This window comes from Diadema antillarum, unplaced genomic scaffold (assembly GCF_040938485.1).
Source record: "Diadema antillarum isolate AM-2024a unplaced genomic scaffold, OU_Dant_1.0 seq00001234_RagTag, whole genome shotgun sequence".
Classification (NCBI taxonomy): Eukaryota; Metazoa; Echinodermata; class Echinoidea; order Diadematoida; family Diadematidae; genus Diadema; species Diadema antillarum.
This window is the reverse complement of record NW_027272022.1, coordinates 884,258-941,188: the sequence shown is the minus strand read 5'-3', so window position 1 is coordinate 941,188 and position 56,931 is coordinate 884,258. Positions and strand designations below refer to the sequence as shown.

The window sequence follows — 56,931 nt, the reverse complement described above, 5'->3', positions numbered from 1 at the left end:
GGTCAATTTATAATAAGCCAATCACGTCTGACGTCCTTTACTCAGAAACGAAACTTGTACACAGGTAATATTAATATTTATGTAACTATCTCACATGACGTGGGGTTAATTTTGGCATGCGCCATAATCCTTCCAATAATGCGATATCGATACCGATAACGATAGCAAAGGATCCTATCCTCTTGTACTCAGCTATCACCCCTTTCCCAACTCGCTGTTTTGTCTCTCAATTCGATACCGTACATTCTGGAAAATCAGTAGCTTGTTTCTTTTAAAAAAATCCAAATCACCATCAATATTTGCTTCTAGCATGAGGTTCAATGTCATCTGTGCTTATCAATTTCTCTGTCTGGTTCTACTGGCGAGTAGAATTTCGACAGCAGCCAAGATTTTAATGACAACGGGCTCCAACTCCGGTAGCCATTTTTCCGTTTTGGCGAAGGTTGCGACGGCCCTTGTCGAAAGGGGGCACACGGTTACGGCGTTGATCAGCGATGCCTACGCCGATAAGGCAAAAGAACCCAAGTACGCCGAATTCGAATTCGACATCTTTCATGAAAGCGACATCGATTTGTCACGACAATGGCCGGCCATGTACGCTAATTACCTCATATCGAAGAAAGTTTCTTTCTCTGCCAATTTGTTCAAGTGGAAGCCACCGGCAGTGACCTCGCTTCTCAGAAACTGCAAGGATATGATCGACCACTTCGTCGGGAAAACGGTCCAGTACGATCTCTTCATGCTCGATGGCCACAGTCCTTGCTCTGTGTTCCTTGCTGGTCGGCTCAACATCCCGTACGTCATCCTTATCCCCAGCGGTATCAAACCCTCCCTAGCAAGACGACATGGCATCCCCGATACGTCCACTTACTACCCCGAGATGTCCACAGGTCTTTCTCACCGTATGAGCTTCTTCCAGCGGGTTTCAAATACTATAACCGCGTTGTGTGAAGACGCGGTTGTCTTTTTCGAGTACGATATGTTAAGCTTCATTCTCAGTTTCCAGTTCAATGTCGAAACACCGATTCGGACTCTGCTGGCGGATGCACAACTTGTGCTGGTCAACTCGGATTTTGCGGTGGATTTTCCCTTCCCGCTGCAGCCCAACGTGGTGACGGTCGGTGGGCTGACTACCCGGCCCAGTCAACCACTTACTCTGGTGAGTCTTGCACAGATCGTCCTTTCTAAAACTGCAGAAATGATAACAAAAATACGACTGATCAAAATAATGATAATAAAAACTACAATTATGACATCAATGTGGTCTTATCTATCCAGGGTAACGTTTTCAGTCTACGTATACTGCTCTCCAAGATGGCCCTATAATATTATAATCTTGAATAAAAAATGCGATACAAAATGTTGGTCAGCTGTTAGTACTTAGCAATACACACTTTGTATCTACACATCTCTGAACACTGTGGAGAAATCATGAATTCAACGCCTTTCCCTGAGGAATAGTTGTACATTTGACATTAAATTTGGTTTTGAACTTTAACTTGAATATTTTTTAATGCCCATATGACATGACATCATCGAACTCTAAAATTGCAAACAATAAGAAAAAATATAAGCAAGAGAGTATAGTAGCCGTACAGTAAGCGCATAATTTTGTGAGACCACACGGTTGAAAACTGACAAGGCGCTAAAGTAGAGAAAATGTGGGAGAAAGAAAAGCAAAAACGATGACCATCAACTTCTTGCCGGACCACGCTGTGTATTATGTTTTAAATTGTGGACTGACTAATGATTGAAGTTATATAACTCATTCGACATGATACGGACATGAAATAAATATACCTTCTACACTTAAGAATGTAGGCCCTAATTTAATGGTTATATCAATTTAAAATCACTATTTGGTTTACCCATTATCAAAATAGAAAAAAGAAAACACGACAAAACGCCCCCTTTAAAGTCAAAGTAAAACTGTAACAAAAGCCAACGCAAATCCGCGGTTGCCCTTGGCGCACTATGTGCATAGTGAAGAAGCTAGCTTTTACCTCACTGGCCAAGCTTCACCACCAGATGGCAGCAAAATGAAGCTGAAATCTAGGCCAAAGTGTGTGATGTAGGATGCTCATATGAGAGAATCAAAGTGACCATTCAACCTTTCAGTAACTGTGAAATTTAACACATGATGTTGGATTTACCATTGCTGAAATGGTAGTTTGAGTGCTAAATTCAACGTTTGAGTGTTAAATCTAACATTTAACTAAAGGTTGAAGGAATGACAACATTTTGGAATATGGTTGCTTTACCATTTTGCTTTTGTGCGTGTGTGTGTGTGTGTGTGCCATGGTAATATAATGAAATAAAAAAATAGTTTGAGAAGTATTCCAATTCTTTCTAAATCAACAACAGAAAAAAAGATAATGTGCGGTTTCATAAGCATGATAGGTATGTGACCACATAAGGATGAATTCTTAGCTTTGTCTGGCACTGCCCTGAAGACATACTTCAACAATGTCACGGTCATGCACCGACCGATTTCGCGGGAGGACACTGCCCTCCAGCAAACCAAGACTCTCACTTCACGAGTCAAAATGATTCATCCTCTCCCTGCGCCATTGCTGTAACCAAAAATCTGGTGTCCTGGATAAATGCATTTTATTTCGTTTCTTGGGTTTCTGTTTTCCCTCACACTCACTATGCAATTCATCTACATAGTATTCGTAAAGCCATTCATTTTATTGTCGTATTCTTCGAGAACAAAATAATGGCTAATACGGCTTTACAGTTCCTTTTCCGAAGTTACAGAAATACCAGAGTCAGACCCAGAGATTCGAACTCACAGAGGTATATAGTCCGGGGGTATACTCCGGGGTAGTTGAATCCTGTGGGAATTTTTGCTGCAAGACTTATCACTTTGGTTCTGGCAAGTGTTGATTTGTGTTTGTGTCTGATACGAGAGAGTTTACGTAGAAGTGGCACTAAAGTCATGAAATCTGCATAAATCACCGAAAAAAATTGAGAAAAACTCTTCTTCTTCTTTTTGTCATTATCATTATTATCATTGTTATTATTGTTATTATTATTATCATCATCATTATCATCATCATTATTTGTCTGGTAATTCAACAAGAAATACAAGCAGACATAAAATACAAATAGAAAATCATAATTGTTATTACATGATATAAAGATTGTGGTGATTCTAATTTAGGATAGGTGCATACCGCTGTTTGCCAGGGGAGGGAAATGCAAACTTTTAAAATCACCGAGGCTCGAGGCCTTCCTCCCCGGCCAGTGCATGCGCCCAGAATCAGCTATATCAATGTAAAACAGTTACAACAGTTATCTTAGAGAGAAACAAGGACCGAAAGTCTTCCAAAATATTTTCTGTCGCCAATCTGAGAGTTACATTGTAGTTTTGAATATAGGAATCTCTATGCTTTTGAATGGCTTGATAATCATCATACGCACAGCAAAGAACTCCCATATGGGCTTTTTTTTTTCTATACTGTATTTCAAAAATGAGCGACAACGAATCATTAAGATTGTATTATAAAAGATAGCAGTACTAAACCAAAAAACAAAACAAAAAATGAGGGTGAAATGCGTCACAGATTTCCATGAACAGGCCAACAAACTCGAACTATTGTTCTATGGCACAGGCACGTGCATTCATTAGTGAATGTTTGTTGGCGTGCGAGATGTGTCATGCGCATTTTGTGCAATTGAAATTATTTGTCTAATCCATTAACTGGATCTAGCGTCCATGTCGAGTCGAGTCCTGACAAAGTGTATACTCTCTTATCATTATTCTCTTTTATCTTTTATATAACGCCTAAAGAGATCCTTGTCATTTGATTGGTTGTTTGGCATTGATCATTCGGCCCATATCATTATGATGTCATCATCTGTGCAATCGTGGCTCCATTTACCGCGCAATTTTGGATCCATACGATTTGCTCCATTGCACGCTCGCTGAGAGCCTGGCACACTGCGCGTGTTTAACGCGTTTGCCTTTGTGTGTATGCGACAGCGCGCTAGCGTAACGCGCATTTCATCTGTCATGAATGTTTATGAGTGCAATGGACAGAATATTTCATGAAATATTCTGTCCATTGCACTCATAAACATTCATTATCTATATTGGATGCACTTGAGTGGTATATCAGATATATTGCATTCATCAACATGAATATTGCACGAGTCGAAGACGAGTGCAATATTCATGTTGATGAATGCAATATATCTGATATACCACGAAAGAAATCCATTATTATTATTATCATTATTATTATACATACAAACCACTTTCCACGACAACACCACATTCAATTTCCAAAAAAAAAAACAATGAAAAAAGGTTTCACTCGTCATTACACTATTGTTTACAAAATCTAACTTTTCAACTTGTATACGGACGTGTATCTGAGCACAGTACAGTACAGTACAGTACATGCATATCAGCGAGCGACTGCCGCAGACAGCACAGACGATTTACGTGTACTCCTATGGCATTTCTCAACCTCTTCGCGCATTTCTCAACCTCATCGCGCATTTCTCAACCTAATCGCGCAATGCCACTGCACTTTGCTTTCTTTGCAAGCGATACTGCGCGCGCGTAGAAACATTTGAGTGCGATATTGACAGCAGAGTACAATATTGTACTCTTTTTCTCCATTGATACGGGTAATGTAAAATGCATAGGACAGGTATTATGCTAACAATATTGTATGTCATTAAGCAAACCCCTTGCAGGAATATTGATACATGGTTTTATTGTATCGAAAAAGTGGCTTGTATGTATAATAATTGTGTGTATCATTATCACATCTATGCACCGCTGTACCTTCTCCCCCTCATTCATCCCTCCCTCTCTCTTTATCGCCACTTAGTGAATGGTGACCAAGGGCGTAGCGAGGGGGGGTGTTTTGGGTGTTCAAACACCCCCCTTTGCCAAAATGGGGGTGTTTGAGGTGTTCAAACACCTCCCTTGGGCAAAAGGGAGGTGTTTGAGCTGTTCAACACCCCTCTTCAACAATGTTTAGATGTTCAAAAATGAAACAAAAGCTATCTTTACCGCTTTTATTTCCGTTTTGAATTCCGCCTTTCCTTTCTTTTGTGTTCATTTTCTTTCTCTCTCTCTCTCTCTTCCCTGCTTTGCTTTCTGGCCGAATCGCGAAGATACATTGCGCATAATGTTCACCGTTTACCGGTATTATACCGTACGCGGTACCGTAAATTGCGTATGATGCATAATATTATGTGTGTGCAATGCATGCTATACCGATTCTGTGACGCGCTTTGTGTATTATCGAAGCATCGACGTTTCTACTTCTTCTCTTCTTTCTTTTCCTCACCTTTTTGTCTTTTTTTACTCCTTTTTACTTCATGTTTTTTCTTTTTCTCTTTCTTTTTTGCGTTTTGGGGGCGACCACACCCATCGTCCCCCTGGCTACACGGGTGTGGTCTGGGTCAGGTTCTCCCATTTGTTTATACACAAAATGCGTCGGTTACTTATCCAATGCTTTTTGCGCCCGTGTCCATACGCATGGCAGGCGTTACACCAAAAACGGCGATCTATCCGGTCTTCCCCTCTCCATTATCTTTTGTAAAAGTAATTCATGAAATTGGGGTCTTAAGTCTTAACTATACTGATGCTTCATACATTAACTAGTAGTAATATTGGTTATACGAGCACAATTTCGCCGGCGGAGGGGAGGGGAGCTGAACCTTTCGACTTTTTGCCAGATTATCAACTTCCTTATTTTCCCAAAATAAAGTGAGAAAAAACGCTACACAATGCAGTGCCTCAAATTTTGATTTTTTGTTCTTAATGATTGAAGTTAATTTAAGCTAATTTGTGTGTGTGTGTGTGGGGGGGGGGATCCAGACTATTAACACTAATATTAAAAAAAAGCCTTTAGCTGCCACTTCCATTTCCGGAAAGTGAATAATTTTTATTCCTCCAAAGTTAAGCTACTAGTACTCTGTCTCATGATTTGACCACAAATTTTGAAGATAAAATGATATGCAACAATTTGAATGGGTTTTGATAATATAATTATTAGACCCATTCATATCCGGGTTTTTTTCTTTTCTTCCTTTTTTTTTTTTTTTTTTTTTGGCGAAGGGGCACAAAACTAAACGTTCCTAATTTTTCCACGATCGACACTCCTAATAGCCCTGTCATGACGTGCCAGTATCAGCAGACCTAAGTTAGTTCTGTTCTGTAGTGTCTGGTGTGGGAATATTTTATTCGCAAACGCAGTGCATCTGTGCAAGACGAAAATGGGAAGTTGTTGCAATGAAAGATTTTTTGTAATGATTCAACTAGGTATCGACTAAGATTTTACACTTGATGTCTAAAATCATTTAATATCAAATTATTTGCATTTAATGCCCCTTTTTGAACACCTTCAATATTACTGGGGGATGCATGTATATGTTCTTGAGGGACGCACATTGCACCGTGCATTGCCCCCCCCCCCACAAACACACACCATGGGCGTAAATCCCGGGGGGATGGGGGGGATATATCCCCCCCCCCCCTGAAATGGAGGAGGTGGGATAGCCTGTACAATCATTCCCCCCCCCCCCCCTGAAATTTGAGGGAAAAAATGGAGGAAGCAGAAATGTGATTGCATCAATTTTGGCATATTGCATGACGTTCGTACGCCCGCCTCCAGACAGGTAACAGAGCTGAATAGTCTTGTAGGATAATGTATACATAATTTTCTCAAGCGCTCGCTCGCTTCGCTCGCTCGCAAAGACAGTAATATCGACATAAGGTATGACCCATGCAGACGTTGACAACGTCAAATTATAGTATAGGCCTATACATTGTAAACATGTAAATCCAAAATTTCACCAAAAGTGTGCACCAGATCGCTTAATTTCAGGTCTGAAAATGCAAAATCTTCCTCGTCTGAGAGGGGGGTATCCCCCTCCCACACCCTCCCCCCATTCGGTCGCTCCGCTCCCTCGCACAGATATTCCAACTCCAAGTCCCTCCCCCACCCACCATCATTACATAGCAGAACGATGCCTCTGGGATGATTGCTTTATTGACTTAAATCGAGGAAATAGAAAAATACAATACATACAGGAAGATAATACCGGTACGTTATTACATACAAAGAAATGGAGATCCATATTACCATTTCATTGAATATATTTGGGCATTATTCAGGGCTATGCTACGTTTTTAAAGGGAGGGGGGGGGGGGGTCAAAATCACCTGTCAGTCAAGAAGAAAGAAAATCAAAAGATAAGAGAAACAACATCAAAAACTCCTCGTTCTTTCAAGGTCTGATTTTCCGCCAAAAGTCGGCTGACAAGCAAAAGAAAAAACAAACAAACAAAAACAAAAAGTCGTCATATTTTTGCTGCCACTTCCCTCATACTTTATAATTTCATGCAAAACAGTGGTACATTCTATCCCTGTTAAGTGTGTGTGTGTGTGGGGGGGGGGGGGTGGGGCGCCAAGCTTCCCCCCCCCCCATCCGCTCGTAAAAAAAGAATAGAAAACTTACCAAAATGGTAATTCAAGGGTTACTAAACTGCTTTTGAAATCGACATGAAAGGGGGATCAAGAAATAAGATATTTTTCTAAGATTTCTTTTAACCACAATTAAAGAGGTATATAACGTGAAACATTGTGCAGAAAGTCCGGAGCCGACAAAATATTGCGATTCAGCATGATTCCTGGTTGGCATTCTGAATATAAGCAGGATGTGCGCAGTGTACTCAGAACATTCGAACGGCAAAAAGAGTCGCTGTAACGTTGCGCAATGTGATGTAGAATGTACACCTTTGTACCTTAATACGCTTCGTATATATCAAAGCTAGATCATTAATGATTTTGCAGTGTTGCTTTACATACTAGTCTATATCAAAATGCCTTGCATTGCCAATAATAAGACTTGACCTGGGCTATTTCCTAACTTTTTCATGTATATAAAACACACACACACACAAACACAAACAATAATATTAGAGGATGTTCTAAAGTGCAGATTTTGGATATCCTTCCCCCATTTGGTCACTTCGACGTCCCCTCGCTGGTCATACCTCCCCAAATATTATGAACATAAACCGACACCATTGACTACCCGTGGCGGATCCGCCCCCCCCTCAATTTCCAAAGCGTAAAAATATAGCTACAAAAGGCAGTTTTTGGACTGCAAAATGTCAAAATTTTCAAGCTCACTCGGTCCGCTCGATCGCATTTAATCGCTATGCCATTCTCCTGATGTTGCTGCCAGTAATTGCCAGCAGTTGCGCCCGGTGCGCCCCCCTTATTATAAAGTATAGCTACAAACGGCAGTTTTGAGACTGAAAAATGTCAAAATTTTCAAGCTCACTCGCTCCGCTCGCTCACATTTAGTTGTTATGCTATTCTCCTGATGTCACTGCCAGTTATTGACAGCAGTTGCGCCCGTTGCACCCCCCTTAATTTCCAAAGCCAAAAAAGTATAGCTACAAACGGCAGATTTGGGACTGTAAAATATCAAAATTTTCAAGCTCACTCGCATTTAATCGCTATGCCATTCTCCTGATGTTGGTACCAGTAATTGCCAGCAGTTGCGCCCGGTGCGCCCCCCCCCCCCCCCTTAATTTCCAAAGTGAAAAAATACAGCTACACAAACGGCAGTTTTGGGACTGTAAAATGTCAAAATTTGCAGGCTCACTCGCTGCGCCCGCTCGCATATTATAACCTTTATGTTATTCTCCTAATGTTGCTGCCAGTAATTGCCAGCAGTTGCACCCGGTGCCCCCCCCCCCTTAATTTCCAAAGCGAAAAAATATAGCTACAACCGGCAGTTTTGGGACTTGGGGTGTAAAATGTCAAAATTTTCAAGCTCGCTCGCTTCGCTCGCTCACATAATAATCGCTATGTCATTCTCCTGATGTCGCTGCCAGTAATTGCCAGCAGTTGCGTCCGGTGCGCCCCCTAATTTCCAGAGCGAAAAAATATAGCTACACAAACGGCAGTTTTGGGACAGTAAAATGTCAAAATTTTCATGCTCGCTCGCTCCGCTCGCTCGCATTAATCGTGATGCCATTCTCCCGATGTTGCTGCCAGTAATTGCCAGCAGTTGCGCCAGGTGCGCCCCATTAATTTCCAAAGCGAAAAAATATCGCTCTAACCGGCAGTTTGGGGACTGTAAAATGTCAAAATTTTCAAGCTCGTTCGCTTCGCTCGCTCGCATATAATCGTTTTGTCATTCTCCTGATGTCGTTGCCAGTAAATGCCAGCAGTTGCGTCCGGTGCGCCCACTTAATTTCCAAAGCGAAAAAATATAGCTACAAACGGCAGTTTGGGGACTGTAAAATGTCAACATTTTCAAGCTCGCTCTCTCCGCTCTCTCGCATTCATTTTAATTGTTATGCAATTCTCCTGATGTTGCTGCCAGTAATTTGGATAATGGCCTGCGACCAATAGCCTTTTCCCATCATACCCACTATGAGAACGGAAGATGCCGATAAAATATACACCACCATGAGAATGGGGAAACAATACACTAGAACCTGGGGGCGTTTCATGAAGGAACTTGTCGGATAGAATGTCCGACAAGTCAATTATATTCGACAAGTTCAGAGAAATCAGCCAATCAGACTTAAGAATTTCTCAAAACTTGTCGGATACAATTGACTTGTCAGATATTTTATCGGACAAGTTCCTTCATGAAATGCCCCTCTGTTCTCAGTATACAAAATTCCAATTTTTTATCGCTCGTAAAATCTAGGAACAAGATGGTTTCCAGTAGCGTGATCTGCCATGCCTGAATATCATAATACTTGGGTAACTATATTCGAATGCGGCATGAAGACGTACTTAATAAAAATCAATTATTGTATTTTCATGACGAATCTACGTTTTAAAGAAAATAAAGTTTCTTGTCGGTCGCTCGCTCGCAGAATGGTTACGGACGGCAAGCGAAGTGCCCAAACAGTCATATTCGGCTGATAGCTTGCGGCTGATAGCTTAGGTGATGGAATTATCTTATAGGCTTATAGTGAATTTTGGTGACGAAATCACACTTCTATACCGTGAAAAAAGAGAAGTAAAGTTAATGAAATTTCAGATGAGATCATTACGAACACAATACAATACAATACAATACAATACAATACAATACAATAATAATAACGATAATGATTGATGATAATAATAATTATAATTAAAATGATTATGATGATAATAATAATGATAATAATAATGATAATAATAATAATAAACAGAATGACAGAAATAGTTAAGATAGATATGAAATAATTAAATCTGACATTTCCTTTTCCTTGTTTCCTGTTAATGTCACTTTCATATATTTGCATGTTTTATTTTTAGGTCTACATATCTCTGTATCTTCTGAATATGTAATTTCCATTGAGTTACATGTAAAGAGAACAAATTCCCATATGGACAATAAACGATTAAGTGATTGAATTCACATTATTATCATAATTGTTATTGTCATTATTATTATCGTTATTATTACCATTTTTCATGTTTATCGGCAAAACTCCTTTGAGCTTCTTCCCGCTTCCCACCCCCTCTCTCCACCATACTTCCAAAGCGTTCCCACTTCTCCTGTCAATCAATTATTTTCAGTTAAAATAAAGAATAGATCTAATCTTAAACACCCCCCTCTAAAAAATCCTGGCTACGCCTATGATGGTGACTTGTAGGACTATATTATGTTCTTACAATGTCGTATTTTTAGACAATAATTTCTGAGGCCATTGTAACGATTGTCCTCCTCAAGCGTTTGCTTATGATGATAGTCTCCTGAATTTCTGTACATCAAGAATTGCTTAATATGTCTTTGAACAACAGATATACGGGAACCTATGTTGGCATAATAGCATGCATAAAGTAATTTGTTTGTTTTCATTTTGCAATGTGTCAGAAAAAAAATGTTAGATACTTGAATTAATCATTTATTTGTTTTAGCTGGCAGATTCAAATTATACTGTGCTCAATCAGTTCATTAAATTGACTTTGTATTTCATTTATGTATGAAAAAGAAATTCAGAAATCAAATCAAAATCAAATCAAATCAAATCTACGTCCAGTATTATACAAAAAGTACACAAGAGAGCCTATAACCATGAGCTGCTAGCAGAAACAAACAAACAAACAAACAAACGAACAAACTTACATTAATATTTTTGTGGAGGAGGAGGTAACGTATAACCATATCGAAACCATACCTGACGTGACCGATTATAGGTTTTGCAGTCATTTTCATACCATCATGAAGTTCATCTCAAATTCACTTTGGATTATTAATTTTCGCACTTCGGCAATAGAATTTAGCATCTACATCATTCAAATTAAACTTCAAGTCGAGAGCTTTCAAATTAGGAGATGCGGAGATGCGTCTTTTTGAGCAGTCAGTGCGATTGACTGGGCAATTTATTATGTGAAACACAAGAATTAATCATTGAAATTCATGAATTTCTTGCGTCGAGATGTTTTCATTGCAACTGATTGACAAATTGCCCTACATCGACGTAAATAAATAAGCACTGAATTGATCAGTGTTTGGTAGTAGCCATGATAAAAAATCATGGGCGTACATACTCGAGCAGGATTCGAACCTACGACCTCCTGATCACCGGACAGGCGTCATCTCCACTAGACCACCGAGCTTTCGCCCGAAAGCAAGTGGTGGTTCTAATCCTTATAGCATGCAGCGGGTACTGCTTTGTTATTCAAATTCATGAATTTCTTGCGTCGAGATGTTTTCATTGCAACTGATTGACAAATTGCCCTACATCGACGTAAATAAATAAGCACTGAATTGATCAGTGTTTGGTAGTAGCCATGATAAAAAATCATGGGCGTACATACTCGAGCAGGATTCGAACCTACGACCTCCTGATCACCGGACAGGCGTCATCTCCACTAGACCACCGAGCTTTCGCCCGAAAGCGAGTGTTGGTTCTAATCCTTATAGCATGCAGCGGGTACTGCTTTGTTATTCAAATTCATGAATTTCTTGCGTCGAGATGTTTTCATTGCAACTGATTGACAAATTGCCCTACATCGACGTAAATAAATAAGCACTGAATTGATCAGTGTTTGGTAGTAGCCATGATAAAAAATCATGGGCGTACATACTCGAGCAGGATTCGAACCTACAAGGTTCGCAAGAAATTCATGAATTTGAATAACAAAGCAGTACCCGCTGCATGCTATAAGGATTAGAACCAACACTCGCTTTCGGGCGAAAGCTCGGTGGTCTAGTGGAGATGACGCCTGTCCGGTGATCAGGAGGTCGTAGGTTCGAATCCTGCTCGAGTATGTACGCCCATGATTTTTTATCATGGCTACTACCAAACACTGATCAATTCAGTGCTTATTTATTTACGTCGATGTAGGGCAATTTGTCAATCAGTTGCAATGAAAACATCTCGACGCAAGAAATTCATGAATTTGAATAACAAAGCAGTACCCGCTGCATGCTATAAGGATTAGAACCAACACTCGCTTTCGGGCGAAAGCTCGGTGGTCTAGTGGAGATGACGCCTGTCCGGTGATCAGGAGGTCGTAGGTTCGAATCCTGCTCGAGTATGTACGCCCATGATTTTTTATCATGGCTACTACCAAACACTGATCAATTCAGTGCTTATTTATTTACGTCGATGTAGGGCAATTTGTCAATCAGTTGCAAAGAATTAATCAGTTTGAATAAAATGCAGTACCCGCTGCACGTTATTAAGGACTAGAACCAGCACTGTCTGTCAGGCGGAGGCTCGGTGCAGGTCCAATAAATACAACGCCTGTCCCGTGATCAGGAGATCATAGTTTCGAATCTTATCTGAGTATGTAGGCCCTATGAAGATATGCCCATGACTGAGTATGAATTTTTATCATGGCTATAAAAAGTGCTGCTCAATTCGGTACACATTAACGTCGATGTAAGGCAATTTGTCAATCAGTTGCAATAAAGACAACTCGACGCAAGAATTAATTCATTTCAATATGCAGAATTTCATTTAATTTATTTTGCATGTGTGACACATGATCATGGACTAATGTTTAGCGCTAGTGCAGCTTAATAGCTCAAGAGATGGCCTTCTCTTTCTATGGTGTGATCGCTATGTAAACGTCTACGCATGTCTGTGCCTGATGCTTGAGCTAGCCAGCGCGATAAATAAGTCTGCACAAATCATGAAGGTATGAGTGCCGCACTTTGATTCTTTCTGTCTAGATTGGGACACAATAGTATATGGTTTATGTTTTTGTATTTGGTTCCTTTTTTTTTTGCAACCATGTGCGTGCTTTGTGTAATTGAAAGACATTTTCCTTTTGGCCATGTTATGCGGACGTAGAAAATGCTGCCAATTTTCGGGATGAGATGACAGAAAGTCTATATTGGGGAACTGGAGACCTTGACCAGCGCTGGCCAGGAAGGGACATGCCATCTGATAAAAAATATTGTGAATAAGAAAATGATGAAACTGTTTGAACATGAACAAATTGATATTCGAATGAAGGTGATATTCTCGTCAGTCGCTCAGCGGCGGAGTAATTGTCCAACCGTCAAGGGCTGGTATACGGGATGATTGCCGAATGACAAATTAGAATGACATGCGGCTATAAATTGGAATTGCGCTCTCGACACTTTTCGTGATTATATTAAAAAGATGATTTATAAAATGAAATGCAATTCGCAAATGATTCGAAATGACGTGAAAAATACGTGATGATACAAGTTCATAATCATTGTTAGCATTGCTGATGAGAACTTAGTTTGTCGTAGCAGATATTATTATTGTTTTGTTGTACAATAGTTGCACCATTGCATAGTCCCTGACTACTCATCGCTATATGCGCATTATTCTGGTACCACCAAGGTGTCATGCCCTACTGTCTATATACGAAACTGAGTTTCATAATGAATCGAAAGTATGATAACCAGGAAGGTTGCCCGTGGCAACCATGCAGAAGCATATATCCATGCTTGGCCTTCCAAGAAAATAGAAATAAAATCAGAGTGGTTTAGGGCTTTTTACACTTGTAAAATTTTGCTTAGCCCCGGACCAACGGTGGGGCTAAGGGGGGGCCTTAGCCCCACCGTTGGTACGGGATTATCCTTAGCCCACTTTCTGTTTACACTCGTTTTTGCCAAAGTGGGCTAGCCCCACCGATAGTACGGTACTATCTGGCCCTGCAAAATAGCAGGGGTTAGCACCGCAATTGCGGTGCCAAGCAAGTGAGTGTAAACAGAACGAAAAAATAATCCTGGGCTAAGCGACGGAGACAAAGTCCGACCTCACTGACCAATCAGAAACGAGGTAATCAAGTGCTGCCGGTGCGTGCGTGTACGTGTACAGTACACAGCGTAATTATGAATATCCATGTGGTTTGGAAAGTCCGGGGCTAAGAAATACGAGTGTAAAAAGGTCAGTTTTCTCCTTAGCCCCGGACAAGAGATAGTACGGGACTAATTGGCGAGTGTAAAAAGCTGAAAAAATTGGTACGGGACTAACAATAGTCCTGGGTCAGAGAAAGTCCGGGGTTAAGAAACACAAGTGTAAAAAGCCCTTTAGATTTCGTTTTTTTTTAATCAAAATAAATTACTGCAGCTGCAGAGCAGGTGAAGACACCATAAATTCATCTGAAAGAGATATCCATGTATGTAAGAAAAAACAGACTTCTCTCATTATTCAACCCATCTACGAACCTCCATTTCCGTGCCTTGGTGCTATCCTGTTGTGGTAATCACTCTTTGTTGCTTGTATGTTTCATGAAAAAAAATATGACTTCTCCACGGTTGTAGTCCCATCGTGGTCATATGTCATTGTTTGATTGCTTGTTTGTTTTTGCTGCAGAATTACCAGAAGGCTCAGTACTGATAAATTCTTCGCTCAATTAGCAACACATTTTTTGAAGAAGATTTTTTTTTCACAAAATTTGCCAAGAAATTTTGATCGTGTGTAGATTTTAGGAATCTATCCAGTTTTATCTAAATTTTCGCCAATATTGTTTACAAAGTAAATTTCAAAGTTGCGTATTTGATGGGGACAAGATGAGACTTTATGCAGCAATATTATCCCACAAGGGCCTGATGGGTATATGGCTGTTGACAACTATGACGTCGAATCCAGTTTGTAATTATCAAAATGTGTATTAGCACAATCAGCTGCATCACAATGGTTGTGTAGGAACGTATACTTCCCCGTAATTTCAGTTCGGTCGATTTTAGATGAAAAAAAAGAAAAAAGGAGAAAATCTTAAGTTTCTGCGTATTTTCCTTTCTCAATTCAATTCTCAATTCAATCATAGTTTATTTCCAATCAACGAAAATCAAAAACATAGTACGAAGTATACATGTCATTAAATAATGTTGTTAAAGCGTTTGCAGAAGATTCATGTAATATACGAGACAAAATATAGAACAACATAATGTACAATAATTAGGAGGAACACTGTATAAATACTTCGTGGGCGAGCGGAAAATAAATTCGATTATGGAAAATAGTGATCCACTAAAAAGCAAAGCTTGTCGGACGTGGATCGCTAGATAAATAATGAGTAAATGATATACTATTCTATAACAATATACATGTAGTTATTTTGAATATGAAGGTGAAAACGTTTTTTTTTTTTCATATGAAGGTGAAAACCTAGGTCCTTCAATGAACACCATGACAACTTGATTGCGTGATTGCATTGCATAAATGCAATCAGACCTAACACCTCTGTTAAGGTTAATTGATCTACTCAATAGTTCAATGACCTTTAAGCATCCTGCGGGTAAGGAAAAATAAACTACCGCGGATCAACTTTTTAGTGGGCTTTTAAAAGCGATTTGACGCAATTTAACATATTTATTTCATGAAGGTGTTAATTTGTCTGATGAATAATTTCTTTTTTAAAGACAAAATAATAATATTTGACCTGCGTGAATGTAGTATGTTTAAATTTTTTGTTTCTGTCTCGGGTTGTGTTGTCGTAAAGGCATATGGAAGAGTGCATGAAACCCTATAATAGAGAAACTATTGAGATGTCATGAAGGTGTTAATTTTCTGATAAAATTTCTCTTTCAACTCTTTCAAAGAAAAAAATAATATTTGACCAACGTGGATGTAGTATGTTTAAATATCAAATGTTTCAGTCTGAGGTTGTGTTGTCGTAAAGGCATATGGAAGTGTCCATGACACCTTGAAAAAGAGAGACTATTGGAATGTCATGGAGGAATTAATTTCTGATGAAGTTTCTCTTTCAAAGAAAAAAAATATTTGACCTACGTGAATGAAGTATGTTTGAATATTTTGTTTCTGTCTCAGGTTGTGTTGTCGTAAAGACATATAGAAGTGTGTATGAAACCCTGTAATAGAGAGACCATTTGAATGTCATGAAGGTATTAATTTTCTGATAAAGTTTCAAGTTTAAAGAAAAAACAATATTTTACCAACGTGAATGTAGTATGTTTGAATATTTCATATACAATACAATTACAATGACATTATGAAATCACTGATATCCAGAGAGCTGCATTGTCTTTACAGCTTTCTAACTCGGTTTATTACTTCTGTCAGGAGTGGGAGGAGCTCGTCCAGTCAGCGGGAAAAGACGGCGTCGTCCTTTTCACGCTCGGCACCTACTCGGCCTCAATCTTAACGCCCGAGACGATGGAGAAATTTGTCCGCGCATTTGCCGCCCTCCCGCAACTCGTCGTCTGGCAGATGCAGGACGAACCGCCCGCCTCGCTTCAGCTTTCCGATAACATCCGAATCGTCTCCTGGATGCCACAAAATGATCTCCTAGGTGAGGAATAATTTCAAGGGAATTCACGCCTAGCATTTTCGAAAAAAGGCAGATCATTGTTTGTTTTTTTTCATTTGTATTTTCTACTGCTTTTTATCGGGGGTGGATTGTAAAACATTTCAAGTGGTTTTATAACTATCTCCAGTAATAAATGCTTACCTGTATGAGGGCCTAAGCCCCGACGTTGGAGAATAAGGGACCTATTCAAAGTAAAGGCATGTTGACTTGCGTTGAGTTATGATACTTTCATCGCTTCTGTGGAAAAAGAATTATATATGTGCCAAGTATCCAAACAAAAATTCTCCTATTTTTCTTCAGATTACCACCATAAAAGAAACAAGATAAAAATTGGGGAAAAAAGTTCGACAAAAATGGCCTACATAGTACACTGTTAAAAAAGATGTTTAGCTTCTAAACACCTAACTAAACACCTTTCTGTAACAGATTTAAAACACTGCGGCGCGCTTTTATGGGACGGGTTTAAGAGCTAAACATTATGCCGTGCTTATTTTCATCACGCCTTGGGTGTTCATAATACGTACATGTTCGCGTTTTACACGGTTCTGATGTTTAAGAATTAAATGCCTGCTCTATGTATAGGCTAAACACCAAACGTTTACATCATAATCACAAACACCACAAAGTCATAAAATCACCCACAATGTTTAAGATCTAAACACTAAAAAAAAAACATGTTTAAAACGTAAACACTGAGATTCGTTTATATTCGCTGTGACAGAATAAGTACGCTGCGACAGGTTTATATGCCATTTTTGTGTTGTTAGAACATGGTTCTGATTTTCAGAATGATCTCAAAACTGCACACATAATCACATGTGACATGTTTACACATCATTCATGCTAATTTCCAAGTGTTTATATGAGACATGTTTACAAATCATACATATTAATTTCCAAGTGTTTATTAAAGCAAATTGGATTTATTCCACTTCTGCACGGACTGAGATAAACACATGACAGTTTATAAAAATTTACCCGGTATGTACCAAATCAGCACACTTACAATGCATGATACCAGTGAAAACCTGCACTATAACTTTCACAAACATGTGGCTACAAGAGTCAGAGGCAATTCCCTGAATGCAAGTTATCAAGAAATCAGTCAAAGTTTGTGCAACATCTGACAAAATAAGTTAAAAACCATTGAATATTAACCATGCTTTGCAATATGGCATTCTACGGAGTTAAAATACAAGAGACCCTGGAGACATACTAGGTGTTACAAAAAAACATTTCCCACTTTTGATCCGTAATAGTTCAAAAAACTATACATTAGAGGCAATTTTAAAATGAAAGCATGATTCAGTTTCATTAAATTAAACATTGGTTTTTTCAGTTAGGTTTCAGATTTTGCTCTATTTTCAACACTCTGTACAAAACTTTAACTGTGCACAGAAGTCAATTGGCGTGTATGGGAGTGTGTAGTTGACACCCAGACAATGGTCCTGGACAATGACCAGGATTTGAATGCCCATTATTTATTATCATTTATCTATACAGCTTAGTCTTTATTCATTCTAAAATGGAGTGTATATGCAAGCACGTGGAAACATGTGCTTACTTTTTTCATGTGCATGCATTTCACCCTTTGCCATGAATTCAGACTAGCAGTGATGAATTCAAACTAGCAGTGCCCATGGCAATCCATCATGAATAATTAATAAAGCATTCATGTGCCTTGGAGCAGAGCTCTGAACAGGTGGTATCCATGTCAATAGTTCAGGGTCATTGTAAGTACACACTCACATACACACCATTGGTTCCTGTGTAAAGTTCAGGTTTTGTATAAACAGAGGGTTAAAATTTGACCAAAATCTGGAACCTAACTTTGAAATTAATCATGGATTTCATGAAGCTGATATAGGTTTTCATATTCAAATCACCTTCAACTAAATTGTACACTATTCAGCTATTACTCATTTCAATAACAGTTTTATCTGATACATAATTTTAGAACTATTAAGCATCAAAAGTGGGAAATGTTTTTTGGAACACCTAGTAGGTCTGTACACGAAGGCATAAACGAAATCCACTGATAAACACACAGTTTTGAATATGCAGGAAATCAATTACAACTCACTTCTTAAAAAAAAAAAATAGGCCCTACAAGAAGTGTACAAGACTGTGTACTAGCACATCAGCCTTCTTTGGTCCTAACATATGAGACTTCTTGTCGCTGCGCATTATGTAGGTCTACGTTCTTCTTTTTCCGAGACAGTCTTACGTGGTTTTAAGAACATAGCAGTTCTGTTATTCCACAGCAAACCTAATTCCTTACTGCAAATGACCGTGCTTAGAGACAACTAAAATAAGACAAGATGTATACATGAACTGCAAAAACCATTGCATTTAAAAGTTACATGTCAGTTGACTAAAAATGTAATTCTTGGCCTTTATATTTACAAGATTCACCTTTTTTTCCTGCTGTATTCAGAATTCATTCTATGTATTGTAAAAATCAAAAAAAGCAAACAAACAAACATGTTAATGAATGTGAAATACAGCACAATGCTTCGGAAGCTTGACACAATGTTCGTAACACCTCCAGAAACTTCAGTGCAATCAATGGACACATCTATCAATGTCTATGCCAACCTCGAAGATTGCATGTATCATTGGCAAAGTACTTCACTTTGGGATATCCAAACCAGATTAGGGTCACTGCAAATAATACAATGTACAATATCTGGGCATATTGTATGCAACCCCCCCCCCCCTTCATCACACACACACACACACACACACACACACACACACACACACACACACACTAAGTTTTCCATAGTATTTTACTTGTGGTGAACATCTACACTCCATGATTAGAACCACTTGGGGACCATAAGTATATACAGGTGATATCTATAACTGTCCTTTTCATTGCGACGATCACTGGGAGCACGTGTGCAGCACTGGATGAACTTTTTCACTTTTGCTATTTTGAGAGAAATAAGAATGTTATTGTACTTCAAAGGAGTGTGTGAGAGAAAATTCATACCGTGCTACAGAACCTGGAAGATGGAAGTAAAATTCAATGCGTATATACATGAACATTCTATCTGTGAAACCCCGTTATAAAGAGGTCCGTGGGATCGCCAATATTACCTCGTTATGATAACTGGTTCCTCGTTGTAACTGTACACACTAAAAACAAAGAAAAACATGAGCATGTAGTCACTTACAGTCAATGAAAGCTATATGGGCAGTCTTTGCGTTCATTGTTATTACACAAGTATACAAGTCATGTTATTGAGAAAGAATACAAAGGAATCGGTTGTGATTTGATAAAAAAAAAGAAAGGGTTGAAAAAGCGTTCGTCATTTTTCTTCCGAAAAGCTCTTTCCTTGTGTTGTACAAGCGTTCTTGAAAAGTGCACTGCAGTGTCGAATTCGTGATTCATTATTTCAACATATCTCTTCCTCGTGTATTGAACCATTTTGAAAGAATGGACATTTTGATTTCTATTTGTGAAATACAGTATTAAATTTTTATGAACAAAATTAGATTGTATTGAATGCGTTTGTTATTTTGTATGAACATGAAAATGTCAAGAAGAGTAGCATGCATTATTCAATCTATGGTTTACATTGTTGGCAGCCGGCGGGATCGCGATGATTTATAAATCATTTTGGCCGCTGTCTTTTACCATGATTTGATGGGTATTTTACGTTGCTGGTGCCCAGCAGGATTGCGGTGATTTCATGAATTATTTCGGATGTGATCATTCATGTTGTTTGCATCAGAGGCGGTGATCGAGTTGGCTCAGTCGGTAGCGAGTCTGCCTCATGATCACGCGGCCCGAGTTCGAACCCAAGTCTGGATTGAGCAGTGTTGTGTGTAAGCATACCGTCCCCTCTTGCAAGAGGCGAAACACTCTGTCCCTCGGATAGAACATACAATGGAGGTCCCGTGTATGAGCGAGTAACAAGTCATGCACGTAAAAGATCCCGCTTCATTCATTCATCGCAAAGAGCAGGGTGTTTAACCCGGTGAAGTGGTCCCACCTCACATCCAACTGGACCCCATGGAAGACCAGCTTAACGTAGCTGAATATGGGCTACCCAGCCATCTTCTCAGATGGATAAATGAACCAAGAAAAAAAAATCAGAAGGGGGTGAAAATGAGACACTGATAACGGAGGATAGAGAAGGATAACGGTGGGACGATTGGGCCTAGCAGTGTTTCCCCTTCCCGTTTCAGATGTCGGTTGCAGAGAGGCATGCGCTCGCCGCCAGACAATAACAAGGCCTTGTCAAAAGGGTTATGCTCTACGGGGCATTTCATGAAACAATTTGTCAGATTTTTTACCCTGACAAACTGTCATAAGCTACTGAAATCCTTGCATCTGATTGGCTGATAGCAAATTTATCCGACAAATTTGTTGGACAAAATGCTTGAGATGCCACCTAGAATTGTGACTCCTTTCATACCGTTTTTACCGTTTACGAAAAAAAAAAACCTTACAAAAACCTATGAATATTCATGAAGTATGGCACATTCGCAATGCCAAAGTTGATTCAAAAAATGAACGGGGGAGAGGAGAGAAACATGAAGACCATTCAGGACCATTGGAACAGTCTAGAAATGAGCAAGTTCTACGCCAGGTATAACTATACTTAAGAATCACTTGTGCAGTATACAGCCAGCCTGTTGCTGTATAGAAATAGGGCACTTTAAGAGGTGCCTGAATTTATATTTTGGTTTGTTTTCTTTCTTTCTTTCATCGCACAATATGAAGACGGCGCACCGTTGATAGGTGAACCTATTATCAGTGACTATAGATTATTGTTATTTCATAGACGCGTCTCTTTTTTCGGGCACATGACATACTTATATGTAATTACACGAACACACCATAATATTAGACACACATACAGCGTGTCCCACACACAAAAAAATGCTAATGGCAGTGTAAATGAGCATAATTTGAAAATTACCAAATCATATTGTATATAATTTTATAATCGTAAACTAGCATTCATTTTACTACTGGCTTAAATCTTATGCGATATGGTCCATTGAACACAGAGATATGAGCCTTCTTTCAGCACTCGTCAGGAAACCTCTCATTTCAAGTTTCCTTATTACGTTGAATAAACGTTCGTAGTCCAATTACGGGTGGAACGTTGTTTCTCCTGCAACTTTGTCGGGGTTCTTGAATGAGTTTTTGCCTAACGTTGTGCATTTCGGTGTTTTCTTGTGTTCGAACTGTTACTCTTCTCCCCGCTCTGCCCCTGTTTAGGTTTTTGTTTGTACCCGTTTCCTTGTATTTGAGCACATTTCTGAGTATTGTCGCCTTGCATGGTGCTCGTTGATTGAATTCTGCCTCGAATTCATCTTGTACCCTGTTCAGATTTTAATCAGATTTCGTCGTGGTTCGCTGAACGCGTCAGTGAGGGATGAATGAATAGGTCATCCCCATGACAAATGTTAGCTGAACCTGACTGCATATACTACGTGATACAAAACAAGGATGGAGCGGTTCCCTGATATGTGATGAAAAAAAAAATGCTCATATCTTCGTGATTATTAGACCATATCTCATAAACTGTCATCCATTTCTAGAAAATGAATAATTATTGTAGTTATACGGTTGTTGTTGTTGTTGTTGTTCATTTTCCATCCGTGAAGATGGCTGGATAGCCCATATTCAGCTACACTAAGCTGGTCTTCCATGGGGTCCAGTTGGATGTGGGGTGGGACCACTTCACCGGGTTAGACACCCTGCTCTTTACGATGAATGAATGAAGCGGGATCTTTTACGTGCATGAGCTGTGACTCTCTCATACACGGGACCTCCATTTTATGTCCTATCCGAGTAAAGATATTCATTCATTCATTCATTTCATTCATTCATTTTATTTAACCACGGTACTAACATCAGCCACGGCTGTTTTTTTTTCAGTCAGTCCGTGCAATAACAACAAGTATACATAACGTGATTCATCATCTAAATACAAAGCAAATAAAAACTACATAAAACTACACAAATCAATTAACATATCGTAGGTGACACAAAACAGGCAAGACTATCAAATTACAAAATAAAATAACATTTCCATTAAAACTTAAAATCATAGATATCTTAAAATAGTTAATTAAGAAATAACTTGATTAATATAAACAATATCATGTTGTAATTTCAATATGTGACCGTGCACCTCAAAACGAACATAAAGTCGCACACACTGATTTTGCGTGAGGACTGAAAATAAGTGAAATGGGTCAACCTAGCCGAACTTGACTTTTTCATATTTTCTGAAAGAGCGGGTCTTGTTTTACATTTTGCTAAAATTTGGTATCATGAAACGGGCAGGAAAGTGTGTTTTTTAGCAGTTTATCTCGAACATTTTTGGTAGAATAGTGTGATTAGGTGTGTCTTTAGAACCCCTTTTTCATTTCTGAAAAACCTTGTCCACATTCTCCACTTTCAACTCTAATAACTTTTGAAAGGATAGTGCTACTGCTTTGAAAGTTGGCATTAATTATGGACAAAATGTGTTAATGAGGCATGCTTAATTTCAGTTAGATCTGATAATCTATTCATTGTAATTACTCTGGTGGTTAACTTCCTGTTTTTTGTCCCATTCATCGCACATCCAGCACGGTTTGGTAAAGATTAAGCGCTTGAATAGACATTGTACTTCAGAGCCTCTTTTCTCAGTTCACACTTTTTCTGAGTTTGTGCTTTCTTTCCAATATTTAGTTAGGTTAGGAGAGTCCATTTGAATTGAGTTATACACCATTTTAAAGCTTAAATTCTGCTCTTTGAGAATATGGTCTTAACTTAAAATTCCTGTCTGGCGACTTTTTGTTTGTTTTGAGGTGCAGAGTCACATATTATACTCATCTAGAGTGCTATTAGCATTTTTTGTGGGACACGTTGTACACACGCACACCTACACACACACACACACACACACACACACACACACACACACACACACACCCTCACACATCCTCACACACACATGTAATGTGCCTGTCACGGCGATAACGTGTCGAAGCTGCCGAGACTGGGATTACTGGAATGGGGGAAAAAAGACATTGTATATTTTGCTCAGATATCGAAAGATCCAAATGTCAATTACATCGTCAAGACATAACTCTTACTTTTTATCAATCATAAGACATGTCACAGAAATGCTAGGTAACGAACTGCTGCGTTTAAACGGTTACAGTTCGTTAATCCGAAGATGAAAATGAGATTCGTTATTCCGAAGGTGCATTTATCCGACAATGAAATAAGGTTCGTTTACCGAAGGTTCGTCAGTCCGAGAACGAAATAAGGTTCGTACTTTCGATTTCATTTTCTGATCAACAAACCTTCTGAAAAGCAACATCACCCGTTATAATACCTATCTACTATACACACTTGGATTTATCTGTGTAAAACCCTCAACCGTTCTGACAACAGCCTTATAGCGGCTATCTTATTATAGATTATCTAAACCAGGTCTTTTTTTTCTTTTTAATGTTAGAAGAATGAAAAAATGCTACATATACAATATGATGATTTGCATCATAAGAAAACACTGGATGTTAAATTCTATAACTCCATAGCTGGCGTGTAAAAAAAAAAAGGTGGGGCCCTTAGTGGTTAGACCCTATGTATTCCTTTGTACTGTATTATGAAGAAAATGTTGGGATCTCCCCTCTCCCCCCCCCCTCCTCCCCCCCTCCTCCCCCCCCCCCCCCCCCCCACTGCATCGAACTGAACTCAGTAGTTACGTTCAGACGACAAAGGAGCAGGTACGTGTTATGTGATTCCCCTCTACCACCACATTGTTAAAGTCCGGAGGAGGAAAATAGTGCTTATATGAAGGTGAAAACAGTAATGATGATGGTGATTTTGATGTGTATGATAAAGTGCATTATGTGCTTTTATATGCAAGTGCTGGGATTTCTATAAAGCCAACACTAAGTTAATTACGATGTAAGAGTTAGGAATGTTATCAGAAATATTTTATTCGATATATTTGAAGTAAATATATTTGATGAAACAGATAAAATTCTACTTACATTCCACCTTTATAAAAACAAGTGGGTTTTAGAACATTTCTAGATAATGCAAATGAGGGTATTTTCCTTATTTCTGTAGACGGGGAGATCCATAGAACAGGGGCAGATTCTGAGAAGGCTCTATCACCATAATGTTTGGGTTTTAAAGGATTGCACCGACAAGATACGAGGTTTTTTAGGAGGAGCGCAAGCTACAAGCTGCGGTATTGAGGGGGGGGGGGAAGATTACAAGGTAAAAGTCTTTTCTCTTTTTTATTGGTTCCTTTGATGAGCCGGAAGTATTCCCAAATTCTAACATCATATCCGAAACTGAATCTTAATCATCCTGAAACTGCTCTATTGCGCTTGAATCCTGGTCGAAAATGATTAATGGAAGTAATACAAGTAATTACCCAACTACCTACGACGAAATCATGGAAATCATACCATGTATACACGGACAAGCAATAAAACTCAGTAAGTACTACACTATAGAAGCGTCGAGTACTTACAGTGTGGTATACTCAACTCAATACTCAAAATCTTCTCGATAGGTCCAGAAAAAAAAGGAAAGGACACTCTGGGAATAAGATTTGCCTAACCACGTTTTTACTTTAATATGATACGATTTTGATCCTTCGGGTTTATGCCAGGTTTAAGCGTGTGCGTGTGTGTCACACACAAACACACTGCTCTAGCTTCTGACCATTCGAGCATTGAAAATTAAGGGTTTCTGGGAGGAACACTGAACTAGGGTTCTCTATAGCTCAGTCGGTGGAGCACCGGGCTAGCAATCCGGAGGTCTCGGGTTCGAGTCCCGCTGGAATCCCGTTTTCTTTGCTCATTTTTCCATTAATAAATTATATTAATTTCTGATCAGTTTCCTTCTGTTTGCATTTGTTTATATGATACGATTACTTTGCCCGAATGATAAGACATCAGTTGTGTGATTGTCAACAAGATCATGCCTACTTCTACTTTTCTTGTGTTGATAACATGCGGATGTGAGTCTCAGTCGATGCCAATGAATTCGTATGAAAGATTAGTTTTGATAGTGTATTGGCTCTTTTAACTCTTTGCTACCTATATGTGTTAATTCCCAGGAGGAAGGTGATTGGGTGGGGATGATACTTGATACACATGGAATGATTTAATGGGTTAATTTTCTTTTATCGCCACTGTTTTGAGCTATACATGAGGGGGAATCATGTATCATGTATCATTATCATGTTTATGTTTGAATTTATTATGATATCTTATTCAGGCCCGGCGGCTATTTTTTTTCCGTAATCCTAGCGCGTCGAAATTGCCAATTGTGTCACTTGAGCAAAGACTATCAGTGTACTGGCTGGTTTTTGTACGCATGCGCGTGGACCTCAAAACGTTAGGCATAGTGTTATGCAGTACCAGTGGCATGGTCGTCTGCTAGCACAGAATCAGATTCGAATGTGAATGGCACGCCTTTCAAACATAACAACGGGTTTGTGTGTGTGTGTGTGTGTGTGTGTGTGTGTGTGTGAGAGAGAGAGAGAGAGAGAGAGAGTCTAGAGTAGTAATCGCTAGTCCCATACTACTATAGGCCTATAGATTTATAACAAAGTCTAAAGACAAGTCTGAATAGCTCTTATAGTGTCGAAAGATGTGTGTGTTGGTGTAATGATGCAGATATGGATTAACTTGATTAATTAAGTTACTAAGTAATCAAGAAATTTTTTTCTGAGATTCACGCAGAATTCTATGTCAATATTTTATGCATGGTATGATTTGTATCTATAGGCCTCTATTGTACTGTATGTTTAAAAAAAAAGAAGAAGATATGATTTAGGAGCACAAGAGAGAAGAATTCAGCTGCTTATTTTTGTTCAAATTAATTTCATTGTAAACATGGGCCTGATATTGATGAAATTCTAATAAAGAATATCATTAATTCTATATCATTAAAAAAGTGTTTGGTGTATGGTTCTGCTCGCACTGCAAGTATACACTCAACAGTAACACGTTCCCACTGATCGAAGTTACAGAGGAAAGTGAGACGTTAGAACACAAGTCGTACATGGTAAATTGGAGCTTTATTCGAAGATATTTCACATGAGCAAGTCGTTTAGCAATTCATCATTAAATTTACAAAACTCAGCAGTCAGTATACGTGTACAACATCAGAAGGAAGGTGACTCATCTCGCTGGTAAATAGCAATGAGGTGAGACTGAAATTCTTTCACCTCCCTTGGTATTAGGCAGTTTGGAAACGAAAGGGTGCCTTTTCAATCAAAGTTACAAATCACTGGTCACTATCATTGCTGACAGCGATTACTTTGTTTTCAGATTATTCATGGGCTGCCTTATTTGTACACATTACCGCGGCAGCCTCAAAATTGGAGTGAGCGTCAGGTGGTGTCCGTTGACAAGCCACAAATTATTATTATTATTATTATTTTTTTATTTATTTTTTTTTTTGGGGGGGGGGGGGTTACATAGGCCGTGAGGGGAAAAGAAATTGCGTTTACATCCATATGCTTGTTCTTTTTTGTTTTACAACAGTTAAGATACTGTATGATAGTTATTTGCTATTCAAGTGTTGGGATGGCGTTGACAGGTGTCTGTGAAGGGTTGGTGTAACATTAGGCTCACATCTGTATGACATCAAATTGATTGTTTAAACGTTTGATCTACGGTATCAAGATGTTTAAAGGAATGATAAGTGACATATTGTGCCACCATGTGACGTTTATGTCACGTTTATTGTCACGTTTATTATGTGTGACGTTTGCATGAATGGTTGGTTCGCCGTGGCACAACATAACTATAATACGTGTATATGTATAAGGTTGAGCCAACATTGGTTCGAAATCAAGAAGATGTTGACTCCACTAGAAGTTGATCACCTACACGTACACAGTGTTCAAAAACTCATTCTGCCCCCTACAGAAAAGTGGTGTTTTGATGTGCTCGTCACTTAATTCAAACCATACATTTAAGAGTATTTTGATAATTTTCTCCTTCGCAGGCATTTGTAGAGATATCATTAGGAAATTTATTTGAAATGTATTTTCCGTGAAGTTTTGATGAGGTAATAGAACTGTTGTCACAGAGGTTGTTTGTAAAATATTTGGAGTGATTGCTATAGAGGGTGCATTTAAACTGGAATACATGCATTTTAAGTTAGAATGTGATATTTATTTTTGCATACATGTACTTTCTTTTCTATTCTATTGTATAGGAGGTCGCTGGAAACGTCATAGATTTCCTGATTTTCTTGATCGATTATAATTTGTTGAAAATTAGAATGATACCTTTCTTAAGTAAGTTTTCCTCTGACTTTAACTAATCATATTTTCTTATTTGTCAGGGGTTTTTTTCTTTATTAAGAACGAGTTATCTTTAAGGGTGGACTTCCCCTTTAGGTTTTACACACAGACCTGTAAATTCATCTATTTCAACGTTTGACGTTATGTCTCAGTTCAGCAAAAGCAAAAGAAAATGCACATTTGGTTGGGAAAAACATAGCACTAATACTAAAGTAGTCATATGAGCGCTTGGCAGAAAGGGATGGAACAAACTTTATGAACATCCCAGCTAGCAGACGGACGTCAAAAAGACGTCTTAATTTGGTCGCAACTGGTCAAAGTGGTCGCACATCTGATAATAATCAGGAAATGACGTGATTTCAACGTCTTTTTGAAACGAATTCATCACGTCATGTTATGGACCTCCTAATGACGTAAACTTCACGTCAGTTTTCCGACATATCTATTGGCCTGATATTAGTGACATATTAATGACGTAAAATTTAAGTCAATTTTGCGACGTATCTTTTACGTCATATTAACGACGTATTAATGACGTAAAATCTATGTTGCTTTACGACGTGTTCATAACGTTATTTAAATGATGTCTTAATATCGTAATATTTACTTTGTTTTGCAACGCATTTGTGACGTCATATGAGCGACGTATTAATAACAATATTTCTTACTCTCACATAGCAAATTATAAATTTTTTCGATGTTGTTTCAGATAATCTGATATAATCATTGTCCTTTATGTCAATATCACAATCTTTTATAAGTGTTTTCACGTTTATCCACTTCTGATATACGTTTCACCCATATCTTTGGAATTGCCTTTTTAAGTTTGGAATACTTAAAATCCATTAATGAATTATCAGAATTGAGAACACAACAAATTGACTCCACGGGATTTAAAACAACCATTTTCAACTACATCATTAAGTGTCGAGATACCTTTCTTGTGCCATTCTTCAAAAAACAAAGTTTTTCCATTAAAACAAATATTACTGTTATACCACAATACTTCATCTAGTGTTCGTTATGATGACCACTCAAAGAACTAGGGAATTCTCTTGATTCAAAGCTTGTACAGTAGTGCCTATAATGTAGTGAAGCAGGGCTAAAAGGCCTAAACAATGGTTTGTGTAGAGCTTCGCACAACTAACTTCCTACAAATTTTCTCTATCATGTTTTAACGCCAAGCATATTTTGCCTATAAAGTGGAGAACTGCAGTACCGCGCAGGACAGGCAGCTTTTGAAGGGGTTCGGTTTTGGTTCGGTGTAAAAATGGCAGAGGTAAAAATGGCAGAGGTAAAAATGGCAGGGGTAAAAATGGCAGGGGTAAAAATGGCAGAGGTAAAAATGGCAGAGGTAAAAATGGCAGAGGTAAAAATGGCAGGGGTAAAAATGGCAGAAGTAAAAATGGCAGGGGTAAAAATGGCAGAGGTAAAAATGGCAGAGGTAAAAATGGCAGGGGTAAAAATGGCAGGGGTAAAAATGGCAGAGGTAAAAATGGCAGAGGTAAAAATGGCAGAGGTAAAAATGGCAGGGGTAAAAATGGCAGAGGTAAAAATGGCAGGGGTAAAAATGGCAGAGGTAAAAATGGCAGAGGTAAAAATGGCAGAGGTAAAAATGGCAGAGGTAAAAATGGCAGGGGTAAAAATGGCAGGGGTAAAAATGGCAGAGGTAAAAATGGCAGAGGTAAAAATGGCAGAGGTAAAAATGGCAGGGGTAAAAATGGCAGGGGTAAAAATGGCAGAGGTAAAAATGGCAGAGGTAAAAATGGCAGGGGTAAAAATGGCAGAAGTAAAAATGGCAGGGGTAAAAATGGCAGGGGTTAAAATGGCAGAGGTAAAAATGGCAGAGGTAAAAACGGCAGAAGAAAAAATGGCAGAGGTAAAAATGGCAGAGGTAAAAATGGCAGAAGTAAAAATGGCAGGGGTAAAAATGGCAGGGGTAAAAATGGCAGAGGTAAAAATGGCAGAGGTAAAAATGGCAGGGGTAAAAATGGCAGGGGTAAAAATGGCAGAGGTAAAAATGGCAGAGGTAAAAATGGCAGGGGTAAAAATGGCAGAGGTAAAAATGGCAGGGGTAAAAATGGCAGAGGTAAAAATGGCAGAGGTAAAAATGGCAGAGGTGAAAATGGCAGGGGTAAAAATGGCAGGGGTAAAAATGGCAGGGGTAAAAATGGCAGAGGTAAAAATGGCAGAGGTAAAAATGGCAGAGGTAAAAATGGCAGGGGTAAAAATGGCAGAGGTAAAAATGGCAGAGGTAAAAATGGCAGAGGTAAAAATGGCAGGGGTAAAAATGGCAGAGGTAAAAATGGCAGGGGTAAAAATGGCAGGGGTGAAAATGGCAGGGGTAGAAATGGCAGAGGTAAAAATGGCAGAGGTAAAAATGGCAGAGGTAATAATGGCAGAGGTAAAAATGGCAGAAGTAAAAATGGCAGAAGTAAAATGTCAGAAGTAATGAGAGCGATTTCGTCATATATAAACGTATGAAGAGGTTTTCAATGAAAACCTAGCCAGAGCAAACTATATTTATCGAATTATCAAATCCAAATTGCAGATTTGAAGAATATTGATTGAATTATGTTTTAAAATGATTAGAGCACTCTCATTATTCTGAGTTTGATTCAAGTGCAGTGGAGTAATCTGTCTGTGTGCAGAGAAATAATAAACCCGCTAAGAGCCTAGTAGGCCTATGGGAAATTATTTTCATTATTCAGTATTGTTATTATTATTATTATTATTATTATTATTATTAATATCATTATTATCATACCTCTGCCATTTTTACCCCTGCCATTTTTACCTCTGCCATTTTTACCTCTGCCATTTTTACCTGGCACCTCGGTTTTTGCCTAGAACAGCTAGGTGCACTTCTTGCCGAACTTTGAAAGATATTTGGTAAAAGTATCAAAACAAAACCACAGGAATACCAATAGTGTCAGCAGACGGTGAGCAAAAACCACAGGAATACCAGTAGTGTCAGCAGACTGCAAAGCCGAACGCGATGGCGATGGCACCGATTCATGTGAAGTGGAAACACACACACACACACACACACACACACACACACACACACACACACACAACCCCGTTGTTATGTTTGAAAGGCGGCGTGCCATTCTCATATTCGAATCTGATTCTGTTCTGTGATTAGCAGACGACCATGACAGTATGCCTAACGTGTAGTCCACGCGCATGCGTACAAAAACCAACTTGTACATTGATAGTCTTTGCTCAAGTGACACAATTGGCAATTTCGACGCGTTAGGATTACGGGAAAAAATCGCATGCCTGTGGTTTTGTTTTGAAATCTTTACCAAATATCTTTCAAAGTTCGACAAGTAGTGCACCTAGCTGTTCTAGGCAAAACCCGAACCCCTTCAAAAGTTGCCTGTCCTGCGCTCTATTTTTTTCCCCGTAACCCTATCGCGTTCGGCTTTCCAGTCCTGACACTACTACTGGTATTCCTGTGGTTTTTGTTCACCGTCTGCTGACACTACTGGTATTCCTGTGGTTTTGTTTTGAAACCTTTACCAAATATCTTTCAAAGTTCGACAAGAAGTGCACCTAGCTGTTTTATGATTTAGGAGCACAAGAGAGAAGAATCCAGCTGCTTATTTTTGTTCAAATTAATTTCATTGTAAACATGGGCCAGTGGTGTCAGCAGACGGTGAACAAAACCACAGGAATAACAGTAGTGTCAGCAGATTGCAAAGCCGAACGCGATGGCGATGGCACCGAATAAGTATTATGTGAAGTGGAAACACACACACACACACACACACACACACACACACACACAACCCCGTTGTTATGTTTGAAAGGCGGCGTGCCATTCTCATATTCGAATCTGATTCTGTGATTAGCAGACGACCATGACAGTATGCCTAAGTCCACGCGCATGCGTACAAAAACCAACTTGTACATTGATAGTCTTTGCTCAAGTGACACAATTGGCAATTTCGACGCGTTAGGGTTACGGGGAAAAAAAATCGCGGCCCAGCGATACGGTGCAATTAACTCACTGATAAGAGACCAAAGCTTTTGAATTCGTAACGGTCATCGAAGCACTGTGCGGAGCGAAGGACAAAAAAATCTCGAAAGTTCTACCCTCGTATCTCCCTTATTTTACCACCAAATCCCTTGAAACTTCACACATATATCTAATATGGATACATCATCCGTCATATGATTTGTGGACGAAAATGGTGATGTATCTTTTGAGATATGTGTATTTTTTCTGTTTGAGTCGCCCGTACGTGAGAAAGGGTTACGATTTTTTTCCCCGACGTCTGCGCCGGTATGAATATGCATTTGATTGACATAATTATTGCTAGTCTGTATACACCAGACTCACTACCTGCGAAGTTTCGTGTTTGCGCAATTAATAGTTAGGTGAAAATAAGAGCAAAAAGACAACAGAATTTAAGAGAAAACACTGGACATGCACAACTAGATCATCCTCCTGCGCATGCGTTCTCCAACTGGTCAGTGCGCGCTTAGCCAATCAGCGGTGTCAGGTTCGGCGCACGGCGACAAGATTTTCGGTCCACAGGGTAGTGAGTGGGCGAGAGACGAACCCTTCAATGTGCTTCCGATACATTGGACTGCGTACTGCTTACGCTATGGATTTTACGCGGGTCACAAGTGACAGTGATCTCGATTTTTTCCCGACATAACAGTGCACCAAATGATAACAGAAAAGATTTTTTGAACACAGCATGGATATACTACCATAGTCATAAACCGAAGTTTCATTTCTGGGCAATGAAGGAAAATGTGAGAAAATAACACTTGTTCAAATTCATGAAATTCTTCCGTCGAGATGTTTTCATTGCAACTGATTGACAAATTGCCCTACATCGACGTAAATAAGCACTGAATTGATCAGTGTTTTAGTAGTAGCCATGATAAAAATCATGGGCGTACATATTCGAGCAGGATTCGAACCTACGACCTCCTGATCACCGGACAGGCGTCACCTCCACTAGACCACCGAACTTTTGCCCGACAGCAAGTGGTGGTTCTAATCCTTATAGCATGCAGCGGGTACTGCGTAATTATTCAAATTCATGAAATTCTTCCGTCGAGATGTTTTCATTGCAACTGATTGACAAATTGCCCTACATGCTATAAGGATTGGAACCAACACTTGCTGTCGGGCGAAAGCTCGATGGTCTAGTGGAGATGACGCCTGTCCGTTGATCAGGAGGTCATAGGTTCGAATCCTGCTCGAGTAGGTACGCCCATGATTTTTTATCATGGCTACTACTAAAAACACTGATCAATTCAGTGCTTATTTACGTCGATGTAGGTCAATTTGTCAATCAGTTGCAAAATAACACTTGTTTAGACACCAAATTTTCTGTTTTGGAAGCTAAATTTCGACGTTATTTTCACAGGTTTATTCTCAATAAGACCCAAAATAACTAACATTGCGAGTTACAGAATAGTTTCTCCTTCAATTTGCTGTAGATTTTATCATTCGATGGCTTCTGAGGTGAGATATTGCAATTGTCCTGCAACACTTCCCCAGCGGTTTTGCGTACACAAGCTGTTTACCTTATGCAAACGAGGCTTCGAGTTCATAATGCCTTTGGCGAGTTAATTGCACCGTATCGCCGCGCCTGTACTATTTATCCTTTTTTATATCTTTTAGCATGTATGATTAAATTATTGGACCCCATGCACGGAAGAGTAGAATAATTATAATAATGAATCTGAAATGGACAATCCATCCATTTTGTAATCTTTCTTTGAGTCACGTATATGAGTTTTGTATTGCTTTGTGTATTGTATAATGTGAAATGGATATCATAAACGCAGAAAAAATGAGGAAAAAGAAACAAATAGCATTGTGCTGATGTTGTGTGATGTGAATTATATCAAAGGACACCCAAGTCTCAAGGCGCTTGTCTTTCACGGCGGCAACAACGGCATGTACGAAGCCCTCTACCACGGTGTCCCGATGGTGGTCATGCCGCTGATCTACGATCACCCCGACGTGGCCGCGCGCGTGGTCGATCGCGGGATGGGCGTCGTCGTCGACTTCTTCTCCTTCACCATCGTAGATCTCACTGTCGCCATACACCAAGTGATAACAGATCCACGGTGAGCAAAAGAATACACTTTAATACAAAATATACACATCATGGTCAAGTTGTCGTCATATTCATAATCTGTCGGGGTTTTTTTTTTTTCGTTATTGCGAATCTTTTTTTCAGAATGGCCTGATCAGCAGGAAACAAAATACACGTAATATAGAATATACAAACATCATGGTATGCATCCAAAATGAAATAAAAGGGTACGATCATACAAATCAAAACAAACTACGTTATTTGTAATGGTAATGATTGCAAAACGAACCAAACAGAACCGTAAACATTTGTTGTTCATGTGACCCCAACTCAGACACATGGTTGACCTGAAGCTGTTAATCAATCTGTTTTCGCGAAAAATTCTTATCATCAGTCAATAATCACTTATGCAATTGAGATAAAGGTGATGTCATATAATGACTACTGACGTAAATATATCATTAAAGGACAAGTTCACCTTCATAGACATGTGGGTTGAGTGAATGCAGCATTGTATAGTAGAACACATCAGTGAGAGTTTGAGCAAAATCGGACAATCCGTTAAAAAGTTATGCATTTTTGAAGGTTCTGCTCAGTCACGGCTGGATGAGAAGACTACTAAAGTTTGTGATGTCATATGAGTACAACGTTATAAAGAAAGAATAAAGAAAATTCAACATATTTCCATTTTTCTCGCATAACAAAAGAACACTCGACTTCTCTCTTTCAGAAGGTAGGGGAATGATATTACCCTTAACATACGTCAGCAGCAGGTCGAAGAACTGTGCACTTTATTCAAAAAGTAAAATTTTGTGAAATTCTCTTTTTATTTTCCTTATATAGTTGTACGCATGTGACATCATACACTGTAGTAGTCTTCTCTTCGAGCAGTGACTGCGCAGATACTTAAAATATTCGTAACTTTTGAACGGATTGTCCAATTTTCCTCAAACTTTCACTGATGTTTTCTACTAATATTGCTGCATTCTCTCAATCCTTATGTATATGAAGGTGGACTTGTCCTTTAGATAAAATGACTACTTTGCATGTCCTTTTTGAGTGACCGAAATATGTGCCTACAATGTACCCTCAAATATAGATCAATTACCCCATACATAGTTTTTAAATCCTGGTCCGAAGGCAGCTAGTGTACCATTGACGTCGCAGAGTGTTTATGGATTCCAAATTTACTTGTATAATTATGTGTTCATCATGATGCACCGTTCGCGTGTAAATAACCATGGCAATAGACTTTAACTAATTTTCTGCCGAAATAATCAAAAGCTCGTGTACGTTACATGTGACAGAAAACCAAATGGCATGCCAAACACTCGGAGCAGATACCATGAAATGTTATCTAATATCGTCTAATTTCCACCAACGAATCAACAATTGTGCATCCTCAAGCACCTGCACACACATTCACCACCACCACCATCACACACCAGAATTTATTTTCCCCTGCTACCTTCCCAGCAGAATTTATATTGTTACGAATCTAGTACGTCCTTATCTTTTCCTCGGGCCGGCCATCTTTTCAAGTAATGCTTATAATGGCGGCCCTCTGCATAATCGTTTCTTAACTATAAATGTTATTCTTATCACTGCTGCATAGACATGCATACTGTATATTAAATCTCTTTCATATCGTTGTTTATGCAAGTCAAAAGACTGTGTTAAATTTATTTCATATATTTCCTACATGTTCATTATTATGTACTTATATGTATCGTGATTTATGCAAGTCAAACGACTCTGCGTTGAATTTACTTTGTATATTTCCTGCATCGTCATGACTATGTAACTTATGTATATTGATTTGCAGAAAATAAAGTATCTGTCAAACAAACAAACAAAACAAAACGAATCAACAACAAATTCCACCAGAATAGGGATTGAAGTCCTTACTAAAGTCTTGATGTTTCATTGCTGTATTTGATGTACTTGATGGATTTTGGAAATAGAAGAGTTTTCATGCAATAGATCGGTTATGCCTTTAAAGTAGGAACCTAATAACGTATGAATACAGTGACAGACAGTTGGAAAGTTGGATTAGGAGAGAAGTGTGTAATGTGATATGGCCATTCGCTTCTAAGTAGCTATAAATCGTTCATTTAATGTGTGAGGGCATCGCTACCAAGCTATCACAATCTTTAAGTACACATACTGAACCTTGCACATTGCACGTGCACAAAACAAAGCAACCGACTTCAATGGTATAATTGATAGTACGATGAAGGAGATCGTAATGATTATAAACGCTCCACTTCCTTTTAGCTCCACATCAAAAACATCACAACATCGCAGTTTCAAGTAACGGTAAGACAGTGTAAGGAGGTTCATAATGGGGACGTCTAAAAGCTCATAATACTCGGTGCAGAAAGGTTCAAGAGTAAAAACCACAAGACTACGGATTGTCACAACTTACACTATATAACATATCGAAAATGAAAACGATATACACACACAATGAAGAGGAAAAGAAGGAAATAGAGTGAAGCGTTTATAGAGTAGACGCAACTTTAGAAGTTGTATTTTGCCACATGAAGCAAATACAATGACGCGGCAAAAAAAAAGGCAAAGCAAAGCATAAACCTCCATAGTCAATTGCTTAGTCACGCGACAACTATTGTTTTGTATCTATTTACGACATGATTGATGGGCGATGATTTAAACATAGCTGGTTTCACTGTCTCGTGATAAAATTTCACTTCACTTTAGTTTCTCTTGGCAGATTTCCACCTTGTCTCCTTATGAATGCACGTTGTACATATATGGGTAAATTTACAATACTGGGCTTTGAAAAAGCAATGGTTTTTATTGCGTGTAATTTTCTTTGATTTTGTGTAGGCCTGCATATTTTCTAAAATGTAAATACAGATATCAAACAGTCAATGTAAACGAATATCCCCCGCCTTGAATGGACTAGGGTTATGAGAAACCAATCAAAATGGATTGAATAAAATTATGGTTATAAACATCCAAAGATATTGCTCTAACATTTATCTATGTCTTATTCAATGCATCAATTTATGAATTTTTCCCTACCATCTTCACTTGTCGATTTCTCTTTATCTACCGATCCCCACATCAACCATTTCATCCATTGTGTATAGCTATCGGGAGAATACTCAGCGAGTGTCTGCCATTTTCAAGGCTCACCCTCAACCGCCGCTCGAGCGGGCGGCGTTCTGGATCGAGCACGTGCTGAAGTACGGCGGCGACTACCTCCGCTCGTCGCGCACCGACCTCTACATCTGGCAGGTGTACTCGCTCGACGTCTACGCCTTCCTTCTCCTCCTCGTCTACCTCTCCTATCGCGTTCTAAAATTCTGCGTGATGCGACGATATCATAGGCGCCTACTAGCTGTCATCTTTGCCTGCTTGAAGATACCGTTGAGATACATTTGTCCACTGCGTCTTCGCAAGGTAGTCAGCAACCACATCAGCTGGCCCGTTGCGCGTGGTTTGTGGAAAAGAGGCTCATCTAGTACTGATAACATCAAAGTTTAGATATTGAACAAAACTGCCGAACTCTCAAGTAGCACACGTTATCACTTCATGTTTCTTGTCATGCCTTAGGTTCAGATTTCCACGCAGTAAAGCACATTCAAATAGGGTTTGAGAGGATTACTAATAACATAATGCAAAGAAATATTAATATGCAAAAAAAAAAAGAAAGCATAATACAGCCTCTTATCATTTCTAGATTATTAAACACGTGTCTGTGAAGTGTCAAATATGACATTACTGTCTACGGTAATATAGCTAATCAGAAAAAATACTCATTTTGAAATTCAGTAGTTGTCACAAAGGGAACGACATCTAATGTATTTCAGTTCACTGTATTTTCCTTGATTATCATTTATTGATTTTGTGTAATTTATGTGTTAGTCGAATGTCTAGGATTACAAAATAAGTAGACATCTAGGTAGATATATGAACAGAGAGAGATAGAGATAGGTATATGAATAGACATAGATAGATAGGCAGAGATTATAGAGTATGCGTATCATAGGTCGGTGTGTATGTGTATGTTTGTGTATATGCTTTTCTCCACCTTTTGTATGAATGAATCTTGACATACTGTGTTCTTGTCAAAAAATCAGGCCCACGAATTTCCATACTAACATCAGAGACATGTTGTATAGCGTGAACACCTTGCCATTGTGGTACGTAATGAAACGACTTCTCATCAATGAAAGATGGAAAATAAATGAATATATTCGAATTCACTTCATAACTTGTGGTTATTGTTTTCTTGTGAGGAACCTATGAGAAATAGATAATATCTTTGTAGATGCAAGCCCTCATGAGTCTAAGAGAAAGAGAAAATAAGAGAGAGAGAGAGAGAGAGAGAGATCTGAACAGAGAGATAAACCGGAACATTTATTAATACAGACACAAACGCGCGCACACACACTCACACACACACACACACACACACACACACACACACACACACACGCAAAACAAATACAAGCATGCACACACATAAACATACGCACATACAGGCAATCACACAGAGAAACGTTGGGTGATAATCTGAGAGAGAGAGAAAAACGATTAAGTTGTAGACAAAATAATTAGGAATATCTTTGAAGGCAAAAGTATAAACAAGTATCACGCTCATAGAGAGACAAGAATGAAAGTAAATTGTTTGACTTTCAGATCATTGACATCTCTGCTGACAATCAATCATGTTAATGATGTAATCATCAAATTAACACGACATTTTTACGCCTCCTTTACTTCTGGAATAGTTGATACATTGGAGTGGAAAAAACATTCCCGTATTGTCGCAGAAAGGAAGCGGATGGTCATGAAGAAAATTGCTCGCCTGAAAGGTAGAAAGAAAAAGAAAAACACTGACTGACGGCTGTTTCCTCGGTATTAAAAAAGGCTAAGTTTCCGCTGCTTAAAACATAATGGATCTGGTCACCGGATTCATTGAAGTTTAAAACATATAACGGATCATTATCATGAAATATATCAGCCTATTCTGGGGCCGTATTCTGAGAGCTAATTAAGTGTCTGATTAGCACTTAATTACCGAATTGGTATTCTGAGAGCATGATTAAGTAGGGGGTATATTAACTACCATAGCAACAAGCGTTTTGGCGGGAAGGACCTACGCGTTTGCGCGTATCAATGCGCGTGCACCTCTGAGAGGACTTAATCCCAGAGTTAATTACGAATCGGTATTCTGAGGGTGTAATTAAGTATGAAAGTTAATGGAAAACTTAATGATACCAAAGAGTGTCATTAACAGTGTCATTTTGTGAATCATTACTGGCTGCACATATGGAAAGTGCCGATGGAAAAGATGTTGAAGTTGAGTGGCACAGATGGAAGGCTAAATTTGTTGGTATTTGTAATGAACAGTGTCCGAGGATTACTTTGAGAGTAAGGGGTCTGAAGACAAAGTGGGTGACGCCTGAGTACACTAGATTATGTCATGAAAGAGATGCCCTTAGAAAAAAGGCTGAACATACAAAGGACCCACGGGATTGGAGGCTTTTCAGATGTTGTCGTAACCATGCGAATAATTTAAGAGTAACATTGAAGAGGTCGTTTTGTCATGAACAAATAGTGCAGAATAAAAGAAACCCATCAGAACTGTGGAAGTTACTAAAGGATATTGCCCCGACCTCATCCAAGAAAGTTACCAATCCATTGAACCTAGATGTCAATTGTGTGAATGAGTATTTTACTTCTATTGGTAGTCAGCTTGCTGCCAATCTTCCTACTGTTGATCCAATGAACCTGTCATTTCAGAGGTTTACTAGTCGCTCTGTATTTCAATTTGACAACATATCTGAGGATTTTGTACGAAGAGAGCTGCAATCAATACAAGTTAACAAGGCAACTGGCCTAGAGGGTGTTAGCGCACGCCTCATGAAGTTGGCGGCACCCGTTATCAGTACACATATTACTTACCTGTGTAATCTTTCCCTACAAACCAGCCGTATACCAGCTGAATGGAAACAAGGTCGAGTAACTCCCATTCATAAGGGGGGAGATCAGGGCAATGTTAACAACTACCGTCCCATAACAGTTATACCGACCATTATGAAAATCTTGGAAAAGGCAGTTAACATGCAGCTTCATGATTATTTGTCAGATAATCATGTCTTAACCCCTCACCAATCTGGATTTAGAAAAGGTTATTCCACCAGCACTGTTCTTGCGTATTTGAGTAATAACTTGTTGAGCAATATGGATAGAGGTATGCTGACTGGAATGGTATTTCTTGACATAAGAAAAGCGTTTGACTCTGTCGATCATACACTGTTATTGGATAAGTTACAAATGTATGGCATAAAGGATCAAGCCTTATCCTGGTTCATCTCTTACCTTTGTAACAGGACACAATGTACATCCTTTGCTGGTAAAACGTCTGATGTGCTGATGTTAAAATCAGGAGTCCCCCAAGGATCGATATTAGGGCCTCTTCTTTTTTCTCTGTTTATGAACGATCTCCCGTCTGTCATTGACCACGGTAAAATAATCATGTATGCAGATGACACTGCTCTTATGTACTGTGCTTCCAATCCAAGGGACATTGAAACATGTCTTAATCATGATCTGAATCGCGTGAGAATGTGGTTAGAAAGAAACCACCTCACCCTGAATACCGAAAAAACATGGTTCATGATGTTTGGAACACCACAAAAATTATCAAAATTGCAACACCCACCAATCAAAATCAATGTGTCTGATGTATCAATAAACCAGGTAAACAGTGTTAAATATTTGGGAGTCTGGCTGGACCAGCACATGACTTGGCAGGATCATGTAAAGTACATCTCAAGCAAAATTGGTTCTAGGCTAGCCCTATTGCGCAGAGTCAGAAAGTACCTTACCACAGATAGTGCCAAACTGCTCGCCAATTCTCTCATTCTCCCTTATTACGATTATTGCAGTATCTCATGGAGCAACTGCAGTAAAGGAACAAAAGACATTCTGATTAAGCAACATAAGCAGATGGCAAGAATTGTCCTTAAAACAAACATGCTCACTTCTACTTCCGAAATGTTCCGTACTTTGAAATGGATTGATATGGAAAAAAGATGGGAGTTCCAGAAAAGCAAACTATTGTTTGATATCATGAATGACAGCGCACCCTCTTACTTGTGTGACATAATCACATTGTCCACCCGCACTCATGGATATCGAACACGAAGTTCGGAGAATTATGGTGTTATTATTCCAAGAGTAAGAACTGAATGTGGTAAAAGATCCTTTTCAGTTGACGGTGCTCTACTATGGAATAGCCTGCCACCCCAAGTGCGAAATGCCCAAAGTAAGAACGTTTTTTGTTCACAGTATTTGAAATGGTGTTCTGGGTAATAAGTTTATCAATTTTTTTTTCTCTCTCGCGGGATGTTGATTCACGTTGTAGCGGAGGGTAGAAGAAGAAGCAGATTGTATGTTGTTGTTTGATATTGTATGATGATATTGCAATGTTGAGTATAGTTGATTTTGTTGTTAGAAATGAATGTTCACTTTTGACGTACAAAATAGTATAATGTATAAGTGAATGAAGAGTTTAGTGTAGATAATAGTTTTTGATTTGGTAAATTGATAGAAAAAAATTTAATGGTTGTATAATTTTTTCTTCTCAGACATGTATATTTTGATATATATGATATATTTATATTCATTTAGGGGGTGCATTTTTCTTTATAAACTCAGACAGTAAGTTGCATTTTTTCCCATCCCGGTTGCAAACTGCTACATTTAGTCTCATTCTTCATTTTCCCAATGTTATGATCAGTTCTATTCTGTTTGAGGTACTATTCGGAGTTATGTAAATGTTATTTGTTGTGATTGTCACCTTGTATGTATGTGTTTACAGGGCCCCCTGGAAAACAGTACTTGATTACTGACGGGGCCACCCTGTATAAATAAAACGAAATAATAATAATACTAATAATAATAACTACTCCGATATCACGCATTACATCGTGTTTTCTCTGCCACAACGATGCTTACCGTCTTCGGTAACCGAGGAGCGGTTGAATCTTGTTATCATGGTATCCGTCGAATTCAGAGAAAAAAAGAAATATAGCCGATCTTCGAGGAATTTTGTCATTTTATGTGAGCAAAGAGGTTGAGATCTTCGCGCGCGTAGGTGAGGGGTTGTAATCAAATACCGGAGTGTGCGCACGGAGCTCTTGGGTTGTAATTCTCGCTATCGCCAATGACGTAAAAAGTACCCGGATGTTGATTTAAGCGTCATTTACGGTGCATTATGGGATAGTCCGGTAGCAAAGTCACTTCCGTTCGTACGCGCGTGATACGTGACTAATGCTATTTACACACACAACCGACTGTATTCTACGTGTACTTCCGGTTTTCTCGACTTGAATTACAGCTTTAATATGATTTGAAATTTCTCCATTCTTAAGAAATTGCTGTTAATACGCCTATTGGTTGTTGCTGCGAAGCTGCCATGTGTTGTTCGCACGACAATAAATGAAAAAAATCTGCAGAAATAGGACCCTTACTGGTATGCGAGACGTGACGTGGCCGCGTGGGTGAAGTTTGCGGGTGACTCCACAGCGCAGTACGTGCACGCGCGACTTACTAGTACAGTGTAGTGGTAGTATTATAGTAGCACTAGGTAGTAGGCCTTGTGCCTACGTACATTGTACGTACTTACTTGGAAGAAATTGCTTCGGAGACAGGATAAGTTCGAGATCACTGTTCGTTCCCGATTGTGTTCGCGACATTTCGACAGAGAACAAATGAAAAAAAAAAAAGATGGGCATTCCATGACGATATACTGCATATCCAGGTGGGTGAATATTTTCCAGCATATTTTCAGCGTATGCAGAGATGACTGATCTGTGATGTGCACATCGATCGCATGATCAAGCAGTACGGTATGTGTTATGTAATTAGCTTATGCGCTGCGTGCAGTGGTGCATGTTGACCGAAATATCGGTCTGTATCTGTCCGTCGGGGAATGTTCCGCGGAGACTGCGTCTGGTTTCACCGATCCCCTCCGTCTACGGAGGACAGCGTTAATGGCAAAATATAAAAGAGTCCTCCGGACAGACGGATCTTTCTGTCTATGGTGCATGCTAATTCAAGGCCGGCCGCCGGCGCGGGACTACAGTGTACGAGTATGACAGGCCTGGCCACTCGCTGGCTCGGGCTGGCGGTACACAGCGGCCTACATACTGTAGGTACCGTGGTCGGCGCTGCGCTATAGGTAAGGTACACGTACGCGCACGCTAGCGTTGTGCAAATTATGCCCCGCGCCGGAAGTGCCCTTGCTACCAAGTGCACTAAATCTTGACGAAAAGACCACATCCGGGTACTTTTTACGTCATTGGCGATAGCGAGAATTACAGGGGGCGTGCAGGAGCGCGCATTGAGGGCATATTTGCGCGTGTAATCATCATTTTGGCTTCTAACAACGCATCTGATTGGATGGAATAACAATTAGATGGGAGGGACCTAAGATAATTACAGGGGACTTAATCATACCTTAATTACGTCCTCAGAATACCGATTTTGCCCATGATTAAGGGCCTATTAACTTCACGACTTAATCACGAAGTTAATTACAGACTTAATTACGACCTCAGAATACCACCCCTGGCCCTTCCCACGGTCACAATTCATGGCCAAACTCACTTAAAGTGGTGTCATTTATGACACAGAAGCGTGGGATTCATGGGCTTGATAGGTGACCAGATTCATTCGCTGCTCACCGGGGTACCTTCGAAAACCACAGATAGCACCCATCAACGAAATTATGCATTCAAGCACATAGGTAAAGGTCGACTCAAATCGAGATCCTTCGTCTGTGTGTGTATTCTATGCAATAGTGTAATCAGTGAAAAAGCTGTTCACAATTCGTTACGGGCATTCTCATATAATTATGTCTGAACGGGGCCAACCTTCCCAGCCTTTATCAATATTATACAAATTGAGATGGTCAATTTCAATATGACGTTCACAATGCTATAATCGTTTGCTATTTTCTTTATCGACAGATGTCTGTCAGTATTAGGCGAGTAAACAATTTTCCTATGTGTTCAGGGTTTTTGTCAAACCACTCGAACTTCATTTAGCTTGGAACTGGACAGAATTCTAACGACAAGAGTTTCGCTTTTCTGCTTCGACTTTTCTTAATCACTGTGTTCAGTTTGCACCATTCACGGACCTCATTCCTCACAGATTTTTGTCGAGATCAGTTTTTTTTTTCTATTTCATTTTCAATCAGAGGGTGAAGCAGGATTACAGCAACTCACATGGTCAACATCACCACCATCATAATCAGTTTCAGTTTCAGTCTAGTTTATTTCTTCACTTGTATAGATGAATCATATGACGAATCAACAATAAAGTTTTCATCATATATATATAGTAAAAAAGAACTTACAGCAATAGAATATGAATTCATGTGCTATATATACAGTGCGAGAAGATGAAGCATTCACCTGACGCAGCTAGTTATATATATATATATATATATATATATTAATATATATATATATATATATGTATATATAATATATATATATATATATATATATATATATATATATATATATATATATATATATATATAAGTGCGAGAAGATGAAACGTTCAGAGTCTATCATATTATGTGTTATCAATTCGAAAATCCGATTGTAATTTTTGGGGGACATACTGCGGCATGTCCCCAAAAAATTACAATCAATTTTCGCATTGATAGCAGCCAATATGATTATTTTTTTAAAAAGCTACTTCAGTGTCTTAAACTACAGTGCATAACATTTTGGCTCTATTTTGCAGAAATCCCCATTCGATTGGTTAAGTGGTCACAGAGAAATGTGGATTGTTGTAAAGCATGTCATGAGTCTGATTCTTCGAAGTGTAGCAATTCGATGATCTTGTGTGTGAATAATAGACAGAACGTGGAGGGAAGAGATTCCCGACATCCTCTACAAAATTCCTTATTTCTCTTTGACCACTGAAGCAAATCGAATGGGGTTTTCTGTAAGATGTGGGCAATGAGTTATATATAGTTTCATACCCTGAGTTTGTATTAAGATTGATGAAACATTCTAAAGATACCACAGCGGAGGGCCACGTTGTAATTTTTTTGAGGGGGACATACGGTATATATCATGTTTGTGTATGTTTGTGTGTGTGTGTGTGTGTGTGTGTGTGTGTGTGTGTGCGTGATACTTGACTGAGATATCGGGTGCTCGTCAAGCCAATTCGGCACCCACGCCTTGTCATCATACAGTCCACGAGTTCGACACAAGGCAAGCAAGGCCCATGAGTTGACATCAAGCAAAAAATGCCAACGAGTTCGACACATTAAGCCCCAATGACAAATTCCCGTGAACCATTGAGGCGCGACGGTATTTCCTTTTTTTCTACTGTCAAATTTAGATAAATGCTGCGAAGATATCAACCTATTCTGTTTTAAATAACACCTAAACAGATCCTTGTCATTTGATTGGTTGTATGATCTTCATTATAACACCGGGGGGGGGGGGGGGGGGGGCATTTCACGAAGCAGTTTGTCCGACAAACTTGTCGGACAAATTTGCTCTCAGTCAATCAGATGCAACGATTTCAGTAGCTTTTGACAGATTGTCATAAAAAGATATATGACGAAATGCTTCATGAAAATCCCCCCCCCCCCTCTCCAGATAGATCCTTGTCATTTATTGGTTGTTTGCTGTTGATCATTCATCCCATCTTAATATCACGTCATCATTCGTGCAATTGTGGCTCAATTTACAGCATAATCACAAATTGAAGATGAGCGTGATGTTATTTAACGGTAGTGATTTGAAGACGGAAAGGACATAGGAAATAATGGGAGACCAAGAAATAATAGGATTTTTATAGTGAATAATATGGAACGCCACATTTTAGGCACAACGTCAAGTGTCACAATGGAATTTTGTTGGAATAGGCAACTTTTTTGATATACAGTTGGTGTTGCACGTTAAAAGTTAAAAGCCGGAAAGGGAGTTAAACTTGAATGTTGTGTACTCTGGGTGCGATTGATGGTGCAATGCGATTATACACATAATTGTCTGCATATAGACAATTCGAAAATAGCTGTCCAGCTGAAAATGGGCTTTCAATCATTAAGTAAACTAAACAATCTTAATATCAAACTATTAGAAATATGACCATAGTTGTTGAACTTCATACAGCGTATGATTAGCAGGAAATCAGAAACAGGAAGAGGAAATAAATGTGCAGTATAATATTTCGATTATGGTTATGAACATCAAAACTTGTTACTCTTAACATTTATCTACGTTCTATGCAATGCATCACTGTATGGATTGTCTTCCTTCCATCTTGACTTGTCGATTTCTCTGTATCTACCAATCTACACATCAACCATTTCACCCTTTGTGTATAGCTATCGGGAGAATACTCAGCGAGTGTCTGCCATTTTCAAGGCTCACCCTCAGCCGCCGCTAGAGCGGGCGGCGTTCTTGATCGAGCACGTGCTGAATCATTATTGTCATAGTGTGTCATCATTAATCATTATATAAACTAAACAATCTTAATCATAAACTTAGTGGAAATATGATCATGTTGAACTTCATACAGCGTATTATTAGCAGGAAATCACAAACAAGAAACGGAAATACTTGTACAGTGTATTTCGATTGAGCATCATGAGGAAACATCACGTTCTGTGTATAACTTTTATTTGCTTACACTTGAAATTTTGTGTTCAATAGCTGTACAGCTGCAAGCCGGCTTTTAATCCTTGTGGAAATTAAAGGGATGGTATAGTATTAGCGAAGATGAGGATTATTGGGCTTCAACGTTTTGCGAGATACCAAGAAACCACTTAAGAAATGATACAGAGCATACCATTTTAACATGAAGTCAAAGTTTATTACAGTAGATAAAAATCGGTTTTAGAATGGCTGAGACATCCAAAAACAAAGGAAAAAAGAAGCGATCCTAATAAAGGGTGGGTCTGTTTTAATATGGACCACGTCGCGGTCCCTGTCAGGTGTTTTCCACTTGCGAATCCTTCAACCATGCTATCAACGCCATTTACGCTATCAACAATTATCCCACATCATTATCATAACTCAACTTGACCTTAGAACTGTTGATGATGCCCAAGGCCGCAAGCATGGGCCCTTGTCAGGGCCGGCCTTGAGTATAATATCATCAACATCGAAGGTCTAACTGGCGCCAAACAAGATCTTTTGGCAGATCTATGCACCAGGCATAGTTGTGATATCCTCTGTCTCCGAGAGACGCATCGCGGACCTTCACGGGTACGTCCTCGCATCTTGGGTATGCAACTCCCATTGCCGAGAGGCCACATGACCAGTATGGAAGTGCAGTATTCTTACGCAATGGGCTGTCTGCTGACAAGATATCTATTTCTGATAAGGATGACACTGAAATCATTACCATCAACACCAAGGGAATATATTAATTTGTCAGTTCGGTGTATAAACCTCCTTCCATCATATTTGTCATTCCCCCTGATGTCACCAGCGGTCGCATCAATGTTGTCATCGGAAACATTGACAGCCACCATGTCAATTGGGGATATGCTGAAACTAATGAAGATGGTGAGCAAGTCGAGAGCTGGGCAGACTCCTACCAACTGTCTCTCATTCATGATGCCAAGCTCCCTCCTTCTTTCAACAGCTCACGATGGAGCCGGGGGTACAACCCAGATCTGATTTTCACATCCAGTATTGTTGCCAATCAGTGTGAGAAGATTGTTCTGGATCCCATTCCCCACACACAACATCGACCAATATAATAATAGTAATAATATAATAATAATATGTCTAAAGATCTCTGCAATCATCTCTCCCCGTGCTGTTCCCTTCAGGCGACGTTTCAATCTCAAGAAAGCCGACTGGAAGGGCTTCTCTTAAAAATATGGCTGATTGGCGAGACAGATATTGAAGCCACCGGATTAAGAATCTTGGCTGGTAAACTGTCAGGCCAGTGTGTGTGTATATATATACATTATATATATATATATATATATATATATATATATATATATATATATATATATATATCATTAACTACCCCAGAAACTACCCCACTCCTGCCTGACATGCACCACCGCACACAAACCTTCCCCCAATATCACATGATCACTCACATCCCGCCACAAGACAGCCACAAGACATCCAGGCAACGCAAACGTCTGCTTAGCAGGTAATTACATTATTTAGTTTATTTATGATATATGTTTGATAATTTTTATTGCATGATATGTTTCTATGCTATATCTACTCACTATACACTCATTTACAGTTATATATTGTTGAATGTGTTGCAAAGTGCAAAAAAAAATATTGCCAAGTATGTCATGTAACTATTAACCCATGCTCAATTTATATTTAATATATTGTGTTAATGACTTCAGATTTGTTATGCTCAAAAATATATATTTCGTTTCACAAACAGACATTAAAGCTGAGGAAGACCACGGTCGAAAGCTTCACAACTCTGCCGGTTTCATGCGACATCTTCTGTTATCTACATTGTCTCAACTATATATATATATATATATATATATATATATATATATATATATATATATGTATATATATATATATACATATACATTGTAGTTGTTCCGCGTATTGGCAGTACTAGAAATAGCAATAATAAAGTCACAACAGAGGAATGCAGGGAATGCATTGATAGCCAATCTTGATTTAATGAATAATCCGAATTTTCGAGAAACCTTCCTCTTCTTCAGGGATGACAGTGTTAATACTGTCATCCCTGAAGAAGAGGAAGGTTTCTCGAAAATTCGGATTATTCATTAAATCAAGATTGGCTATCAATGCATTCCCTGCATTCCTCTGTTGTGACTTTATATATATATGTATATATATATATATATATATGTATATTCAGTGAAAACTTTGAGCAAAGACAATGGGTTTTCATCGGGATTCGAACCCGAGACCTCCGGATTACTAGACCGGTGCTCTACCGACTAAGCTGTTGAAAGACCTTGTTCGGTGTTCGTCCCAAACCCTTAATTCTCTTTGCTCGTGTGGTCAGAAGCTATAGTGTGTGTATGTGTGCCACACACACACACACATTAACCTGACATAAACGCAAAGGATGTAAATCAACTTTGGAATAAATGCGAGGGATCACCGAAGCGATGCAGCTTTTTATTATTTTGTAATATTTTGTAATATTTTGTAATATTTTGTAATATTTTGTAATTTTGTAATATATATATATATATATATATATATATATATATATATATGTACATGTACATGTACATATATACATTTGGAGCGGAGGGTTCTCCGCTATTGTTTCTGTATCATTTACCGTTATAAGTATTGTATGACACGAACTCTATCATGATAGGACGCAGCTACTTTCTCACCGTTAGTCGTTGTGCTCAGAGCAGCGTTTATTCGGGTTGCCAATGTAGTGAAAAAGGTGAATGTAAGTCGATATAAGAAACTCTTTTTGCAGAGGGTTTCCATGTTCACAGTGAATCAACGCCTTTACTGGACCGTAACGTTGCCTTAAATTGAAGAAGAACTTGTCAATTTTAGTTTGAATGCGCTAAACCATTTTTGACAATTATGACTTTTCAATGACAATTCATGATTCGAATTAACGTGAAGGGTTTCAATGTTCACGGTAGATCTTTGGTTTTTTTCTGGACCGTAACGAGGCCTTTATGAGTCAAAAAAAAAAAAATCGTCAACATGTTAGGGATTTTTTATAATGACTTTCCAAGGATGACTATTTATGACTCTTGTTCGAATCAATGCTATCATTACATTCATCCCTTTTTGACGTTTTTGGAACTAAAAGCCGCAAGTAATCGGGACAAGGAAATTGAAATGCGAATGAGACCTTGTGATTACAATACAGGCTTTTTATATTGTTTCGCGACAGTAGCGGTAGACATGCAGAAACCGTGTAATGTAAATCAATGAACACTCGATAAAGCCGGTTTTCTTTCATGTCTAAAACATGTTTTTATCGTCATTTGATTTCCGCCATGGAGAAGGATATATCAGCATATCACACAAAGAGGAATAGATGCTTTTTAAATGAATGAATCAATCTTGTATTGTTAAAATGACTGAGGGATTTCCCAACAGAGTCAATCTCATTCATGTTCAAATCAAATAAATTAAATATTATCCTAGGGTAAAACTTAAACTTGGCATGTTGTTTAATAGGTATAATTTCAGCGATTGTTATTGAAATTTGGACTTTCTTTTGCATTTTGCATTGTATCCGCTTGCCTGTGTATTGCATTGAACTTGTTTTTTTTTATTTTTATACTCTTCTGAGTGAAAAAAATGAAATGTTAATGTTTATTCAAGCTATTCTCGCTGTTCAATTCTTTCCCCTCCTTGTTCACTCTATTTTGTTCACCCTTGATTTGATCTCTTAGTCTACATGCGTTTACTCTTACCGTGCCAATTATTATTTTTTTTTTATAACACGCAGTATTACTTTCGATGTGCATAATGCTTGGGATTTTTTTTAATGAATATACCCTAATCTGCTGCGAGGCTGCCATATAAATATAAACACGAGATGTGCATTCTTTTAACAACGCCAAAATATAATTTACCCACTGAGTGCACGTCACAATAAGGTTACTCACGGTCACATGATCTGCACTTATTTCAAGATATGGTTGCTTTCAGTTTCAGTTTAGTTTCATACTAAAAAAAAAAAAAGAAGAGAAGATATTTCGAGGCCAAAAAAAAAAAAAAATACATGCACAAAATACGTCTCACGAATGTATAAAGTGAAGATCGTATAAACTGTAACCACCATTATGCTGATATAACAAATGCAATTGAGTATATGAATATAAGAACGACCCAAGTCCATGGAAGACCATTTCGAGTAAAGTAAAAAGAACTTAATATCTTTTTTATTTGTCCAATACTATTCTATTTAACTGTGATGGGAAGGCAACATTGTATATACAAATTAGAACATTATTATTATGACAATTAACATTTACATTAATCGTGGAGAGGCCATTTTGTGTGGTGGACTTGGGTCGTTCTTTGATTCATAGGCATGATATTCTGCTATAGAGATGAGAGAAGGATGAGAGAGTGCGCTATAATATGAATGTAAGAATGACCCATTCCTTCATTCTTACATTAATATAAGATTTAACTCATTCATTTCAGGTACTTCCGGGGGTCATTAGGATTTATCATTTATACACAAGATGAGTCCATGCATAAGCTACAATTTCCCATGTCAAACTGAATTTGGCCAAAAATTGGACTTGGGTCGTTCTTATATTCAGGTCTCCAATTAGCAGGGAGCAGAGACAGCGAGATAGAAACACGAAGGAAACCTACGGAAAGCTAAAGCTTGAGAGAATTGTAGGTTTCCAAGGAAATATAAGTCCTCAGCATGATAGAGGTTGGTAATGAGTTGAAACAGACCAAAGTGAGTTAACTTTCTATTATTGCACACAAACAGTATACGATAGTAATAGATTGCACATGGAATCTGACAATGTTTGAATGACTGTTATACTAATCCAGAGTAGTCATTAAAATAGGATGACTTTAATTAACGTTTAACAAAATAAAGAGATGTACTCTGAGTAATTTCATGGGACAAATAATGTCATTGTTTAGACATAATTGCATTTTAATAAAAAACAATTCGAGTGCGTGAGAGATATCATTGATATATTAACATATTCTGCTGATTGGGATATTATGAACCAAATGGTTTCTTTTAAACATAAACCTATTTGAAAAATTGTTTGCAGTTTATTATTGTGGATAGAGGGTACACAAATATTCCCAAATTATAAACAAGCAATTATTCATTTACCATATGGATTTTATTCCTGCAAAATTATTCATTCCTATGGGAGAGACTACCAGCGTGATTAATAATTCGAATAACACGTTCTTTTTATTCTAAGAAGCTTGTTTTAGGGGGTGGTGAATAGGTAGTCCTTAGTCACTCTGTAAAAAGTACTCAACGGTTTTCTAATAAAGCTTATGTAACTCAGTTGAAAAAAGAAAACAACAGGAGATCAGATTTCGGGAGTTACACCTGAATTCGAATGGCTGGCTATTCACTGTCTCTTTAAACAGAGAATAACGAAGTGTATGCCTGTGATTATTGCACCAGCAAGCAAAATCACCCGCCTTCTCGTTCTAGTAAAATATCGGCTGACACTCCTGTAGCCTGCTTCTTTCCTCAAATAATTCCTGCAGAATGTCTCTAGTTGTCTACCCGCGAAAACCAGCACGCGGAACACGAGGTAAATGGAGAGAGCCAGAAAGCCAAAGACGTCCAGTGAGGAGGATTGCCAGAAGTGCAAGTCACAGCTAGATGGTCGTAAGTAGCCTCCGCCGTGTTGCAGAATGAGTTCGATCCAGTGCACTGCGAGGTCCATGGGACGTAGAGGGCGCTCCTTCATGATTGCCGAGACTCGGCGAGCATTGTCTCTGAAGCTGCGGTTGAAAGGAAAACGGCTCCTGATTATGAACATGTATAGTAGCATGGTACATTACACTGATATTCAAATGACTAGTAAATATCAAAAGTCTGTTGGGTCTCAGGAAAGAGAATTTCAAACCAACATCGTAATAATATCAAATAGCTGAAGAGCAATGTATCATTGCTTACATTATACACTTAGGCCTACAATTTCTAACAAACAATAAATAACAAAAGAACATGATTTGTGTAATGCATGTATGCCTTGTATTTTGTTTCCATCTTTTGTTTTGGATGGAAATAAATGAAAACTGCATTGAATTGACTTTGTGAAATTCTCGTCCATAGTGTGCATGTAGTATGGGTTTAAAGTTCTATTAATTTTTTTTGTTGTTGCTTATATTGTCTAAGAACAAAAAGACTGAAGCAAGAGGCGGATTAAACTGGTAAAATGCGTTCACCGTTGTGATAAGAAAATCCTGTGAAAACATTGAGTAGTAATTTATGTTGTCTGGTGGAAGAGTCTGTGAAAGGATCGTCTTGGTCACGTGACAACAGCCTTTGTCACAACATGTTCATCTACCTATGATTATTCATGACTTCAAGGATGGAATGGGAAAGCCCCTCGCTCGTAGCGCGGGAAAGGTCTGCCGACAACCCGAGACCGCGCTCGAGCACACGAGCCGCTACATCCCAGCCTTCGGGGGCTATGGGGATGACAACTACTGGTACGCCGTGGTAAACGGCTTCGTAGAGGCTGTTCGTTTCTCCTGAGAAAATGAGTAATTTCACCGCCCCGTGGCCTGGAAATAGGTGAAATAGCGGACAGGAGAGGAACAGATGAATTTACATATTATTATTGTGTATTACATCGTCATCCAAAAGATTTAATTTACACCATACACCTACGAGTACAGTTCAACCATGTGTGGAATCAAGTATAGGGGGCATGCTGGACTGAAGAGGTCTACTGCTTGGAACCGTTTACAACAAGTAGAAACAATTAACAAGTTAATCATACAACTTCAGAAAACAAATCGGGATGATTTTAGCATTTCATTGAGAATACGATTCGCATGTAGCATTTAAAAATCATAATGCTTCATACTGACTTCGGTTTGGTTGTGCTGGATACCTGCAAATTTCTAGGCGGGGGAGGTTGGGGGTTATTAGCAAGAGAAGGACTGAATGCATGAGTTTATTTGGCGACATCTGTGTGTGTCAAATGATTTTTTTTTTTCACCGTCGATGATTTTTTAATCAGGCATCGTTTATCATATTCAGTGGTAGCAATTTTGTTGCTTTAAGTAATCATACCTGTGGTATACACAGGCCTGCAATGAATGCAGCTCAATGTGGATGACAGCATTTGTCATCCATTCGGATAAAAGAAAGTGGAAAAGGGGTTTTCCCAAAGAGATCTTAGGGTTATCTCTTCGGGTTTTTTCTTACTTACCAAGCAAGTCATTTTGCGGACACCACTTCACGAGTTTGGTGTTCGCTCCCAGCAGAACGCCCGAAGGCATGGGCTCATTCGTCTGCCAGATAACCGCCTGGGGTATCGCAGCAAGGGCTCGCGAAAGCTTGGTGAGGTCAGATATCTGAATCCCAGATTTAGCGCCCGCACTTGTGTCTTTGGTGCCAAGGGCTACGAGTACGACGCCCTCACCCGTCGGTGATATCAGTTCCATCCAGTCCTATAACACGTGACAAACAGCAGTGACTGACGGAGAATTAAAGCGTCACTGATCAAGGAGAAACTGGAAAAGAGTCTTGCATTACAGTAGTGTATGATAACATTTATAGTGGTTTATTTTAGTAGTTATCACCTATCAAAATTTTGTGCATTCCGAATGTAATTTTTCTACATACTGTTGGATAAGTAATGATATTATTCGTCTCTAAAGATGAAATGTTTGCATTTGTTAATTTTATCAATATTTCATGTCACATTTACAAGTGTACATAACAATGAAATCCTGTTTGTTTAAGAACGAATACATTCTTTAGAAAATGCTCTTTCAAGTGGATTTTCTTGATTTTAAAGCTTTGGTGTCTGTTGCGGTGTTACTCTTTACTGACGTCAAGCACAGAAGTCAGCTTTAGAAGAAAAAAAAAATGAAAAAGGCAAGAGATAAAAAAGGATTCAATGATAAGCCAGGAGGTATCATGGGGCATTGTTCTTTACACAATATCATAAAGTAATTTCATTCATTGTTCTTTATGGAGTACTACATGAGTGTGAACGCAAGTACAAAATAAGTCTTATAGACTTGGTCTTGAGGTGCATCTATCAATGTCTAATAAATCTAGAGCTGATTGCCCTTACCAACGTTTACCACAATGAACATCATTTACAAAAATAAGTATATCAATTGTATATCCAAATTATTGAAAGAACAGTTTGAAGTAAAGGAAATGGAGGAGGTCTACTAAAATGCAAAAACCTAATCCCTCAAAACCACCAACGTAAACCGGTGGGACAAAGGTTGCAAACTAGCTGGGTTGATTACCGATCACTAAAATAATGTTGAACAGAAGAATCAGACGTGGGGTGTAATGAATGACCGCATCTGAATAGGACAGGAATGAAAGTGATGAGAGAAATAGAGTAAGGTCAAATGATCATGGGTGATAACCTAATGAGCTACACAAACACTGAACTGAACTATACCAAACCAGAAATGAAAAGGAGTTAAACAAAAAAGAACACTCAAATGTCATCTTGAACGTCATAATCGTTATGACCACCAGTAAAAAAATTTAAACAAGAGCCCAATAACAAAATAATGAACACTCATCCGGCTTCCTCTTAAGGGTTAATTCCCAACAAGCGTGTGGCTGTCTACACCTGTAAAGCTATTCTGACAAATCAGATCGAACTCTTCTCTCATCCAAGACCCTTTTTCGTTTGCTTAATTATCTTTTGTGACTAAATTTGTTTGTTTTTTTCTGCTGAGAAACAGTTGATATAATAAGCTTTTAAAATGATATTCCCTAGGTTTTGATTTACGGGTGTTAAGACATAGCACGAGTTAAACCAATCCCTTTACTGTACATCCTACCAACAAAATTCACTTGAAGAATTTGGAGTTTCCTGCCTCAGACGGGGAAAAGAATCAAACGATAACTGATAAGTTTAGATTTAAAGAAAACTATTGACAGTATAATAGATATTGATGGCAGACTAACCTCATCCAGCGGCTTTGGGTCTCGAGTCGTCAGTCCGCCGACTGCCACGGCGTTCGGAGCCAGTGGAAAGGGAAAATCTATAGCGAAGTCAGAATTGATTAAGACTAGCTGAGCGTTTGAAATCACGCGATTGATGGGGACTCGAATTTCGTATTTAAAGTTGAAGAGAAATAGATAAACGTCATTCGTTATGAACAGTGAAAGATCTTCGTAAAAGGAGGAAATTGTGTTGAAAACGCGTTGGCGAAAATTCATCTTGTGCGATAGACCGGATGAAATCTCTGGAAAATAGGCGGTGGTATCGGGCGCCCCCACGCGGCGGGAAAGGGAAGGTTCGATACCCCTGGGGACAACGAGAATGTATGGGACGTCAAGTACGCCGGCGAGCAAAATAGAGCAGCCCTTGTGCGCGTCGACGATCAGGAGGTCGTAGCGCACTCCTTGGTTTCTTTGGGTGAGTACGTGGTCGAGTAAGAAGCTGCACCTCGTAAGGCTTCCAGCGATTGTCTGCTGGTGTCGGGTCATCGAAACACCGGAGTTAAAGGTCTGGCTATGAAGACAACGTCGAGACGGTGATCGGAACGGATTCTTTCTAACGAAGGTCGTCGTGCTATCAGCAAAGACATCGAACTTGAGGTGGGAATACGCAGTGTCGTCATTCAGTTCCTCGTAGTGGCAGTCGCTGACCAGGGCGGTAACACAGTGCCCGTTTTTCACTAATCCTCGAGCCAGCGCAGACAGCAGGGAAAAGTCGCCATCAGTTTGCTTTTCGGAGTACATCAAAATTTTCGCTCCAGAAGAATGAACGACATAATTCAACCATACAGCAATCATCACATTCGCTCTAAGATACGACATTGTTGATCTTCTCATTATCGCCTTCCTTTCAGCTTTCTCAAAATGTCTGCCTATTACACGAAACAACATGGGCAAGAGCTTTCCTGAATTAGACCTAGAGGTATCCCACCAGCACGTTTTAATGTCATCGGAATATTTTTAAGAGGCTGGGCCCGGAATATGCCAGCAACTATAATACCGAACATGTCTACCAGGTATAAGAAGAGATTATGCGCTTAACATATTGTAAAAGACATTCTAGGCGATCTGAGTTACTTCTGCGCACGGCAATT

General features: G+C 38.9%; 2 protein-coding genes across 2 annotated transcripts; one reads left to right on the top strand and one right to left on the bottom strand.

Annotated features, from left to right (window-relative positions):
- The first annotated feature begins 316 nt into the window (after positions 1-316).
- On the top strand, positions 317-37,748 carry LOC139745093 (UDP-glucuronosyltransferase 2C1-like). Its single transcript, XM_071655513.1, has 4 exons — positions 317-1,159; positions 16,512-16,740; positions 33,950-34,169; positions 37,255-37,748. The coding sequence occupies exons 1-4, from the start codon at positions 395-397 to the stop codon at positions 37,649-37,651; spliced, it is 1,611 nt and encodes a 536-aa protein (XP_071511614.1). The 5' UTR covers positions 317-394; the 3' UTR covers positions 37,652-37,748.
- A 9,563-nt stretch (positions 37,749-47,311) lies between these two features.
- On the bottom strand, positions 47,312-56,581 carry LOC139745126 (UDP-glucuronosyltransferase 1A1-like). The gene is made up of 6 exons (XM_071655545.1): positions 56,143-56,581; positions 55,802-55,878; positions 54,066-54,306; positions 53,193-53,412; positions 52,403-52,623; positions 47,312-47,547 (listed from the first exon to the last, which is right to left on the bottom strand). The coding sequence occupies exons 1-6, from the start codon at positions 56,579-56,581 to the stop codon at positions 47,312-47,314; spliced, it is 1,434 nt and encodes a 477-aa protein (XP_071511646.1).
- Positions 56,582-56,931: the final 350 nt, after the last annotated feature.

Coding starts and splice junctions, on each gene's coding strand:
- LOC139745093 (XM_071655513.1), top strand. CDS start 395: ATGACAACGGGCTCCAACTCCGGTAGCCATTTTTCCGTTTTGGCGAAG. Junction 1,160..16,511: donor CCAGTCAACCACTTACTCTG/GTGAGTCTTGCA, acceptor TACTTCTGTCAG/GAGTGGGAGGAGCTCGTCCA. Junction 16,741..33,949: donor GCCACAAAATGATCTCCTAG/GTGAGGAATAAT, acceptor ATTATATCAAAG/GACACCCAAGTCTCAAGGCG.
- LOC139745126 (XM_071655545.1), bottom strand. CDS start 56,581: ATGTACTCCGAAAAGCAAACTGATGGCGACTTTTCCCTGCTGTCTGCG. Junction 54,307..55,801: donor ACCCAAAGCCGCTGGATGAG/GTTAGTCTGCCA, acceptor CACGTGTTATAG/GACTGGATGGAACTGATATC. Junction 53,413..54,065: donor TCCGCAAAATGACTTGCTTG/GTAAGTAAGAAA, acceptor ACCTATTTCCAG/GCCACGGGGCGGTGAAATTA.